At 40.4% G+C, this 67,041-nt stretch overlaps 2 protein-coding genes and 1 long non-coding RNA gene across 6 annotated transcripts; 2 read left to right on the top strand and 1 right to left on the bottom strand.

Annotated features, from left to right (window-relative positions):
- The first annotated feature begins 1,672 nt into the window (after positions 1-1,672).
- Positions 1,673-13,477, top strand: stx12 (syntaxin 12). Of its 4 annotated transcripts, none has more exons than XR_008531516.1 (10): positions 1,673-1,789; positions 2,360-2,482; positions 4,013-4,082; positions 7,607-7,706; positions 8,352-8,489; positions 8,660-8,703; positions 9,645-9,750; positions 9,886-9,958; positions 10,766-10,889; positions 11,393-12,652. XR_008531516.1 is itself a non-coding variant. In XM_054606328.1 (10 exons), the coding sequence occupies exons 2-10, from the start codon at positions 2,383-2,385 to the stop codon at positions 12,922-12,924; spliced, it is 813 nt and encodes a 270-aa protein (XP_054462303.1). In that variant the 5' UTR covers positions 1,679-1,789; positions 2,360-2,382; the 3' UTR covers positions 12,925-13,477. The 4 variants fall into 4 exon arrangements, 3 of the variants coding, with proteins under 3 accessions (XP_054462303.1, XP_054462304.1, XP_054462305.1); XM_054606328.1 differs by lacking the exons at positions 10,766-10,889; positions 11,393-12,652 and adding exons at positions 12,660-12,742; positions 12,826-13,477 and having other exon boundaries at positions 1,679-1,789; XM_054606329.1 differs by lacking the exons at positions 10,766-10,889; positions 11,393-12,652 and adding exons at positions 12,660-12,742; positions 12,826-13,477 and having other exon boundaries at positions 1,679-1,793.
- An 18,561-nt stretch (positions 13,478-32,038) lies between these two features.
- LOC129097686 (CCN family member 2-like) lies at positions 32,039-45,933 on the top strand. The gene is given in 6 exon segments (XM_054606595.1): positions 32,039-32,053; positions 34,501-34,538; positions 34,540-34,715; positions 36,085-36,336; positions 39,536-39,741; positions 45,628-45,933. Coding segments are annotated over 6 exon segments (993 nt in total).
- Positions 45,934-50,009: 4,076 nt separating this feature from the next.
- On the bottom strand, positions 50,010-51,423 carry LOC129097752 (uncharacterized). The gene is made up of 3 exons (XR_008531523.1): positions 50,968-51,423; positions 50,634-50,806; positions 50,010-50,338 (listed from the first exon to the last, which is right to left on the bottom strand). It is a non-coding gene; the product is annotated as an uncharacterized LOC129097752 (long non-coding RNA).
- Positions 51,424-67,041: the final 15,618 nt, after the last annotated feature.

The following is a 67,041-nucleotide window of genomic DNA, read 5'->3' as shown; positions in this document are numbered from 1 at the left end:
GGGGTTGAATGACTATCTCCATGTCCTCCAAATAATCTGATTTACAGCTGCATTTTCTATACCTGAACTTGAAGTGCACCCACTGGCAAAGTTCTCACCAAAATCCACTCTCAAAGCCCCAGCCTGATTACGTCCATAGACTGTATAGATTATTTTCAGCTCTGCAAGCACAGATTTACCTGCAGATCCATAAACAATACTTTCTTAGTCTGGCCTTGATCTGATTAGAGCTACATTTATTACAGTGACACAATATCAGCTGACAGGTCCATTCTTGCAAGACCCCATAATAACATTTATAATTTATTTACACCTGTGCTCCACATATATAGTATGTTTTCTCCATGTTAATCTCGGGTTATCCCTTTTTTTCAAGGTATATAAGTGCCCCCTTGGATGCCTCTTTGATGCAACATTATAAAGTGGCTTCTACAGTGGTCCAATGTGCAAGAAAACGTGATAAAGTGCCTTCTAGGGAGCTATACACAGAAAACTTTCTTTTTTGCCACTGCCACTCAGAAAGCCTGAATCCTCCACTGCCACAGATATTGTTACAAATATATTTTATGTTATCACAGAAAATAAAGTAGGTCACACCCCCTTACCCCCTCCATTCTCTACCACATGTTCACTTGATATTTTAACCTGAATAGTTGTACTTTTGAAAGTCAATAACCCAGTTGAAAACTTTCCTTCGGACCCCGACTAGAGTAATTGATTAGCAACCCCTTTCGCAATAACATATCATTATGCTTTTTATACTTAAAAAAACACCACTCTATTTATAGGTTTCCTTATCAGAATAATTTTAACTTCCATGCCACTCGATGGGATTTTCCTTCTTTCCATACTTTATTAAATAATAGCAAAAACTTCATAAAAGTTTTAAAGTAGTTACATTTTTCAACTACTATACATTTAAAAAAATAAAATATTTATTGTTATTCCTCCCATGCTACATGGGACATTTGGATCTTCAACGCTACTTTTCTCCTCAGTGCCGCCGAGTTCTCAGATTTATAGTTCTCTCTTCTTCTTCTTCCCTCTTCAGACTAATTATTGGAATGGTTATGCAGATAGGCTTACTCTCCTCCACTATGTATAAAGAAGACTGAATCTTGTGTACGTCATTATATTGTTTGTATTTTACCTTCAATCACATACTCATCTTGCTCCTTTTGAAAACATTAAACCACATTTTTTTGGTAGATAAAGTTACTTAAAAAGCATCCTCTCACTTGCAGTTCTGTTAGTGTTAGAGTGGATAGAAGATGTGACCACAAGTATTATACTCATCTGTAGTGACACAGTGTCAGCACTGTCAAGCATCAAAACAAGATCAGCCAGAAATCATTGAGACCTATCGTATGAAATATTGTATTGTGTTCAAGGTTAGACCGCCATTGTGTTCATGAAGTGGTACCAGCTCACTCAGGAGTCATGGGGAGTGAGAAAGTAGACAAGTAAAAATACAAAATAAAGTAGTAGGGGTAAAAATTTGAAAACAACAAGTTATCATGAGAACATTAAGCATTGGTCATAGCAACCTGAATAGTACACTTAAAGGGCTATTTTAGAACACAACCTGGCGACTTACAAGCACTAAGGCAGTAGGTGGCAGTAATGCAACTTAAAGGACAGCTGCCGGAAAAGAACAAGGAAGAAGAAATAGAAGCAACCCTCTCTGCTCTTACAGCGTAAGATGTTACGTGATAACGTTACGCAAAAACGTCACGGATCAGGAAGGGCCGTTTGTTAACGACAGGACGAAGGGGTATCATCAAAATAAGCAAGTAGTTACAGTAAACGATTTCCTCTTGTTGACTATGTGTTGTTGTCTGTAAGTTTTTAGTCTTGGAGAACACGCTTCGTGGTTTAGGATAGGTAGTTTATCAGCTGAAAGCTGACAAGTTAGCGCCAGTTAGCTTGAAAGCTAACAGCTGAGCATACTGTCGTCTAGCTTCCCGTAAATGCGGGTAATGAACCGAGCAAAATAGGTAGGCAGTTGAGGTAACTAATTCAATATGTAGATCACAAATAGTACTTATACAAGCCATTTCAACATAAAGTTCCCATTGTGATTTAACACATATCACTTGCCATAACGTTAACGTGACATGTTCTTTTGATTCGACTTTGGCATGCTAACTTGTTTACAAGCTAACAGTCGACAAGCTTAATCTCTCTCGTCAATAAAACAAAGTTATTCCAGACCTTTTTAAATGGACTGTGTCAGGTGACCAATCTTGGGCCCACAATCATTGTCTTGCACAATCAAATAGTACAGCAAATGTGACTGTTAAGGAACATCTTTTGATGGCATCTAACTTGCTAAACACTTTCTCCCTCTTTTTTGCAGTCAAAGTTCACACTCTGGCAGACATGTCATACGGCAAAGCAGAGAGCTACCGCCCTGTCCCACGGGACTTCAACGCCCTCATACAGACATGTAGCTCCAACATCCAGAAGATCACACAGAACAGTAAGTGCTTCACTGCCGTATAAACTGAAAATGATCATTAGTTCCAGTGAGGTCTATACAAGTATACATACCGGATATGCATAGATCCTATTATTTGGATTGGTTGTTATAACTTCCAGAGTTAGCTAAGAAAAGGGTTTCACTGGTGGACTCATCATCAGGACACAAAAACATGTGTGGGGAACCCTCTGAGTGTGTGACTTCGCTGCTTTAATGAAATGAGGTTAAAGAGCTCCTCCGGCGGTGCTGAGCGCAGGTTTAGACAGTCCCTTAAAGTTTGGTTCGGTAATAGTACATTAGGTTGTAAAAGTATCCAACCGAGAAACTCCGCCCAATGTTTGCCAAGTCTTCAATGAAATTCGCTACATCTAGCGAGAAATCTGTGATGTGGGCAACACTGACAGCCCTTCCCTTCATATGTCCCTCCAAAGCCACTCAAAGGATAATTTTGAACATAATTGATCATTTGAAACAACCAACATATTGGTTAGTACTCACAGCTGTCAAACTACCAGCTTGTGGAAGACTGTGGTAATGTCGGGGTTTAAGGTTCCTTTCTTTGTCTTAACATTTGATTTATTGATTGCTATAGGGATGCACAGGGAATTTCAATAAATATAGCCTAACAAAAAAGATTTCTAAAATACATTACCCAACCTATCTTAAACTCTTCCAATGCAAATTTGGGCATATTGCTATTGTTTTAAGATATACCTGAACCTATCCAGTAAAATAATTTCATAGAGTATGATAATTGTCTTTTCCAACAAAACAGAAACGGTGCGATGTAACATGAGCTTGAGCTCTTTGGGTATATGTTGGTGCGAGCAAGAGGATAAGGCACTCTTGATTTATTGTTCTGCCTTTACCCTTAAATATACAACATGTCAGCAACGACAGATAATCTCAATGTGTTTAGTGTTTTGGAAATTAATATCGTTTTTGTATGCTTTGTCCCAAAAATCCCAACTATACCATGAAATAAGGGAAAGAAATCTCACAATACTTTTATGCATCAACATTAATTATTATTTTTTCAGCAGTATATTAACATATAATCTCCAATATTATAGAAATGATGTTTCATCAGTGACAGCTGACATCAACTGTGTTCACAGAGTTACAGCATTATTCTATATATTTATTTTACAAAACCTTCCAATTATAAAAAGGATGTCCAGAAATTAGATTTCCTGAGTAACAAACTAATATGTAACAAATTCTTAGAATCTCACTCACAGTAAATTTCGATACGGACGGACTCATGGGGAAATGAAACATTGGTCTAGCTCTGTTAGAGCGAGGAGACAGAGAAACTGTGAACTTAGGTTCACAGAGTCAGTTACCATGGTAACACAACTCTCTCTCCGGAACTGAAAACCCAGATTTTCCCTCATCTCCAAGTTTTCCCTAAACCTGCTTTCTGGAACAGGGCTCAGGTGTCGTTTCTTTACTGAGGTGTGTTGTGGAATTTGTATACACAGACGACACACGATTGAGACTTATGCCTGTGTTTTGTTCTCTTGCCAGCTGCTCAGATCAAGAGCATGGTGAACCAGCTGGGGACCAGTCAGGACACCAGTGAACTCCAGGATCGCCTGTATGTAGCCACCTTATCTCTAGTAACTCCTACATTGTTTTCTCTCTCACACAGACACACTTTGTCACTTTGGGCGCATCACATAATCTGTTCTGGACAGCTTTGACTTCCTAAGGCCATGTCCACACTACTACGTTTTCATTTTAAAATTGTGTTTCAAAACTAAAACGAATTCCATCCACAGGAGTGTTTTAGCACCGTTTTCCGTCCGAACATTAACCAATGCAAATGCATATCACATGACCGTTCACGTACACTGGGCATGCGCATGCCGTTCTAAACAGTAAGCAGATTGGTTGCTTAGTTACAGAAAATACAACAGAGTTTTATAATACTCCCCATAATAATAAAACGAAGTGCTTGATACTTAAGATCTTCCTCTAAAATCTTCCTCTATAAACTCAAACAGACAAATTTTGTGGAAATTTAGTGACATTTTTCAGATATAGTTACAGGTCTTGCTCTATCTCTCTCACACAAACACTTCAAATTTACTTTGAAATTAACACTTACTAATCAAAGTTGAGATGATGGGTCATTACATGTGGTTAACACACGTCTCTCACTTGTTTCCTCTCGGCTTTGTTGTCTGTTGTCACAGCTCTGCTGGTGGCTGAAGTCCCTGTTGCACTGGAGAGCATAAATACTTTTGTTGAGGACTCCACAATAGTTGTGCAGAACAAAATAAGCATTAATTAGAAAAGGAAAGTCCTCGGTTTTGTGTCCATCCTCCTCTGCAAACCATGACTCCAAACGTCTGCTCTGTAGGTCTGATAAGGCCCCTGGACACGTCTTGCTAATCACTCTAATAACAGCTTGCTTCCTCCCTCCTCATGTCGACAGTAGTAGAATTATAAAATGCAGAATTTCTTGGCAGAACAGTTGCTGGTAAAGAGAACAAGGTCAGCGATGCTTGTAATTTGTTATCCATGTTGAATTAACCTGGTAGTTAATTGAAAAAGAAGGCTGTTTGTTTTCTGTGGCGTGACGAATCAGGGAAGGGCACGTCGTGACTTCTAAGACCCATTCAAGTAGCGAACACAGGTGCCTACGTCATCGTTTCCAAAATTCTCCCTTTTGGCCTGTCTACACTTGGAGGTAAACCCGGCGTTTTCAAATTTATCCGTTGTCGGGAGCGTTTTCAAACTTATTTGTTTTCGGTGCCCTAAAACTCTAGCCTAGTGTGGACGCTCAGTGTAAACATAACAAAAGGTATGCGTTTTTAAATGAAAACGTAGTAGTGTGGACATGGTCAAAAAGATATAACTCAAATCTCTCACTAAACTATCCAAAATGACATGTGCATTTTATGGTCGCTGTATCAGGGATGGTATCTTTAAATCTCACAACATCGTCATCCAGAAAGCTGGTCAAAACTAGCTTAAGCCTTGTGCCTCACAAGCAACGGTTATATTTTTATCATTTTTTGATAATTTTGTCTATGTTAGTGTTTATGGCATACTTTTTGGCATGGTTGTGAGTTTTTGCTGAGTTTTTTTTCTCATTTCGGTTGTTAAACCTCAGTCCTTTTAACAGGTTTATAATAAACTCTGTAGCCAAAATACAGGCACACAAACCCTTTAGGTTACAAGGTCCATTTATTATCATTGTATTACAAGATTGCGCAACGAAATGCTATTTGTAGTCCCATTTTGCTACATAAGAAAAACACACATAACAAAACACAAAATAATATGATATGTGGATGGCGGAGGATGAGTTAAGGACTCTCAGTCTGAGGACAGGAGCTGTTCTGAAGTCTGGTGGTTCATTTCAGAGGGAGGGTGAGAAGAGGTGCTGCAGGACAGCCAGGATGAGGAAAACAAGGCGGATTATGAGCATTAACGCATGTAAACATATTGTAACTGTAACTTGATATAAAAATATGCACCTGGCAAATAGCATAATAGGGCCTGTTTTGAGTTTCCTTCAGAAATTCAGCTGTTTAAGAGGTTTCTTCACTAGCATGGAGATGTGTGAGGACCATGTCAGGTTGTTTGTGATGCTGATTTCCAGGAACTTTAAACTTGCTCCACCTCAGCTCCATTGATATAGACAGGAATGTGTGTGTCTTTGCCTCCTTTATTTTAAAACAACATTCATCTCCTTGGTTTTAGTGACATTGAGCAGTAGGTTGTTCTCTGTGTACCACTCTATAGATTGATTTCCTCTCTATATGAAGTCTCATTGTTGTTTGTAATCCAAACGATGACTGTAGTGGCATGTGCAAACTTCACAAGGAGTGGAGGTCGCAGTCATGGGTTTACAGTGTGAACAGGAGGGGGCTAAGCACACAGCCCTGGGGGGCTCCGGTGTTCAACACTAGAGTGGAGGAGGTGCTGTGCTCTGTTTGTGAGGCAGTCAAATAACCATTTACAGAGTGAGGAATTCAAGCCAGAGTCCTGAGTTTACCAATCAGTTTCTTGTAGAATGCTGAGCTGAAATCAACAAACAACATTCTGATGTAGGTGTTGATATTTTCAAGATGAGTGATGGCTGATTGGAGAGCAGTGGAGACGGCATCCTCTACGGGTCTGTTGGCTTGTATGCAAATTGGTGAGGGTCCAGGCTGGCTGGTATGTTGTTAGTGATGCTATACAACCAGTTTCTCAAAGCACCTCATCAGAACGGAAGTCTCATTAAGACTGGACACTGCAGACGTTTTAGGTACAGGAACGATGGTGTCTGTTTTGAAGCAGAATGGAACACTCTCCTGTGACATTGATGTGTTGAAAATATCAGAAATGACATCAGTTAGCTGTAGTGGTGCAACAGATCATAAACTCACGGCTCGGATCGTATCACAGATCAAAGTCACAGATTGAATCACACATCATCGGATCAGAACAACAGAAAAAATTGAGCAAATATAACTTTTAAAGATCCCTAATCACGTTTTGCTACAGATACTAATCACCGATCATTGATGATTGGCAGATACAGATCCCTTTGTTGTTTTATAATAGCTGGTATACAAGTCTTCAGACTATTTATTTATTTTTTGTAACCATCCCAAAAATCATTTCAACGTTCTGAAGTCAGTAAACCATCAAGAACTCTAAATGTTATCATTTTACTTTGTTATAGTAATCCAGTCTGTACATTCAAAACAGTCCTGTAGAACAGCTGTAGCTTCCTTTGTCACACTTACACTGTTTTTTTCCGATAGTTTGACTTAATTTAATCAGCTGGGTGTCAGAAGGCAGCAAGAGCATGGAAATATGATCTGATTGTCCAAAGTGGGGGCATGAGAGGGCTTTGTATAAGCCAGGAATATTTGTGTAAACATGGTCCAGTTTATTGTTGTGTAGCAAAAGTATATTAATATATATTCAAAGCAGATTAAGGAAGGGCAGACATTTTTGTCTGATAAGGACACCAGAGCAACTTTTTAAAAGTTAAAAGGCACAAGGGTTAAATTCCAGTGTGCTGCCACATGTACTAATAAGGATTAAGTCATTGTGCAGGGTGATGGGTGATCTTTGGTAGTCTGGAGCCATTTAAAACTCTGGTTGTTTCCATAGGCAGCAGATACAACATTATACCAATCAACTGGCAAAAGAAACCAACAAGCACCTGAAAGAGTTGGGCTCAATCCCTTTGCCCACATCACCCTCAGAGCAAGTAAGTATCAGTCTACATTTTTTGATAGAATACATCATAATACACTACATTATACAGTGAAGAGTATTTCTGGAGTCAAAGTGACTGTGGTATCGGTAGCAAAGTTAGTCAGTGTCTTTAAAACATGTTGATCATCATCCAAGTCCATCAATGAAAAGTTCTCAGTCGGCAATGTCTTAAAGGAGTGTTCCAAACCGTCATGGCTGACACAGAGGATAGCCGTGTAGCAAGAGACGTCTGCTCAGGTGGAAAGCATCACAAGAATCCCTGATTCTGTCCATTTCTAACATTCCCAATTCTGAAATGAATGTGCTGGTTTTTACCAAGTTTCACAAAAACACAATTTGTTTCTTGGTTGCAATTTTGAAGATCCTTAATTGTTATTGGTCTTTTTCTAGAGTTGACTCAGGTGGTGTAATACTTAAAATAATAGATTTAGTTTCAACTGCATGTTTGATTAGACATTTTTTCATAATCAAGGTTATAATGGATTGATAGAAAGGCAAAAAACTAAAATGTGTCAGTGGTCTGATTTATTTCCACCACAACATCTCCAAGAGTCTGATTTAATTGCTATGGTAAAATGTTTCATATTTTTCTAACTGGTTTCATACAATCTGTCTCCCTCTGCTGTGTCGTGTCCAGAGGCAGCAGAAGATCCAGAGGGAGAGGCTGATGAATGATTTCTCAGCAGCTCTCAACAACTTCCAAGCAATCCAGCGGCGTGCAGCAGAGAAGGAGAAGGAGTCAGTTGCCAGAGCGAGAGCTGGATCCCGCCTATCAGTAAGTAGGAGTTGCTGGTGGTTTCACCCCACAGGATGAAAGCTAAAGAACTCTCCTTACCGCACTAATGAGAGGAGTAATGACACGTCACATTCATGTGGACCATGACTTGTAAATCTGTGTTTTGCTAACTTGACTTTGGCAATAGTGGATTTTTCCCTCTCCCACAGACTGAAGACGGTTCTCGGGATGAAAAGCTTGTTTCTTTTGATAAGTAAGTGACTGTCATTCATCAGAGTTTCCTCTTGTCAGGCAGCGGCCCTTTGCAAGGTGTACTATTGACACCCAAAGTCTTCAAAATGAATTAAATAAATCAAGACATTATGAAATAAATGATCGAATAAATAACTACAGACAGAAATGTAACCATTCAGCACAATGTTGGCCCTTTCTTTGGTCAGTGTGCAATGGACAAAAATAAATAACCTCACTGTTTATTTCCTGTTTTCTATTGTAGTTGACATTTCCCTCACAAATCTCATGGTTTCCTTTTTATTTCTAAAACCAAGTCAAACCATTGACATGGAACTTTTCAACAATAGAGACACGTGTTTGACAACCAAAAATATGAAAGCTATCGAAAGTCAAAATAATCAAATCAAACTCAGCTGTTGGACATTTGATTGTTGATGTGATGTGTTACCATCTCAAAAAAGGTTCCTCGAATCTCCTCATGAAAACTAATGACATTACTTTGTTCTCTGCTAGACAACACTGAATTTGAATACATATCGTCACTTTGTTATTGTGGTCTGATTACATTTTAATGTGGCATGGAAAATTCATAAAGAAAGAAAATACAATTCATGAATTATTTTAAGAGAAAGATCTAAATAATTTAATACATACGTAAAAACAATCACACAGACCAATGTGTATGCATGTCATATCTTTCATACAATACAAAAAACATGCCAGTACTTTTGCCAGTAGACTGAGATTGCTGGTGTTAAAGTTCGAGGCTATGTTGCACAGTTTTTAAAGGTGTTGTTTCCTACATTGGTAAAGAAAATTCAATGAAAATTCAAAAAGAAATATTATCACCCAGTATACAATGACCAGAGCAGGAGGAAGCTCAGCTTTAGTTTAGGAGTCTATCTTCACACACATTATTCCAATTTGCTTTTTTCAAAACGTTTACCTGTTTGTGTAAAGCCAGGAGGACTGGGGTCAGATGGCCATCCAGACAGAGGAGGTGGCCATCACAGAGGAGGACCTGGAGCTTATCAAGGAGAGAGAAACCAACATCAGACAACTGGAGGTCAGCAGCTGCTTACTATTCTAATATGAATCCATCCATACCAGGACCTCTGCTAAAATCCACTTTCATGTTCTTATACCACACACGTACCTGCCACAGCTGATTCTAGATTGTCTGTTTGTTTGTGTGTTTCAGTCTGATATTTTGGATGTAAACCAGATCTTCAAGGACCTGGCAGTAATGATCCACGATCAGGGAGAGATGATTGGTGAGTAGCACTGGGGTTGTTATACTCAGGGCTCCTAAACACACCACCAGTGGACAGTGCACATCACAGTTGCTCCAGTTCTTCTATATTCAAATTAGCACACCAGCAGCAGTGAGACTGAATCCACTGCTGGATCTGTGTAAAGATCATCTGTAAGATATTTGACCACACTTCCAGGTATGCCAATATTGGATAAACAGGAAGCAACCTCAATAACTACAGAGTTATGAGCATGCTCAGACCGCAAAGTTCAAATTGAAGTGGTGTTTGTTTTCTTATTGGCCATGACATTGGTTAAGGTTTGCTGTAGTTTGGTGTAGGAAAGTACTTGTTTAAGGTTAGAGAATGATCATTAAATCAACAGTGACTGTTGGATGTGAAACGCGACCTCCCTCCTTCAGCCTTTGCTTCATTATTCACACAAACAAAATGTAAACATAGGTCCTTTTTAGTGTTCAAAAGGTAACCAGTGTGGTGCAGCAGGTCGTTCATTAATCACAAGATCGGGGCTTCCATCCTCAGCTCCTCCTGTCTAAAACACAATTTCTCCCAAAGGCTGTGCCATCAGCTATGAATGTTTGAATGGGTGAGTGTTGATGTAGTCTACAGGGCTGGGAGTGGTCAGAAGACTATTCATTGTTTTCATGTGATGTCACGTCCTTAAGGGAACGCCCCCTTGGAGGGCAAAACATCGCTGCCCACCAGCTCAAGACGCGAGTGATTTCTGTTTTGTCAAAATACGGGATAGTTGTTGTGCTATCAGATGCAAAACCGATGAGCAGACAAACCTGGGCCCTGTATCTACAGAATCCCGTCCAATAAAGGAAGACATTGTGGATGTGTGCCATTAAACGTGCCTCCGTCCCGATGGAGGGCGAACAACGGCAGCCGTCAAAGAATACACGTATTTTCAGCGAACACTTCATCAAAGGTAAGCTCAAGTAAACACTGAGTATGTTTAGTGTTGGATTTTTAGCATAAGTTATGTCTTTACGTAATTGTTCTGACATGGTTTGCTTTCTTAACCCAAGACAACCAACTCCAGTGGCTTTGATGAGCTACATTAACTGTTAGCTAGAGTTGGGATGATCTGTTAGACGTAAATAAACTCACAACGCAATGATTGCAAATCCTTTAGCACCTATTTTCAACTGAATACAGTACAGAAACAATGTTGAGCTAATGCTCAGACTGATGAATGTATTTTTGTGTAAAAATAGACACCTTTTGTTCTTTCATTTACACAGCAACTCAACTTTTGGGGAATTGAAGTTGTAATATAGTAAAAGTAATAGTAATGGTTAACTACCAGTCTGAAGTGTTATCAGCAGTTGTATTAAGGGAGAGAGGTTTTAACAGGTATCAGAAATTATATTACACATTTAACTGACTTTTTTTAACTTGTTGGACATAAACTATCTTTTATCTTTTCAGGTGTTAAATCTGACGACCTGTGGTCCCCTAACTGGGATCCATCCGTCTCCTCTCACACAGCAACCAATAAGAGGATAAAGAGAAAGACATCGACATCATTTCTTACATGTTATAGACTAAAAAATTAATTGATTAATCTAAAAAAGAATCGACAATGATGTCAGTTAGGTTTGATTCAGTTGGAGCCTTGGAATATTAAATCATCCATCTTTGCTCACTGCATCTGAGCCTTTCTACTCTCAGGTGTGCAGAAGCTACAGGTTATTTCTACTTTTTTTTTTTTTTTTAAATACAAGAATGTAAAATTTGTTTATCTTATCAGTATTGGTCATGAGAAGAAGGTAATAAGCTATCATATCTGCTGAAAATATGCATGTAGATATGTCAGAAAGTATGCGTCCTGTGTTGAATAAACCTCATACATAAACTGTGTGCAGTTTTTTTTTTTTTTCTTTTGTTCAATTCAATTCAGTTTGTTTTGTATAGCCCAGAATCACAACTTACAAATTTGCCTCAGAGGGCTTTACAGTCTGTACACATGCGACATCCGCTGTCCCGGAACCCTTTTGTTAAACTGTCTCCTGCATACAGTCGTTTTATTTACAGCTTTATATTTTATAATGTGTGGCGTCAATCTTTAAACAACTATTGTGAATGTACCGTCTTTTACAGATTTACTCCGGTCCGTCGTCATTATACAGGACAGGCTCCCCACAGAAACAGGCCTTGCCTTCAGTTCGTTTAGTGGTATCATATGATGTTGCTAAAATAGCAGTTGTAAAAACTATTGTACGCTTTCATTCTGGCGACAGTAAGGTGAGTTTTTATCCACAAGATGGATGTAAACATCACTGAAGTTGAGCTCTGGCAGGGACGTGGCGGATTTAAGTGACTGAAATACGGCGACAGGCGATGTCTATAGATCGCAAGTGCTTTGATCTGATATCTTTGTTTTTCTTAAATTGAGAGGTAATTCAAACATTTGTGGATTGAAACAGGAGGGTCCTCATGGAGAGTCCAGTCCTAACCGCCATGTTGGCCCTCCAGGTCGCTGCGCATGTCACGTGACTGAAAACTATGAATAAAGTTTCAATAACTTTTCGAGAAATGTGGTGGCCACTAAGATATTTTGGTGATCGATTGGCCGTCCGAGTGAAACTTCCACACCGCCGCAAAACCGTGTTAATCACCTGATTTTGGTGTGAATAAAGCCTAAGTATGTTATTTCATAACTCCCAGCTGACTTGCTGTATGTTCTGCCCTGCAGATAGCATTGAGGCAAATGTGGAGAATGCTGAGGTTCATGTAGAACGAGGAACAGAGCAGCTCCAGAGAGCCGCCTACTACCAGGTGAGTCTGCAGCCTTTATCTAAGTGCTGTCATTCAGTGAAGTCCCTGCCAGTAACCCTTCTCTCTCTGCTTTTCTATCACAGCAAAAGTCCCGGAAGAAGATGTGTATTCTTGCTATGGTTTGTTCCATTGTACTCGTCATACTTGGCATCATTATCTGGCAAGCTGCTGCTGGCAAGTGAGTTGACTCCGCACAACCGATGTGTCACTACTATATTTTACTCTGCCCATCCCACCTGCAAGTACCTGCTTGGAATCACGAGAAGAACAAGTAGAGGCTAAACCAAGGTCAGCAGATTGGAGCTATGCAGTGGGATGGTCAGTGTGGAAAACCTCCTCATCTGAACTGATCAAGCCTATTTTTGTAAAATCCTATTTAAAGTGAGATGAAGGACTGAGGTGATGTCTTGTCTTGTTTACTGCACTAACAATAGCTGTCACTGTATTTCAAAATGAAAACATGTTATTGGAATGATTTCAGAACAGGCAAAATAAAAAAAAAGACACATGACTTGTTAAAGTAAAATTATTAACTGTTTTAAGACGCTTTAAAAAAATGTATTACAGATTACCTGTATGAATCTAATCCATGTCTGTAAATATAACAAAGTGCTGTGATATCTTCTGCTAAGTACATTATGAGATAAAAAAGTGAAAGTCCAGTCTTCGAAGAAAACCTTTTTAATTTGATTTCTATAAGTCTTACCTGTATGCATAATAAATGTCTTAAACGCTTTAGCTCTCCTGGATGTGATCAGTTTTATGTCAGAATTTGGGCTGGAATGTCTAAACTGCTTGGAGTACAATTTTGTTCGTAAACATTCTTGCAGTCAATTCTGTCAGTCTGATCAAAGTAAATGCTAAGATCTGGAAACATTAGGACTGGCAGATTCATGTTATACACACGCACGCACACACACTTTAAACTAAAAGGAAATATTTGTAACATGTATGTAACTTGATTAAGTATATAAGGGCTGTCGCACTAGCAGTCACACATGGTACAAAACAAAAATCTGTAATCGTGTGATAGTAGATGAATGTTTTTCTTCAGTACACATTAAAACAAAAATTCCTTTTTTCTATATGACTTAAAATAAACAACAGTCAGTGTGGGCTGAACTGTGGATATAAAACGGAAGCCATCCTTGTTGGCACGCCACATCAGCTCCGCTCCCCCACCATCACCAATATCACCTTCTCTGGCCAAAACATCCCTTTCCACATCCGTCCCAACCTCGGTGTTAAAATCACCAATGACACCCACATCACCTTAAGACAGCTTTATCTCAGGGCCAAAATCACTCACCCCTGATGCAGAGAAGCTCGTCCATGCCTTTGTCTCCTCCACTTTATGCTCTGACACTGCCTCTCCTTCGGCCTACTCTCCTAACCAGCCACACGTATCCTCACATCACATGTATACACTATGCTGATGACTTTCTTTCTTCTTGAGCTCATAGGGGTTGCAACTTTAGTGAACACTTTTGTTATTTTACTTAAGGGGTTAAGTTATTGTAATTTGGTCTACTTCCTTGTTAGATTATATTTGTTTGTTTTCATCCACCCTGAAGTTATAAAAAGCTCTATCTATTTTTCCTACAACACTGAAATCAATTCAGTTGTCCCCCTATTCAGTAATCTGTCTGTGTGGCTGCTTGGGACTGGAGGAAAATGGGACTTTCACATGATGGGGCATAACACATAACCAATGTGTTGAATTTTTCTGATTGCTACTTTTTTGAACAAGTAACCACTTCTAACTATTGATCAGTGAAATAGCGTACAACTGGTAGGACTGTACTTCACATAGCCCTTTTGTGCATGCATATTTGTCCTATTGCTTGTGCACAAAACACTAACAAGACAATGATTCATTAGTGGCCCTATTATGCTTTTCCACTTTCCCCCTCTCCTCTTGTGTGTTATATATATTTTTGTACATGTAAAAGGTCCTTGGAGTGTAAAACCTGAAGTCCATGCCTAAAAGGAGTTACCCTCCCCCTCAGAATCACTGCTCCTGAGCTGCCTGAAACAGCTCCATTGAATTCTCTCCTTCACTTCTGTAACGTTATGAGTTCATAATGTTTCGGAAGTGACGTAAAACTCCTTCCGGCTAGTTTGGCCCTCAAACAAAAAAAGAGCTGAAGCTCCGGAGGAAGAGTTTATTTTTTTTGCGGCCGTCATGTGGAGAAGACGCTGTGCTCTGCTCTGTGAGGGGAAATGTCCTTTGTTTGGACTTCCGAAGGCAGATGAAATGAAGAAAAAAGTGTCTACATTTCATTTTTAAGGGCTAGCTGACCAATCAGAGAAGGCTTTGCTCACTGGAGGGAGGAGCAAGCTCTACAACGGAGCATTTCAGAGGGAGGGTGAAAAGAGGTGCTGCAGGACAGCCAGGATGAGAACAACAAGGCGGATTATGAGCATTAACGCATGTAAACATGTAACTGTAACTTGAGATAAAAATATGCACCCGGAAAATAGCATAATAGGGCCTGTTTAATACATTGCTTCAAGGTACTACTAGTGGTCAAAAACATTGCAGTCTTCTTTAAGATAGAGACTAACTCAGTTTGTCTGAAAGAATTGTGTTTATATTGGATGAATCTGCTGCTCACGTTTTATGTCCATTGTTAATGCAGAAGGTATTGTCTATCAGAATCAGAAACAGTGTATTGCCAAGTATGTTTGCACATACAAGGAATTTGAGTTGGTGATGGTGCATGACAATAAGCAAAGTACAATAGTATAACATATAATAAAAAATTAACATTTACAATAGAATATGATAAACAAACAATATAAGAGTATGCTACAAGAAGTCTGTTGAAGTGTCTATTTAAAGTGAAGGGTTTAGAGTCAGAGTTTTTGCGGTAGGCGGACTCATCCCCACCAATGAGGGGGATGTGATCTGTGAAGTTTATGAGCTTGATAGACTGGTGACTGGAGGTGCAGCTGTTCATGTACATGGAGAATAGCAGAGGGGAAAGGACGCAGGCTTGAGGGGAACTGGTGTCTGAGAGTCTGAGAGGTGTTTCTCCAGCTTCCCATGCAGGAAGTCTGATCCACTTGCAGGTGGAGTCGCGCATATTGGTGAGCTAATGTAGGTTGTCCAAATACGGCAAGACGGGCATTAAAACCTGAGATTTTAGAGAAGTAACAGAGACTTTATTGTGTGTGGTTGGAGAAGCTATGTCGCTCTGAACTGTGTGTGAAGATTGAGTTTTTCCATCTGAGAACAATGACCTGTCAAGATTTCTGACCTGTCAACACCCAAGCCCTGGCTCCTGAAGAGGAGCTGAAATGGGGGTTAGGCACCTGCTGAACAGAAACATTCTTATGAAAGAGAGGCTCTTACTCATTTTGGAGATTGTTTGACTTTTTTTCTTTTTGCTTCCAGTCTTGTTCTTCAGAATCCAAGGAGGTTGTAGTAGCAGCAATAGGGAAATAAGATTGGAATAGAGTTTAACTTTTTTTAAATAATCTGCATTGATTGCATTTATAACATCTGATTGATATTGCTGTTCTATTGTTGTAAGCTTCTGCATTATTCAAATAAAGTTAACCATCTGCAGTTAAAGTAAAAGTTTATTTGTATTCATTGTAATCTCTAATCTAAAAGTGTTGATTCGCCTTTCCTCAGTGATGTAAGAATACAGATTGTGTGTGGCTAAACCAGGTTAATTATGGGTTGGTCTGGACTCAAACGGTAACATGTCCCTAGAAGCAGACAGTTAAAAACTGGATAAATCTCCTTCTCACCAGTCTCATTTTTTGTTAGAAACCTGTTCTGTGACTAAATAGGTAGGCTAATCTTAACCACTAACTACAGCCAGGGCAGCCCATCCTCCTAGGCCTGATTTAACTCAAAGCAATAGCTTGCAACAGAGACGTAAGTGTTTGATGAAACCTCCAATGCCCCTTGGCTCTGAGCATGGTTTGCAGAAGCTTACTAATGTTTCACCTAGAGCTGCTTCAAAACTTCAGTAAAGAAATGTTTCGAAAAATTGTAACCTTAATGACTCTGAACCACTTTTGGTATTCCAAAAATCAAAATGAAATATGTGATAGCGCTTTGACCATATATTTAGCAGTAATGTTGTGCTGGGCTTTCAAAGCTGTTTGACCAACCAACAAGGGCTAATAATAAAGCAGGTTGCTCGCTTAACCCTTTGTGGAGTTAAAATAACAGGATTGTCGATTGGATCTTTAGAAATATTGGAGGTGACAATTCAGTTGCACTTTTACTTATGCAAGGGCATGTTTCTGCTATCCTCTGTCCCGGAACTCTCACATCGGCACAGGAAAAACTCCCCTAAAAAAAACCTTTAACAGGGAGAAAAAAGGAAGAAACCTATGTGAGAGCGACAGAGGAGGGATCCTTCTCCCAGGATGGACAGAATGCAATAGATGTCATGTGTACAGAATGATAACAACATAACAGAGTTACAACATATTCAATGTATATTACATAAATGTTTCATATAATAAGAGTAGTAAGCAGAGTAACAAAGGAGAAAATTAAGACTACTTATAATAAAAGCAGCAATGACTATAGTAGAATTATAATAATGATATAGGGAATAGTATTAGTAATGTGACTAATAATAATAATAATAATAATAATAACAAAAGTAACAGTGGGTGTCAGCCGGGTCACAGCAGGAGGCACGACCACAGTCCAGGTACCACAACGATTCATGGAAACCTGCAAGGCGAAAAAGCAAAAAGGGTTTCAGGTAGAAGTAAAGCCAATAAGCGTAATGGTACAGGAAATGGTAATACTAATGTGACTAATAATAATAATGGTAGTAGCAGTGGGTGTCAGCAGGGCCACAGCAGGAGGCACGACCACAGTCCAGGTACAGCCACGATTTATGGAAACCTGCGAGGCGAGAAAGCACAAAGACTCCAGGGTAGAAGCAAAGACTATTCCCCCGGCTGTCTAGGCATATAGCAACATATCTAGGGGCTGGACCAGGTGAACCTGAGCCAGCCCTAACTATAAGCGGTATCAAAAAGGAAGGTCTTAAGCCTACTCTTAAAAGTGGTGAGTGTGTCTGCCCCCCAGACTGAAACTGGAACCTAGTTCCACAGAAGAGGAGCCTGATAACTGAAGGCTCTGGCTCCCATCCTACTTTTATATACTCTAGGAACCACAAGTAACCCTGAATTGATGGAGCGCAGCTCTCTAGTTGGGTAATATGGAACTATAAATTCCTTAAGCTAAGACGGTGCCTGGCCAGTTAGAGCTTTGTAGGTGAGTAGAAGAATTTTAAATTCTATTCTTGATTTAACAGGGAGCCAGTGCAGAGAAGCAAATACCGGAGTAATACGATCTCTAGTTTTTATTTTTTTATATTTTATTAGAGCAGCCTGATAATAACGAATTGCAGTAATCTAGTCTAGCGGTAACAAATGCATGAACTAGTTTTTCTGCATCGCTTTGAGACAGGATTTGTCTGATTTTCGAAATGTTACGTAAATGAAAAAAGGCTGTCCTTGAGATTTGTTTTATATAAGAGTTAAAAGACCGATCCTGATCAAAGATAACTCTGAGGTTCTTAACGGTAGTGCTGGATGCCAGAGCAATGCCATCTAGAGAAACTATATCGTTAGATAATTGATTTTAAAGGTGATCTGGGCCTAGTAGAATAACTTTTAGTTTTGTCGCAGTTTAACATCAAGAAGTTGCAGGTCATCCGGATTTTTATGTCCTTAAGACATGCTTGAAGTTTAGAGAACTGGTTAGTTTCGTCTAGCTTAATCGATAGATATAACTGGGTATCATCTGCATAACAATGAAAGTTTATTGAGTTTTTTCTGATAATATTCCCTAAAGGAAGCATATATAAGGTGAATAAAATTGGTCCAAGAACAGACCCTTGTGGAACTCCATGACTGACCTGTTTTCATCGAGGTTTACATATACAAACTGAGATCGGTCTGATAAATACGACTTAAACCAGCTAAGTGCGGTTCCTTTAATGCCTATTAGATGCTCCAGTCTCTGTAATAAGATTTGATGGTCAATGGTGTCGAACGCAGCACTAAGGTCTAACAATAGAAGTACAGAGACAATTCCTTTGTCTGATGCAATTAGAAGGTCATTGGTCATTTTTACCAGTGCCGTCTCTGTGCTATGATTCAAAATTCTCAAATAAACTATTGTTATGTAGAAAGTTACACAGCTGATTTGCTACTGCTTTCTCGAGGATCTTAGAGAGGAACGGAAGGTTAGATATAGGTCTATAGTTAGCCAACAACTCTGGATCAAGAGTGGGTTTCTTAAGAAGAGGTTTAATTACAGCTAGTTTGAAGGCCTGTGGTACATGGCCCGTTAGTAAAGACGGATTGATAATTTCTAATAAAGAATTGCTAACTAATGGTAAAACTTCCTTAAGCAGCCTAGTCGGAATCGGGTCTAAGAGACAGGTGGAAGGTTTAGACTTAGAAATAGTTAAAGTCAATTGTTGAATGTCGATGGGTGAAAAGCCATCTAAATAGATTTCAGGTTCTACAGCTGTTTCTAAGGTTACTGTATTTGAGGATCGATCGGTACTGGTTGAAGGCAGGAGATTATTAGTTTTGTCTCTAAAAGTCCACAAATCCACACCTATAGTCCGCTGTACTCTCCATCATTAGTTTTTATAGTTAATGTTATCATCAATTATTACCAATTAACTGTTTAGCACTTGCTTTTTAATCTTGTAGGAAACAGGAACATTCAGTGGAGTCCAGCTCATGCAGCAGGCTGTTGGTTTAGCCTGTTCTCCATGCTAGATCAACAAAAATCCACTCAATGATGATCCAGAGGCCAAGATTCCCCATTATGGTATCAAACTGCTCCATCATGACATGTGTGATGACACTGTATGATGAGAAAGAGGCCCCTTTAACAATCTAGTTTTTAAACCAAACTACTTAATTGTCCTCGTCCAAATGTTGAGTCATACAAAGAAATACACAAAGTTCATATGTGTTTTTGTACAGGGCTGAATCGTGTTGCTAAAAGCTGGAAGACTGAGCTGAAGCCCACAAGACAGTGCCTCTTTTAACTGAAACCCAAGACTCACCCAACTAGTCCTCTCTCTACATAATGTAATGTATAACCATAGCACTGCGAACATTGCTACTCAATAAAACAGTCATGCCGCTCTCACTACTCTGCTGCTCTGACTTCATAATTTTTCACACAAATAATGTTGTCATTCACTAATTATTCATCAATTGCTTCTTCACATCTGTGTTAAGCCACTTTCAATGAAAATCACCATTTTAAGCAAATTTTTGTAGAATAAAAGCCAACCTCCCCATTGACCAATTGGACTCAGAAGAAAACATTTTAAATGCTGCTTTAATTGTTACCCAATATCTCACATTAGTACTCTGGCATACACTTACAGTTGGCTTCATTTCCATATTGTGTTGTTAACTGTATAGGCAGTAGCAGCAGGAGTACGTGGCAAAAATTGCTTATTAATTATATATTATATTAGCTATATAATGTAGCTAAGGATAGCTACAGATGATTATATGAGTAGTGGAAAAGATGTTCAGTAACCCTGTAGTAACTCTGCTCAAGCCAAAGAGGAGAAATATTATTAAAAGGGTATCCTGGTGAAATAACTGAGAGTACACACAGTGCTGAACTAGGGTGGGTCTCACTGACTCTGGGAAAATTGTTTTGACCACCTCATCCACCTTCTTTTTCCTCTTAAATAATTTCCAGATGGGCCAAATGTTGAAAGTGGAAGGCCTTCAAGAGCCTCTCCTGTCTGGGTGTGTGTGAGCGCACTCAGAGGAAACAGAGAATAGGGGTGGACACAAGGGCAATCTGATATGCCTCTGAAAACTAAAGGGATTGCTTTCAGAAATCCCCTCTTGTCCTTGAGGTTTGTAAGCCTACAGCAACACACAGCAATGTGCTGTCAGCCACTGCCTCCTCCTGGCTTCCTTCTCTGCCTGTAGCTGTGCTGAAGTGTTTTATCCAGACTGTCAGAGTGGTGGCATGCCTGCCCTCACTCTGTGCCAGAGGTATTTCCTCTCAGACCTGCTCCAGTTGAAATCCAAGGGGACACGTCTACCTCTGCCAGCTTCAAGCAGTCAAAACAGTTCTTAGCTCCAGCCAGCTTGGACAAGGTTCCTTTCAGCTGGCAACTCCCTGCAACAATGTCTTGCTAAATAGTAAATTGACTTGTACTTGTACAGCGCTTTTCTAGTATCCCAACCAATCAAAGTTCTTTAACAACACATGTCATTCACCCATTCACATGAATGTAAAGAAATAGTTAAAGCACCCAACATGTAGTGTTCCCAACAGCTGTCACATGTGAGGTCATTATGATGTTGTACATCATTCCAGCCTTCATTAGCTGTCAGTGAACACCAAACAAAAAAACACTTGACTGTGCTTGAAACTATTGTAATAATAAACAACAGCAATACCCTCTTATTCCTTTACTGCTCCTGGAGTTTGGCAAGGTGTAAGTCAAACTAGATATCAAAAAGCCTGTTTATCACACAGTGTTCATTTCATTTTATTGACTATTGATATTATTTATTTTGTCATTCAGCAGGTTACTCACATTAAACAAGAAACAACAGTAATCAATTGGTGCTTCAAATTTGTTACCTGATATTCACCTAAGTTTAGACCAATACTTTGTCGGCCTCATTTGGTGAAACAACAAGAATTTGCCAAACCAATCAATTATAACATTGAACAACTCACTAAAGTTTATAAAATATGTTATGGCAGAAATTACTGCCAATTCAAGGATAGATCCACAAATCTCCATACAAGCTGCTATTAGAAAACAATATAGAATCAAGGGAATTCATGCCAAAAACTTGCAATATCAAATCATATTATATGCAGATGAAATCTTCTGTATGTACATAATCCCCATACCTCCCATATCGCTGCAATAATCTGAAATAAATCTACTTGTGTCCCACTTTCTGATGCCGGGGATTCTGCAAAACACTGCCCACTGATAGACATGGGTATTACACTTCACTACTAAAGAAGAAGATGATCCATCTGACGATTTGTTAAACTGCTTAACCACTTTTCTGTTTTGTTTCCATTTATTTCATATTCATTTTGTGTCACATTTAAACTTGAAACAAAATAAGTACAAATTACATTATAAACTTTATTGTGGAAAATGTGTAAATAAAAAAATAATTTAGTGAAATATATGAAAAATGTTTTATGATATAATACTAAATGATATGGTATTAGTGAGGATTTTTATCCCATAATAGATATTAGACAATGGCACATTTTCTTAATGGCAGTTCCCATTTCGAATAACCTTTTCATTTCATGACACATTTTTATTTCATAATGCACTTTTTGTATTGTCACTCTACATGACAGTGGTGTATTCAACGCCCTGTCACCTTTCAGCCATTTACATGTCCCCTGCCTCATAAGCCAGCAAGCTAGTCAACTACAATAAGCCAGTTAGCATCTATTAGCTTGAGCAAGACAAATGAAAATGTAGCCAAGTTTCTAAATCAAGTAACAGTAACCAGAGAAACTAACATCTTTTATTTATTTAGCTTGACAAGGCTGAACTATATTTCCAACACTAACAATGCACCTTACAGATGACCTTTTTAGGTTGATAGCTAAATTAATATTCAAGTGTAAATGAAATGAATATCTGTGTCATATTCAGATCCCCTCTTTAATTCCCGACTAAGCAAGAGACCTCTATGCCATTTGTTACTGAAAAATATAGGTCCCCACGGAATGGACGGTTTTATTGGAGTTCAAATTTTGTAACTCACAGAATACAATCCACAAATATGTCCACAAAAATACTATCCACAACCACATGGTTTTATTCTTATTCTTATTCTTACCTTTCAGGTAGAACCTACTCGGTCACCATGTGTATTATCATTGTCACATTACCTGTGGTGTACTGCAAGATTCAATTTTAAGTCCAATTTTGTTTTCCATATACATGCTCCCCCTAGGTCAAATCAAGTCTATCCTACTGTTTATCTGGGTTTAACTCTTATCTTAGTTTGTCTTGCTTTGTTGGGCCGTTCGCCTTTCTGTTGTTTTATTGCCTTGCTTTTCCTCTGCTTTGTCTGTCAAAACACTTTGTAAGCTGTGTTTTTGAAGGTGCCATATAAATAAAGCCATAAATTGCTATACCCAATTGAAGCCCATGGACCACAGGCCTATTGGATATGCAAAGGCAGGACTGTTACAGAAGAGAACTGAGACCAGTGTCCAGACCAAGTGTCTTTTTGCAGATTTGCTATCATACTGTACTACCAAATGCTCAGCTGATATGTGATTGACCAGCATACAAAACCTTAAAGTTGCTAACCTCTAAACCACTCTCCGAGGCAGACAGGCAGCCATTCAGTCTAGCTGCCAAGAGTCACCATCAAATGATGCTGGGATATCCTGCAGATGTTGGTGCATTAGTCATGGGAAGATCAGGGAGCCTACCAGCACCAGCATAGTGGATGATGCCATCCCAACACCGGTGCGGCTTGACTTCCAGGTTTACAATCCTGCTTTTCACAGACCCAAAATGACTTCTGTTAAATTGTTTAGGTCTGCCTCTGCTATGGTTTGATTGATTGCTGCACAGACAATACTGCTTGAAATATTAATAGCAACTGCTGAATAGATTTCTTAGACTTTGCATGGAAATAGAAGTGATGCAATTAAATATTTAAATACAACAGGGACTAATAAAACAAGGACCACTAATGCAAGTCATGGTGTACAGCACCCCTTACATTTTGCTAACTATATTAATAATTGACTTCCATACCTTCATCTTATCAAAGCTCTCTTTTGCTAAAATAGATTTCAAGTAAGGCTAGGCAAAAACTGGCAGAGTGCTCTTGTATCTCAATGACCATTTGAATAGGCCAGAGAGTCTCCTTTGGACAGCAAACGTAAAAATCTAAAATGTCAAATGTGTGGGGTGACTGATGGCAACATATAATACACTTTGCATGTGAGGGTTATCCCTTCCAAAGAACACATAACCCCCTGGATAGAATGGATTGTCTATGTAGGCTTTATTAATGGCCTCAGCCCCTAAGGTCAGCAGCCCACCACAAGCCATAGCAATCTCATGCACACACCTCCACTTCTTGAATCCAGAAACAGAAGACCCAGTGAAATAATAGGCCACAACTAGATCTAATGGACAGCGACACTTGACGGTATGCAGGCTAGCAGTTATTTGGCTTACAACAACAACAACAACATTTACAGCATAAACAATTGACATGTGGAATCCTGAGGCAGATAGCCAGCTAGCTAACAATACATGTTGCCTCGCACAGTTAGACAATGAGTATTCCAACATGTTGAGCATTTGCAACATTGACAGGTTTCTTATTAACTTGGTTGTCATAAGTTAACTGACGGCAGCATTAGCTGTCTGTCAAAAGTCTTTAGTTTGTGAAGAAGTAGTTAACAGTTAGCTAATGTTAGTGATGTTATAAACGTTTAATGTGGGTAGGTTTACATCCGAATGTAACAATTATTCCAACAACATTTTGAGAAAATCAACAAAAGAAAAATACTAGGTAACACGTGTTTCCATCCACTGCAATACCTACGGAGGATTCCAGAAACAAAGGACCTAAACCCAGACAGACCAGGCAGACAGGAAGAGTTTAGGGATTTATTGAGGTGTGAATGCATAGGCTTACTGGCATGGGCAGAAAGGAAAAAGACAGGCTTGCAGGTTGGTAGTAGTTTCAGGCTCCAGGATTCAGGATTCAGGATTCAATATTCAGGATTACAAAATACCAAGCAGGGATCAAATGCTAAAAAGCAAAGGCATGAAACGAAAAAGTAATTGCTACAACTTTGACAATCAGATAAGTAGTGAATGCAAAAGCTCTGGTTAAATATCTGCAGGGCTGATGAGGAACAGGTGAGCAGGTGGGCAGGTCAGGTGATTGTGACTAATTATATAGGCACATATTTCACTGGGAAAACACATGGTGGTGCTAGATGAAGCAACTGGATAGGACAAGATTCACGCTCTCGAGACCATGGATCTACTTGTATAAGATTAGGAGTAGATTTTTGTCATTGTCAAAAGAAATCAACATTGACTGTTGGTAGGAAACAGGGAATAAACAGTTTCTGCTATGTGAAGTCATGTGAAGTCATATGCTTTCTTTCACCTCAACTTTCTACTGAAAACATTTTTGGGCTCTATGAATTATACAGCCACTAGAGGTCCTTGTCAGGGAAACATAAATGTAGGTTGTCTTTAGGTATTTGAACAAACAACTGATTCTAATTAAACAAAAAGGCTAAGTGAAGAGAGGGGGAGGGAAGGATTATGGTTCAGTCCAGGAGTCCCAGCTATTTTAGCCCCCCACCTCAGCTCATTAATGGCAGGGTGTTTGGTGACCCCAGCAACGACCTAGAGGCCATTATGCAACAGAGGTATTGGCAAATCGTCAGGAAAATATGGACATTTTGCAGTAGCTTTTTTCAGGGTGGCTAAAGGTCTTGCTTATTTTCATTGAGGTGTTGGGCAAGCTCTGATGTCAAGTGATAAAAAGCATCACTTTTCATCATGTTTGTGAACCTCTGGATGAAGTCCACTGGTTTCATACTTTATCCAGGGAATTAGCATTTAAGTAGAGCCATTCTAATTCAACCAAAACCAGATCTCAGAAAAACATAAAAAATAGATAAATTCACTTTACCATCGATCATGGCAATGATGCATGATCTGGGCATTTCTGTTGAAATCAATTTAATTCATTCTTTTAATAACAATTTCCATCAGTGTCACATATTTCAAAAACAATAACCTTGGTGAGTAAAATGTTGCAGAGAGAAATGATGGCTAGGACTAAAGAAATAAGTCCAAAATTGGAGTTGTCCTTGAAATCATGGAAGCACTTCTAACAAAGATGAGAGGAGCAACTACCAGTCCAGTATCATTATGATGTGGGAAAAGGTGCTTACATCACCAGAAACATTCCCAGCAGAGGATCAGCTCACTGGGTACACACCTGTTTTCATTATTTCATCATGTTATTCTCGTAACAGGGTCGGATATATGACCATCCAAGATGAAAACAGAACTGAAGGGGACTAGAAAGTAGAGGGGGCAAAGGCCATGTTACAGACCAGACAATAATACATATTAGTATATAATGTAAGATTAAAGAGTTGAAACCATGTCTTGGGGATGGAGGAGTTTACATCTCCTCAGCACAACCTAAATCCCTGTGTGCCTGCTTTTGCAGTTTCCTTACATATATTTTTCTGAGTAGAGTTTTACAGCCTTTTCTGGGTTGATAATTGAGTGAATAATATTGATATTAAATTAAATTAAATTAAATTTATTTTGTATGGCCCAAAATCACAAATTACAAATTTGCCTCAGAGGGCTTTACAATCTGTACACATTCGACATCCTTTGTCCCGGAACCCTCACATCGGCACAGGATAAACTCCCCTAAAAAAACAGGGAGAAGGAGGGAAGAAACCTATGGGAGAGTGACAGAGGAGGGATCCTTCTCCCAGGATGGACAGAAATGCAATAGATGTCATGTGTACAGAATGAACAACATAACAGAGTTACAACACATTCAATGTATATGACATAGATGATTCATATAGTAAGAGAAGTAAGCAGAGTAACGAAGGAAAAATTGAATTGACTACTTATAATAACAGCAGCAATGGATATAGTATAATTATAATAATGATATAGGGAATAGTAATAGTAATGTGACTAATAATAATAATAATGGTAGTAGCCGTGGGTGTCAGCAGGGCCACGGCAGGAGGCATAACCACGGTCCAGATACAACCATGATTCATTAATACCTGTGAGGAGAGAAAGCACAAAGACTCCGGGGAAGAAGCAAAGTACGTAATGTGCATAAATAGGACATGAATACATAAAGCTGGAGTGAGAGAAGAGGAGAGAGGAGCTCAGTGTATCCTAGGTAGTCCCCCAGCAGTCAAGACCTATAGCAGCATATCTAGGGGCTGGACCAAGGCGAAACCTGAGCCAGCCCTAACTATAAGCGTTATCAAAAAGGAAGGTCTTAAGCTTACTCTTAAAAGTGATGAGTGTGTCTGCCCCAGGGACTGGAACACAGAAGAGGAGCTTGATAACTGAAGGCTCTGGCTCCCATTCTACTTTAAGATACTCTAGGAACCACAAGTAACCCTGCATTGAGGGAGCGCAGCTCTCTAGTTGGGTAATATGGAACTATAGTACATGAACTTTACAGTCAACATTTAAAGAGCTGGTGCAGGGTCCTGTACTGTGAAGCAAGTTCAACTTACCCAGGGTGTTGTCTGGTTAAACGGTCCAACCAGGACGTCGCCATTAAAGGGAACATAAATAAAGGGTTTGTAGCATCGACCAATCACAAACATGGACAAGTCTGTCAGCATAGCTGATTATTATACAAATAAAGAAAAAAATATAATATCAGAGAAATACGAAGAAGTTAAATACATAATTAAGACTCAAAGTAACAGTTTTAACTGACAAATGCAGGAAGGACAGCTGGTAAAAAATGACTTGTGTACAAATGTGTTTAAATGAATAGAAGACACTAGACCACGATAGATCTGACTATAATAAGTGAGTGTATGCTGTTAAATGAATGTGTTGCTTAGAGGTATTCTTGTTCTTTCAGCCGTAACCTCGTCAGTGTGAAACGTACTTGGGGTCAATAGTGCCTCCTTCCATAACTGTGATTACAGCCAAGGTCACAGGGTCGCTATATAATCAGACACCATTCTTTTGGAACACAGTTCATGGTTATTTGTCTAGTCCTTGGTGAGATATCTTACTCTGGATTTTAGGATAGAATGGACATAACTGTTGAAAGCAGCAAACTTGTACTGATATTCTGACCACAACTATTTTGCTTGAAAGGACCATGTTTTGATTTAGAAAAAGGTGTTCAATTGTCTGAAGACCAGATCATAATGCACCAAATTAACAGGAATTAGGGACACTCAAAGTCAAGTACCTAATGTAATGATTTTGTCCGGCCCTTTCATACTTCAAACCAGCACTCCCCCCTCATGGGCTCCTCGAGCTCTAATAACACCAGTCAGCGCATTAACAGGTGAGGTCATTGCAGCAGGAAATATGAGTCAACTGAGATAAAATAGTGATGTTAGCTTGTGACCTTGACTCTTTCTCACTGCTCAGCAGCAGATTCAGGAAATGGGCGATAAGCCTGTCGCCCCTCACACATTGTTGGGATATGAGAGAAGAGAAGAGGACAGTTTGTCCACGTTGGTCAGAAAAAATTAAGAGCTTTTGTGTCTTTGAACACTACAGCTCGGGACCCAATTTTTTCTCCAAATTATAATATTTACCATTTCATTTTCACGGGCCGCCAATCATGCATCAACATCACTTGTAGTCTGACCACATTTACTGGTCATATTCAAGTGTTCAACAGTGAAGAAAGCAGATGAAATGTGTGGAGGTAATGTTGAACACATGACACAAGTAAAAATCCAGGAACATAAAATTAGATTGCCCCAGTGCATGCCAAACACATCTACCTCATGAAACTGCAAGCACGTGATCAGCAGTCAGTTAATCATATGAATGCTGCTCATGGTTTTAACTCTCCTCTCATTTTACCGTTATTTCAAAATAAGAGCACACAGCTTTAAAAGATTACATCATCCAGGATCAACAAATCAATCCTCAAACTGTGTTCAAAAACCAAATTAGCTGGATGCTCAGAACCAGGATTATTTAGCCTGATTACAGCATGTTAGGCTGAATTAGTTAAGGCAAATTTGAATGCACATTATTTGTAAGGAACAGTCTACTTGAACAACAACATGTGTAACATTTAGCAATTTACTCAATTCTTGGTAGGCACTGTAAACCTGACAATAACTCAAAAAACATGACTGACTCACATTCACCTGGAGACAAATTTCTTTAAAAAAGGGTTCAGTCTTTGAGCGGAGCTGGTGTATTGAGTCATCCGGCTTTAGCTGCAGCCAAAAGCACCAAGCTGAGCTCTCATTCCAGTCAAACACCTTAACTCACGTAAGGTTTTGTACTGTAGCACAGGATGTTATTAAGTCTGCATATCCTGCTGTGACTGACAAGCTGTCGAGTCAGGTGGTTTGCTTTCACTTAGAGTGGATAAAAACACCCGAGGGGCAAATAATCACTGATCACCAAGGAGAGTTACACAACTTTTTGTGCTTGAGGGCAGCCTGGAGATCGAGAGGGATTTAAGGTTAAGGCTACTTTACTGTCTCCCGAGGGAGCAAATTGTCTTTGAGATGAAAATTACTGCATCAAAAGCAAACGTCATAATTAAATACAATAAAATATAACACCCGCGCAAACATTTGCTGAGATAAAACATCCAGACAATTATTGACGAAGCCATTCACTCTGTTAAGAACTACAGAAATGTTCAACCCATGAGAAGTGTCAGATAAAATCCTGTTGGGTTGTTGAATAGTAGACTGCCTAAAATGTCTTGGAGGGTGAGGGGTGTGGACGTTCCCATTATGTTCTCTGCCATCTTAACCAGACTAACTAATTGAGCCTTAAACTTAACTGGCACGTTTCCAAATCACATTGTTATACCAAAATGTAAAATAACCTCTCTCTCATAAAACCCTGAGTTTCGGAAGGAAATGGAGGCACTGATGAATTCTCACAGACACTTGCGCAATGTGTCCCAATCTCAATATCAATGTGGACCCCTAAATATCTATGACTTCTGTCCTGTCCCTCATCACAGCTTCTCTGTGGCAGTGTTAAGAATCATCACACAAGCTTACAGTGCAGCTGGAGGTGAGCCTCCCTAGGGCGTTCGGGTGCAATCCACAAGAGCTTTATCTTAATCCATGGCCCTCTACAGAGGGAGGAGAGTGTTGTGAGAGTGTTGTGTATCCCTCCCTGACTCATTCAGTCTTAAATGTGCTAGATGACAGACGAAGCATTGTCTGATTTGACTCTTTCACTTAGTTCTGTGTGAATAGTGTAACATATTTTTCTCACTGCTCACCCAAACTGTGATTTCTGCCTATGACATGGATCCTGCTGGGCTCAACAGTTTTCAGACATAATTCTAGGATACACCTATTAGATACTTGGCGTTTTACCTACTTGTTTTAACCAGTTAAAAGATATTCATTGGATATTTGGATCTGGAGTGAATCGAGTGAGGACACCACCCCTGATACATCACCAAACTTGCGAGATTGTCATTCATCCCAGCAAACCCAGTATTTGGGCCATTAGCTGTAAATTTCCCTCCTTGGAGGACCTCAACCTGCTCTTATCTCTGCCCAAGCCAATATATTGCCGTGGAATGTTTGAGGAGTCCTCATGTGTATGTTTTTACCCTGTGTCTCTGCAATCAGTTGCTAATACTATAGTAGCTAGCTGGGCTTCAACACACTAAACCTTTGTTGCCGTAGCTGTTCCCTCTTTTCCCCCAGCTATTTTTTGACTTCAGAAGACACTCCCCTCTCCATCCGGATGAATCATCTGTCTCCACTTGACAGAAACCAAAGCCCAACTGCAAGGACGGAATTCTCTCAGGGTGGCTAAAGGTCTTGCTTATGATGAACTCCCTTCATCATAAAACCAGACAGAGCTAGATACCTAACATTTACAGCATGAATACTAAAGCAGTTACTTATAACCAAATCTAATGAATAACCTTATGGGAGTCGGGCCAGTTAAATTCTCTGACAGCGCAGAGTATCAAATAAGGCACAAAGTTCTTTAGTAGTGTTGTTGAAACACATAAGGAATAGAGTAGGAAATAAAATGCTAAAATTGACAAGATCCATGGTTTCTGCTTCACAGCTTGTATTGCTAGCTTTGTGTGTGTCAGTATCTTACCTAAAAGTTCAGGCAGTTCACCCCAAAATCAGAAATCCATATTTTCATCACACATGTAGTGTTATTTATCAATATATTGTTATGATGTGAGTGTTGGAGATACCTGTCACATAGGTGTCTTTCCTCTCTCCAAAACAAGAGAGAGAAAATACTTAACAGCAATGTTTCTTTCCAGAAATCATAACTCTTTAACTCAATATAATCCAAAGACCTTGTTGTGAGCAATTTCATGTAGGAACTATTTTCCTCCTACTAAACTACATCTGCCAACTGAATCACCCCGCAGAAGGAAGCGTGCATCTACTCATTGACGAGAGGCTTGTGCTTGCGACAAATTATGGGGATTTAATACACAGGTCAACGATAATTGAATGAAGCTGTGCTAGCTACATTCAGCCGGCATCATGTCACCTGTCTAGGCATGTTGCTCAGTACAGGGGTGTTATGTAATGTTTGTGGGGAAAGAACAGACACAAATTACATTTAATGATCAATTAAACACATAAAAAGTGTGGGGACCAGAAAAAAACTAAATCTAATTAATATCTTATGCAAATACATGATAAAAAAAATATACATCTTCAGTTGTGGTTTAAAAATGTTCACAGAGCTCCCCTCTCTTATAGCCTTGGAGAGGATTTCCATAGTTTTGGTGCATTGCCAAAAAAACGAGTTGCCAATTTTGTAATTTGTATTATAGTTTGTATTAATAAAAAACAGAGCAGGGAATCTTAGAGGCTGTGAAGGATTATTAAATGATAAAGAATTAGAAATGTAGGCCGGTCCCAAACCTTTAAGAGTCTTGTCAACAATTAAAAGAAGATTAAATCAATCAGCCGTACCTTAGCAACTATCTAGCACTATTATTAACATTCAATCAGGTTCCAGGCTGGGTGGGATGTTGTTTGTGATGCTGGGAAACCAGTTTCTCAAAGCACCTGTACATGTTCTTAGTACAGACCAGGGATGTAAATCAGGCCCAGCAGCTTTGCTCATATTCCCTATCATCAGAGTTTCCCTCTGTTCAGCTCATCTGGCAACGTAGCCTCACACATGATGGGGCACTCCTGCTTTTCTAGCCTGGGACATTCTGGATCTCCTGCCACGATCTTTAGTGTTGTCGGTGTTGAGGTCTCTCACCAGTCTCTCTTGTTGCATCCTCTTTACCTCCTTGATGCCAGCTTTCAGCTTTGGCGATGCTGTATGCGTGTCCTTATCAGTTAAGTGAAAGGAAGGTTTTTTGTCTCTCAACCCTCACCTCTCCATTCATCCATTCTCTCACAATGGGTAATGATTTTATTGTCCTTGAAATCCCAACTACATCAACACATTTGCTGTTATATGATGTCACTGCACTCCGCTGTGTTACCAGGTCTGCGATAGCAAGGAAATTACAATGGCGGACAGCCAGGTAGACCAGGTAGCAGGTATTTGTATGGAACTTGTATGGCACATGAACCCCACAGACGTCGTATCCAGCACCAAATCTAACACACACATCGTTACACATAAATAGAGAAATAGAATGAGGACGGTCTTTTCTCACTCTTTAGGGCTCTTTAGACACACCAGGGACATATAAGTTGAAAAGCCATGAAAAAGTGTCAAACTTGTGGCTCTTTCTGTAACTGTTGCATGTTTTTTTTTCTGTAAATATAATGTTGCTCAGTGTTAGAGCGGGTTGTCCTTGAATCAGAGAATTCGATCTCTAGCTCTGCTAGTCTATGTCAATGTGTCATTGGACAAGACACTTAATTGCTCCTGTAGGCTGTTCCTGAGGTTTATGAAGGTGGGTATGAATTGTGGCACCTTGCATGGTAGCCCCTGCCATCAGTGTATGAATGGGTGTGAATTGGTGAATGACATGTAGTGAAAAAAGTGCTTTGAGTGGTCCAAAGACTAGAAAGCGTCAAACATGTCTATTTACCATTTACCATATAAAACGTTTCCAAAATGAAGATCTAGAAGTGTGAAGGCCAATAAACCCTAACAGAACAATGAAACCAGCAGTGTTATAGTCTATTATTCACATGAAGTCGTAAATATGTCCTCAGGGCTTCAGCCTTTGTGTTTCTCATACAGTACAGTACATAGAGGTTATGCATCTTAATGTGCTGCTGGAAGTGGTTCCTAAATGACAGCTCTGCCATCAATGCAGTTTAGTAAAGCAGTTTGTGCTGAGACAGTGTTTTTTGTGATATTTAGGACATCCCTGTTGTGTGTCTCTCTGTCTTTGTCTCTGAGTTTCCACTAGCCACTGCTGCTCTGCATGTTATCAGAGTTTGACCGACATTTTCATTAATCATATCATCTGTGACATGAAATAATTTCTCAGATTCTATGACCAACATTTCTGAAATTGGAACTCAGACTTTTTTTCCTCTGAATACTATATATATATATTACAGTAATTGTCTGAGTCATATCTGCTGTTAGTTCTCCTCAAAGTTAACACCCCTGTTAGTTGTCATTTTGTCAACCCACACCCCATGCACTAATGATAATGAGGAGTCTGTCTCTGTGAGAAGGCCATTGGATTTTTAATATTTTCAGCTCTCAGAGCAGAGTGGCATGACTCTAGTTTCCCCGGCTACACCCACAGGGTTGGTATTTAAGTCAGTTCCTCCTACCAGGCTTCATCAGTCTGCTGCAGAGAGAATAACAAGAGACGATCATCCAGCCATATGAAACAGCACTACTGAGTGCACTGCAGCCTGCAGAGAAACATGTCTGTGATAACTTCAGCCACATTCTCTATTCTCCTGCTTATTATCTCATCGGTAAGTTTTCTTTAAACAAACAAATATTCTTTGTGAAATGAAAAGTCATTTGGGGATAAACTCATTTTAAGATTGAGGTATTGTGCTAATTTGGAAATCTTAAAGGAGATGTACATTTTAATCAGCATGTAAGCCATGAGATTAGGGGGCAGTCATTCATCATAAATAACTGAACCTCTGAGGATAAAGTTAAGAATGTTGCATTTGGGTAGAGATGTAAGGACCTTCTGCTGATTCTGGCAATCAAAAGTATTTTTCTTTAGCATTTACCTCTGTTGCTGTCATTTTTTCTTCCTCTAAACCTGCTCCCTCTCTGCTGGGCTGGAGCTGAACAGTGGGAAGGAAACAAAACATGGAAAATACTTGCTGGGCCATGTAATCTCAGTCTGTTGGTGCCATCTTGTGGCATTGTGTGCAGTATGGGGGGAAAACAGCCCCTGTTTTCAGAAGCCTCTACTACATTTGCTGTAACAAACTTTATATGTCAAATATTTTGAAATATTCATACTTATTCTATTTTATGGTATATTTAGGTTATTGTAGAGAATAAATTTGTTTGCCATGGTATCAGTAAGCACTTCTTCTACCTTTGCAGTTATTTTGCATAAACTATGAAGGCTATACATCTTTAGCTCTTCAGGTTTGCTTTATGTTATGCTTATAAGACAATTTGTCATTGGCTTAACAAAGTGGTTTTAGATGCCGAGTGGTGAAACAGCTGAAGTCCTTGCTTGTTCTCCCAAACCATAGGAGTGGCAGAAAATTATCATATGTGTTGGAAGGTTGCGGAAAGTAATCACACCATGTAAAGGAGGATTGCAGCCCATGTGAGCATGGTAAAATACAGTCTGTTACATTGTGGTCACAACAGCCTTTGTTTGAAATGAGCTAAATTAAAAGAATGTTGATAAACCTTTGTCTGATAAACAACCACTTCTCAGGTGTTTCATACTGTACTTTCTCTGGTGTCAAAAACATTTACCCATTTTGCTCTGTTTCCATGTATCCATTTTCCCCACTATATTATGCTGCTACTAGACTTAGTCATTTTATTCTGTGGTTTGTGTCTTTGTTGCAGACTGTGGCCCACGACTTTTCCCAGCCCTGTGTCTGCTCTGCAGACCCCACCCTGCCCGGTGGGCACCAGTCTGGTCCTTGATGGCTGGGGCTGCTGTAAGGTGTGTGCCAGGCAGCTGGGGGAGCCCTGCTCCCTGCAAGAACCCTGCGACCATCACAAGGAGCTCTACTGTGACAACACTCCGCTGAGTGGCACTGAGACTGGCATCTGCATGGGTAATACATTATCCTTAAAACAGACTACCAACATCTGTATTTGCAGCCATACTAGTGAAACATATAACATTCAAGAAGTGATCTCTAGTGCAACTTACGCTGGCATTTAGATGATCGAATGTCATTGTGCTAAGGATCATTCTAAACTGCAGAACCTAGTAGTGTAAGAAGAAGGGATTAGGCCACAGAAACTATAGATGTTAGCTGTGTCCAGTTTGATATAGCTCTCAGTGCAAGAATGTTGGCCATCCTCCTATCAGCATCTCTCAAAGCTCTTTTTGAACAAGCTATCAACTGCCTAATGAACCATTGACCTAAGAAAGTTAGAATATGAATATTGTGTAATTTCATGGTTTGTGCCGGAGACGTATCGCCAGCATTTCAGGTTCTGGTAGAAGAGAAATCAAACTGGCGACAGATCTGAAAACCCATTTTAAATGCTGGTAAACTTTCCTTGATGTGTCTTGTTTTGATGACCTGTTTGATTTGGTTGTTTTAAAACAGCTGAAAAATTCACACCGTTGACAGTATCCTCAGTCTTGGGATGGGGTTAACCATTTGGCCTATTCCCTTGCACAAAGTGAACCTGAGCCGTGAGCTGAGGGTGAGGTAGGAGTGCATCCTGCGCTGCCTATGGACACCTCATTTTGGGAAAGGCTGGGCTGGTAGGCGTGTTTGGGTCGACACTAATGCATAACAGTTTCGGTTTATATGGATTAAAGCTGTGGTAAAGGCCCTGTGTCAGTTTATGTCAGGGTTACCAAAACAAATCCAAAGAGACCAGGGGTCAAATTTTTTGTCTTAAAGCTTTTGTGCATAAAAGATAATCAGTCATTGGCCTATCATGCAGAAAGCCAAGGCACTTTGGAGATGTTCCAAAGGACCTTAAAATCTCTCCTTCCTTGCCATGCGTATTGCACTTAGTTGGACAGGGACATGCAAGAGGGTCTTCTGTGGTAATGTTGACTGCCAGGGAGGCTGTACAAGTGAGTACAGGTTAAGTCCGAAAGAGCTGGTCTTTGGACATACTGTACCTAGCCTTTGGCAGTGCTTAAGGATGAGTAGATGGATTTAGAGCCGCCGAAGAATTTGATTGATTGTGTAAAAATTGTGTAATTGTGGGTACAGAGTGACAGAGATGAGCTCTATAGAAAACAACAGAGAAGCAGAATTGCTTGTCGACAGAGATGGAGTAAAATGCTTCTGGTGTGAACAGACTACATTTGACCTAAACTGTATGATTTAGACCCATCAGATAGTCTTAAGTGACTTCTGTTCCCCAAGTGGTCCAGAGGGAAAAAGCTGTTTGTATTGTTTTGAATGTATCCTGTAAGAGTGACTGTGCTACCTGTTTTCTGTCTGCCTATAGCTCAGGAGGGTCAGACATGTGACCTCGGGGGCGTGATTTACCGCACTGGGGAAGCATTTCAGCCCAGCTGTAAGCACCAATGTGTGTGCATGAACGGAGAGATCGGCTGTGTACCGATGTGTGCCAGTGACGTCCAGCTGCCCTCCCCTGACTGCCCGTACCCACACCCAATCCAGATCCCTGGGAAATGCTGTGAGGAGTGGGTGTGTGACCACTCGCCTCAGGACCACCACTACCAGTCAGTGATGGCCGGTCAGTGTCACCTCTGTCACATCAAATGCTCGTAGTTTGATTCTTTTTTTTTTACTCAGTCACGATTCAGCTGATGTGTTACACTGATTGACTGCTTTAGTTATTACACTAATAGCTTTGATAAGTTGGTCCTTCTTGGCAATGTGTGCACTTAATCTATTTCTTTAGTTCCCTCAATTTAATAATTTCAGGTATGATATGGGAAAATCTTTATTAATACCCAAGAGGGAAGTTCAGCACTACAGCAGCATAAGAACCAGACCATAGAGTTAAATAACAAATGATACAGATAGAAACAAGTCTACAGTCACCCTAGGGCTCTGTTGGGCTGTGCATGTCAAATGTTAAGAATATCAAAGAGGTAGTAGAAGTATTAAGAAAATTAAATTTCTGACCTGGTTATAGCACAAAAATGAAATTAGAGGGAAACACAGAAGAATGTTTGCACCAGACTGCATGGTAATTCATCCAACTCCCGTTGAGATATTTCAGTCTGGACCACAAATGTCAACCTACTGGTGGGGGCTAGATAGGCACAATGTTCCAATTCTATATAATGGCTCTTGAGATATTCAGTCTTGCTCAAAGTGGTTGACCAATCAGCATGGCCAAAAATACTGTAATTCGACCCTTTGACATGGTCCTGATTAGGTCACTGTGTTAGCTGGAGGCAGAAACAAATCACGTCTGAGTAACTTAGTGAACTCAAGTTACACATCAAAAATGTCTTAGTTGTTGAGTGCTAGAATCAATATCAGATACATTTGAGATGCTAAATTGTTTGTCTAGGCTTATTTATTTATTGGTAGAAATCTGTGCTTAAACTGGACTTCTCTGAAACCACATCTGCTGCAGGTTTAATTTTAACTTCATAAGCAGTGATCTCCACAGGAGTTTAGAAGTCTTGAGGACACAGCAACAAGGTTAAAACGTAGCCAAGTAACACTTGCGGTACCCGGCCTTTAGTGACTGTATATATAGAGAGAAACTTGACCTTTCTTTAGCCTTTATGAAAAAATAACCCAACAAAACTTGCTAGCTAGCGTTAACAAATGTGTTCAAAGAATTAGTCTGCTTCCACCTACACTCCACCCACAAAGTACGTCATCATTTTTACTAACAGAAAAGGGTCTATGCAGATAAATAAATTAGGGTTGACACCGAAAATGAAATGCCATTTAAAAAACAATGAGTGACAGAATGTTGTTTGTTGTCCATGATAGCAAGGGATTAACAATGGTGGACAGCAAGCAACCATTATTGCTTGTTATTGCTTTGATTGCCTGTCAAAAGGAGCACAGGTTCAACTGAACTGCAGACAGGCTGTTTTAACTTCCCAAAGCAAGTGTGTCAGAGAACCTCAACACCATGTGGGAGTATCAGTGGGAGTAGGCATATCTGTGGCTTACCGGCATGCACTGGGTCAATATGTTTATATTTTATGTGTGTTAGTGCACTCGTATTGGTAAATGGTAAAGGGTAAATTACATTACATTACAGTCATTTAGCAGACGCTTTTATCCAAAGCGACTTACAGGAAGTGTATTCAACATAGGTATTCAAGAGAACTACTAGTCACCAGAAGTCATAAGTGCATCTCCTTTCTTAAACAAGCATCTAAAAGCATAAACCTGAGCAAAAGTATAGTGCAGAAGCAAATTACTACGAAAACAATAATTGCAACAAACTAATACGAATACAATAGGTGCTACAAACTAATACGAATAGGATAAGTGCAATAAACGAATACAATAAGTGCAACAACTAATACGAATGCAATAAGTGCTACGAGGAAGGCTCAGGGTAGTACTTCTTGAAGAGGTGAGTTTTCAGCCTGCGCCGAAAGATGGGCAGCGGGTAAATGGACTTGTACTTTACTGACTACTCAAAGCGCGGTAATGACAGGGGCTACCATGCAAGGTGCCACCTGCCCATCAGGATCTATCTAATCATTCACACCCATTCATACACCGATGGCACAGCCTTCTGGAGTAATTTGGGGTTAAGTGTCTTGCAAAAGGGCACATCGACATGGATGGGAGGAGCCGTGGATTGATCCTCCGATCTTCATATCTGGTGTTGTTGTATTCAGCAGTATTTCCACTGATTTTAAGAATTCTATATTGGTGCATTATTGGCAATTATAAATGCATGCCATTACACAGTGTGTAACATTATTGAGTTTCCAACCCTTGACAGTGATGTCATGACTCTATCAAAGACTCTGAAATATGTAGGTAGTCTCCATGACTTCACCCATATAGTTTCTGATGAGCTGTGAAGCTCAAAGTGGTTGGCTCCGGCCGTCAGTGATGACACAGCCTAACTCCAAACATCATTCAGTGTAAGATTGTTAATTAATAAACAACTGGTCGTTATTTTTTTCAGTATGATTTCAATTCCACCAATGAACCACCTTTTCCTTTTATCTTAAAAACCTTTTTCGCAGCACATTTGTCCCACATTTGTCTTTTCAATTTGTCCGACGATTATTTGTTTCTGTGACTTCTACATTACTAGCAGGCTCTTGGCCTTGGACTGAGCATTAATTAACAACTGTCGTTATGTTTTCCAGTTAATCAGTAACCCTGCTTCTGGCATCAAAATTGTCACCTTTAATCGTAAAATTGTAAATACAATTATATACGATTGTCACTTAATTATGCCTTGTAAGGGATTACATTCTTTTGAAATTTATAACATTTTTACAACTCTAGAAATCTAAACTTGATCTTAAAAACTACATCTACACCAAAACTACATCTGCTGCTGGTTAAAGTAAACTTCAGAAGCAGTGATCTCCACAGGAGTTTTTAAGTCTACAGGACACAGCGACCGGGTTAAGATGTAACCACCTGTGCAGTTAAAACTGTAACTTCTGAGGACACATTAATGGGGTTTAAGTGATCATGTGTCCTTGACCTTGTTTATGGGACCTAACTTTTGTTGCATATGTTGCATATTGTAAATTGTTCCTTTCTTTGTTTTAATGAAAACAACCCTCTTATTTGAATTCACCTGTGACTCCTCATGACTGCCAGCTAGGTTCTTCACTGTCATCCTTTTGTAAAATAAATAATACCACCCGCCACTTTTTTTAAATCACTTACCTCTGCCCATATCTCTTTCTCCACCCTCATTACTTTTCATGCAGGAGCCTCTCAGATCCATCCCTTGCCCTCTTCAAATCCTGCCTCAGTCATCAGACAAGTGTCTCCCCCGCAAGCAGAGAGCTCCAGAGATAACTGTATAGTCCAGACCACAGAGTGGAGTGAGTGCTCAGCCACCTGCGACATGGCCGTCTCATCTCGCATCACCAACGACAACCATCGCTGCCAGCTGGAGAGGCAGACCAGGATCTGCATGGTCCGACCCTGCAACAGCCAGCAGGAAAAAGAAATCACGGTCAGTGTGTTTCCCTTTTAATAATGTTATAATAATTGCTTTTCTATTTCAAGACTTTTTTCAATATTTCAGTCTTCCCCTCCAATTTTATGTCCCCCAAACCCTAACCCTGGATTCCCCATCCATTGCTCTACACTTTTCATGGTTGGTTAGCTTCGAGTCACGTATCAATACATTACGTCAGTGTCCAGGTAACATGTTGTTTTAAGTTGATCTTAATCATCTGGTTACCGTTTTGTACACATGACATCTATTGCACTGCTGGCCATCCTGGGATTACTCTCCCTGAGGTTTTTTTCTTCTTTTTCCCCAGTTTAAATTTTTTTTGGGGGGGGATTTTTCCTGTTCCAATCTGAGGGTCCTGGTATGAGAGGATTTCGTTTGCTGAACAGATTGTAAAACCCTCTCAGACAAATTTGTGGTTTTGGGCTATACTAATTAATTGAATTATCTTAGAAAATACCCAAATATATTTATAAATGTTTTTTTTCCTCGAGGCTACAGCCAATTTGACCCCTTTTCACCCCCCTGGGACACATTATGACAGAGTAATACTTTTAAACAGTGAATATCAAACAATACTCTCAGCACACAAGCCTACAGTACTGTGTTGCTTATAGCTGTGTTGCTTATAGCTACTATATAACTGTTTTGCTCTAGTGAGATCCAATCCAGCTCGGTGCAAACTGAGATGAATAGATACGAGATGCTGCTTGAAAATCGCCAGTTATTGTTTGTGAATGTGTGTGTGACGGCATGGTTGGGTTTGGACCCCAGAGCAGAGACAGGACACCAGTGTATATATACAACAAAGAGTTTATTAACAAAATTATCAAAAAAACACGAAGGGGGCAGTGGAGGCAGGAGGCTGGCTGGCTTGCAACAAACATACCGGTCTAGACGAGCGAACACATGGAAGCACCATAGCAAACAAAAAGGGGAGGTAGAGAGACTCACTGAAACCTGCCAACACAAAAAGCACGAATGAGAACAAGATCCCCAAAAAACCACACAAAGGCAACACTATATGATCTAGATGTCAGCTCTACCGAAAGGAAACAGAATTATCTGGCACTGAGGTGGAGTTGAAGCCAAGCTTATGTAGTCTAAGGCTGATGACTTGATTGAGAACCGGTGTGTCTGATCAACAGCCAGCCACGCCCTCCTGCCACACATACCCTGCAGGAACGGGGACTCAGGAGTCCTCGTGCCTGACCGCCAGAGAGGATCCGTCAGCCCGGCCGTCCCCAGGACCACTGACCACCAACTTGGGAACTGGAGGGACATCCACTCGGACCACCGGCTCGGGAACTGGGTGGCTGTGCAGCTTGGGGAACCAACCTCTCTTTCTGCCCTGCCTCCTTTCTGGTTTGGCTGACTGGAGGCCCTCCAAAAACTAGGCGGGTTCCAAGGAACGCGTTAGGGGCCTGGGCAGGCTGAGGTGCAGGCTGAGGTGCAGGCTGAGGAGCAGGCTGAGGAGCAGGCTGAGGAGCATGTGGAGCTTGAGCGTTGACTGGAGCAGTCAGTGTAGAAAGGCCAGTGGAAACTTGGTCTAGACGACTGTCGAGCTGCGACAGATTGGAGGCTAAGTTGTGGAAAGTGTCCATGATACTTCTGAACATCTCCTCATGCTGTCCAACACGGGTTCCTTGCAAAGACAAGGCCTGCTTCAGCTCAGCAGTCTCTGCGGGGTCCATTTGGGCCAGATAATTCTGTGACGGCCTGGTTGGGTTTGGACCTAAAGCATTTAAAAGAGAATTGGCCTATTTTGTGTAATCCCCAGACATGTTTGTAGCCCTTTTATCAGTGAAGTATTTCTGAAAGTCACATGATCCTGCCCGTGACCACTTGGGGGTTTCCCGGACCACTTACTTAGCTATGTTTTTTTTTTCTTTTACGCAAAATATGATCTTTAAACTCGTTGATGCAATCCACTTTCGCGACTAGAAGGGACTCTTTTAAATTAATTGAATCGATAAAGATGCCAAGGACGTGCGTCCGGACCTATGGTTTCTCATCTGTCAGCGAAATGATGAGGGAGCGGAGACAAAGTTTCATTTTAAGCATCTAGGAGCCTGAAACTATCCTGTTGAGTTTAGAAAGACAGCTGGTTGCTGCATTAGGTCCTGTGTGGCGACAATGGTAACTGATGATGTAGTAGAAGCTGCAACGTTTTCCAGGAATTGAAGGAGAGCATTGGTGGTGTGGATAGAACTAACCCGTGTCTGCAGGGCAGGGATGACAGGGTTGTCTGCGTTAGAGGGGCCAGGAGTTGCTGCTGGAGAAAGAGTACTAGAGCGTTATGCTGAGCCTGATTTCGTCGCCCTTTTTCGCCCAGGTGCGGGCACCAGGGAGGGATCGATTGGATTGCAGCTAACTGTTGGACTTACTGCTCGTGGAGGAAGACCTGATCCTGGTAGAACAATGCGATTCTAGCAGAACCAGAGGGCTTCTTGATCGTCTCAGGGGGAGCCGCTGCACAGCCCTAGGCAAGTGCTCCTGTGCCCACTGCCCGGCTGAGCACCAATATAAATCCTGATTTTCCCCGAAAAGGATCATAGGATCATCCAACATTGTCTCAGTTACCAACAAAGTGTTGTTAAAAAGGGTAAGGAAACTTTTATCCATTTGCAGCTGATTGTGCTGCACTGACAACTGACAGCAGCCGAGAGGAGAACATTTTTAAAGTTTGACTAAAACGATGTGATTGCCTTAAGGAAACCGTGGCAGAATCTGGTTGGTTAACTTTAAGGTGAAAACCCACAATCGTTAGATAGAGTAGTTACAGGGAGATAGAGAGATTATGAGAGATTATGAATGAAAAGGAGTGTAAAGAGAGTCTTCCTGACTGAACTTCCGCTAAGCTTCATTTAAATGCATTAGACCAAGACTTTTGCGGTTACAGAAGCAATCCAGAGTTCACATTATAACATAGGAAATTTGATAATTATCAACAGCTGAGTTTTTACCAGATGAGTCACCATCTAGGCCTGGATTGGGTTGAATTTTCCCTGAAATCAGCATCAACAGAATAATAAAACACATAGTTAGGAGAGCTGCAAGAGTTGAAAGGAGAAGGTGTACTTTATGGTCAGTAACATTAATGCATAAAACAGAGGAGCTGACGAGATTGTTCCAATATGTATTTCACTGGAGTTAAAACATAACCTTGTAAGATTTCATGTGACGAATACATTGATTGATTGAAGAAGTCATGTGCTCCAGTTTTTTGGTCAGTGACTTTCTAATGTTAGTATTGTTTTTTTTTTGTTTTTTTACATGTTAGCAACGGTACCAACTGGCTTTTGGAAGTTTTCGAGCTAGTTTGGAAGGTTTTAACAACCAGGCTTCATTCAGCCCACCTTAGTTCTATCTATGTTCCACCTCCTTGCCCATTTTTGGATTAGCCGTGAGTCAGGCTGTATGGTCACTGCCAAAATGGCGGAGCTGGTGCCAACCACTTCAAGCTTAATTTTGTCTCTTCAAAAACCTATGACGTCACAGACACTACGGTCATATTTTATACGGACTACTATCTATCTTAACTAAGATTGCAGCCAAGTATAACATCAAGTTTGCTAAAAAACAAGATTAAAACAAGTATAATAAATAAATAACCACACAGTAAAGAATAATAAATAAGTAAAAATCGTTAAAATAAACAAAAACTGAAATGTTATATAAACAGAGAATAATTGTTAGTATTGCACAGTGGGTTGCACAGATTATTTATATTGCATGGTGGATTTATATAGTCAGTTTTTCAGGATGTGTGGTCTACTGGGAGCAGAGTTGGTTTTGCAGCCTGACAGCAGCAGGAAGGAAGGACCTGTGGTACCTCTCCTTCACACACCGGGGGTGAAGCAGCCGGTGGCTGAGGGAGCTGTACAGAGCTGCCAGAGTGTCCTGCATGGGGGGGAGGTGTTGTCCATCAGGGATGATAGCTTAGCCACCTGTCTCCCACCACTTCCACCATATCTAGTGGACATCCCAGGACACAGCTGGCCTTCCTGACAAGTTTGTTTAGTCTCATCCTGTCCATAGTCGAGATGCTGCTGCCCCAGCAGACCCCTCCATAGAAGATGGCTGATGCCACCACAGAGTCGAAAAAGGTCCTCAGGAGGGCTCCCTGCAGCTCTTTGGTTTTCCCTGAGTTGAACTGGAGGCGGTTCTGCTGGCACGTCCTATAAAGTCATGGTTCAGTTCTCTGTATTCCCCGTCATCACTGGCCGTGATGAGGCCGACAATTGAAGCGTCGTCAGAGAACTTTTGCAGTTGGCAGTTAGCAGAGTTGTGTGTGAAGTCTGAGGTGTAGAGGGTGAAGAGGAAGGGAGCCAGAACGGTTCCTTTTGGGGCCCCTGTGCTGCAGGACACCAGGTCGGATTTACATTGCTGTATCCTCACATACTGTGGATGTTGGTGAGGTAGTCCAGGATCCATTCAGTGAGGTGGTGGTCCACCCCTGTCTGCTCCAGCTTGTCCCTCAGAAGCATAGGCTGGATGGTGTTGAAGGCATTGAAGAAATGGAAGAACATGATTCTCACAGTGCTTCCAGCCTTTTTGAGGGAAGAGAAGCAGAGAAGAAGAGAAGGTAGATGACAGCGTCATGCCAGGTAGGTAGGCGAACTAAAGTGGGTCCATAGATGAGCTCAGCAGGGGGTGGAGGTGTACAAGGACCAGCCTCTTCATCGTCTACATCAGGTGCGATGTCAGCGCCACCGGCCTGTAGCTGTTGAGGTCCTTGGGTCGCGGGGTCTTTGGGACTGGTACCAAGCAGGATGTTTTCCACAGCTGTGGCACTCTCCCCAGCTTCCGGCTCAGGATGAATATTTGCTTCACCATCCCACACAGCTGATCTGCACAGGACTTTAGTAGCCTTAAGCTGATGCCATCTGGACCCGCAGCCTTTCTCACACTTGATTTTCTTCAGTTCTTTTTTCACCTGGTTTGTTGTGAGGGACATGTTGGAAGGAGGGAGCTGTGTGCTGTAGGTTGTTTGAGGGGGGTTGGGGTGCTGGTCAAGAAGTGCAGTGTATGAGGAGGGTGGAAGGGAGCAGAATTTTGTGGGGTTGTGAAGCTAAAATATATCAGAGTATTGTCTGCAACAAAATGGAAAATGGAAATTGATATCATATTTATGTAAAAGATGTCCCAATGGCAGCATTCACAAGCACTGAACCTCAAGACACTCCACAGCACAAACTGAATTGGCAGATCTGGAGATAACAATACCTTGAAAGAGGTGTGCCATTAATACTCACCGAGTTATTATGATGGTTGATTAGGATGTCATGGTCAACTGCCAGGACTTGGGTGTGTTGTGTTGCTTTTGCGGTGTTGTCTGTATTTCAGTGTTCCTTGTTCCTGGTTGGTTGGAGCTTGAGGCCATCAAGGAATTGGAGGCAGCTGGCTTCCAGTCTATAAGACTGGGCTTATTTTTGCCTGGCACACCTTGTGCTATGTTGGACGTTAGATTTGCTGTATACTTTATTTTACCATTACCTCATTTGACTTGGCCGTATGTTAGCCTGCCAGCATAATTTTTCAGATTTCACATTTTGATTACATTTGTTAAACTAATTTCAGTCTTTGTCGAATCAAATAGTCTTTATTTAGTTAATCACTTGCTTGTGCTTCCATTATTTCCTGTGGTCTTAGAGCAGGACCATAGCAGTCAATCATATAGCAAATGTTGCCCTTAGATCTACAGGCATTGAAATACGTTCAGCATCAGCAGTAGATCAATGCCAACTTTGGGAAGGACAGTTTCTGTGCTGTATTGCACAATAGGCCTACATCACTACAGCCACAACTAATATGACCAAGTACATTGACTTAATGATGATGCTGACATATCATTTACTGATTATCGTCTCTGTGCCACAGAAGGGAAAGAAATGTGTCCGGACTACAAAGGCCCACAAAGGGATGCGTATTGAGCTCTCAGGCTGCTCCAGCACCAGGATGTACAACCCAAAATTCTGCGGAGTGTGCAGAGACAATCGCTGCTGCACGCCACACACCACCATAACAGCCGAGGTGGAGTTTAACTGTCCAGAGGGAGAAGTCTTCACGAAGAAGATGATGTTCATCAAAACCTGCTCCTGCCATCATGACTGTCCACAAGATAATGACATCTTCCTGGCGTCTAGCACTCGGAGGATGGTTGGAGACTATGATAATTATATTTGATGGGAGGGTTACGCATACACCAATTCACGCATACACCCAACTCTAACCTTACCAATTACAACTACACGCATTAAAGTAATGGGCTTGACACATTTTATTGCCGGATTATTGTTTGTTTTGAGTCAAGTGAAAAAAAAAGTTGTCATAAAGCAATGTTGGTCTGGAAAACATCCACTGACAAGCGAATAAATTGGAAGATGGGTGTTAAACATGAACCGTAATTTAACAAAGCTAACCCCTAATCCAGCCCTTATTTATGAAAAATAGAATCAGGAGAACATACATTCCTGGCAAAACAATGTTCACACAAACCCACACAATATTATCTAGAAAACCAAACAAAGAAAAGCGACAGCTGTCCCTTGCTATCCTGCCGGCTAATCAAGAAAAGTTTAGAGATTAAGGTGAAAAAGATTTCCTTTCCTTTCCTTTTGTTTAATATTTGTTTAGATGATGTTAAAATGCAGCTCTATATACATCCCCAGACTTTATGACCAGTCTGCCAGAGCAGCTCCTGGTGCTGTACCCTGGTACCCAGGGTTTCGGGTTCAAGAAATCAAAAAAAACAACTGCCAGGTCAATTCAACAGTTAAACAGATTAACTTGTGTAACAAAATCATATATGCTCAAAAGTCCACTTTCTAGTTTTCCGTAACATTCCACTTGATAACAGGTGGTTGTACATCTGTGAGATCATAACACCTCTGTTGAAAAATGTTGTGCTTGACATCAGTGGACAGCTAGAGAAAGATCAAAGCAAATATTCCAAGCCAGTGGTTACCATTTCCAAATATATGTAACCACCTGTTACAATGTGACTTAGATCCCACACTTAGGCCACATACTGAGCCAGCTGCAGCCGTTGATGAAGGCTGTAAGAAATGGTTAAAACCTGAGAAAAGCTATGGACATTTGAGTTTAGATTATTTTGGAACAAATACTACTCTTAAGATAAAATATGTATTTCCATGCTAAGAGATGAATATATTTTCACCAACAACAGAATAAAATACAATGCAGCCATGCTTCTATGACACACAGTAGAAGTCAGCATGTCAAATGAGCAGACATGGTTGCATTTACAGATACTCAAATATTCATGAGTAAACGAAAGCCAAGAGCTTGATTTTCATAGTTTTGTCTGTAATGTTGCGATGTTGCAAGTCATAAAGCTCCGGGAATCCAGTAACAGTCACCACAATGAAAAAAACACTAATAACGCTCAAAAGTGCTCTGTCCCAACTGGGCTCAACCGTCTATGATAGTACAGTGACATTACAGCTTTACAGACTTGTGGACATGAGTCACATGATTTGGACTCGACTTGACAAAACTAAATAAGACTTGCAACTCGATTTGGATGACTCGTGACCTAAATTGGACATAACCCTTTTCACGTGAAACTAATTGATAACTTCCCCAAGCCCTAGACTCAAAATGTATCTTATTTAAAAAGTGTGCCAAGATCAATTTATTTCCCTTCATTTTTAAATAAAAAGAAAACATATTAATTCCCATCAAATTGACACTTAATTCACCTAATCCACTTAGTTTGAACTAACTGACAGCATCCAATCAGGTTGCAGGAGAGAATCATTAAAAACGAATGTTACACCACAGAGCTGCTATTAGAAAAAAGTGATACCAATGATAATTTTGGTCACTTACAAAAATGATGCAGTGGACAAAAAATGTATAAATAAAATTGCAGTATGCAACACGTGGGTCAAAAATTAGAGGCAGAGATGCAAATGGAATTACACTTGGTGAAGAGTGCCTTATAACTTATTTAGGACTCAAAACTCAAAGTTAAAGACTTTGAGGGCTTGCCTGTCTTGACATAGGACTTGACTAAGGACTTGCCTGTCTTACATAGGACTTGACTAAGGGCTTGCCTGTCTTGACTGAGAAGTTGAATCAGGATTTGCCTTTCTCGACTTGGGACTTGACTGTAGACTTGCCTGTCTTGACTTTGGACTTTACTAGGAATAAATTGTCTTTACTTGGGACTGGAGTACACAGACTCGACCTTGTTGGGCCTTGCAAAACAATTACTTGCGTCCACCTCTGTAGTTTCATGCAAGATGTGATTGGCTGCATTGAAATAAGTTCTCAATCCATGCAAATGGAAGGCATGACAAATGCATGCAAAAGTAGGGAACGCCATCATGAAACCAAAAAATATAAAATATAAATTGGTTCAAATCTTTTTTCTCAAAAGAAATCACAGGACGAGTTCTTCACAGAGCAGATATGTATGACGTCACAGACAACAAAGCTATTAAACAACTGTTGGACTTTGATATTATATCAATCATTTAATCTTTAATTTTAACATTGACGTGCCTCCTTAGAGGCTGGAGGTGGATTGCTGACTGCTGATCAGTCTAGTTCAGAGTCCTTCATTATGTTTGGTATTTAAGACTTTACACTTAGTTTTCTATTCTTACATTATGGTCTGAAAACCTATGGAGGAAAGAAAAACCATAACGTGACTAAATAATTTCTGTTACTATTATTTACTGTATATTTAAAAAAAAGGATGGACAAATATATTTGAAAGATGTTGTGTAAATACTGTAAGACTGTGTACAGTTTTGTACTATAATTTATGTCACTTGTTAAACACTGTTAGAGTTCTGTAACTGTATCATATTGTTTTGTTTTAGTCACTGTAAGAACCTGACTAAGATAGGAATGAGTTATTCTATGTTGCACTTTTGCTTCTGGTCCAATAAACAGTCTATTTTTATAGATGCACTCTAAAAAAGTTTCTTTACGGTGCAACTACCATAATGTATTTTTACAGTATCTTACTGTATACTGGATTACAGCATGTAACAGTAGGATAACTGAGTTTTACAGTCATTTTACATTATAAACCAGAATGTTACCGTTTATTTACAAAGGGTATTAAAACCCGCTACTTTTGCATTTAATTCCCCACAAATAAAAAAAAAGACAAGAATGCACATTCAGAACATTATTGTTGCAGTTTATTACAGGTATTCAAGACAAATAATAAAGAGACCTTTGTATGACATCTCAAAATGTACAATGTAATGGATGTTAAGAAGAATAAAAATAATAAAATAATAAAATCATTCATGCCTGGCTTAATTGAACCATACCTTTACTCTATGCTGCTGTAAGCCTGCAAATTTCCCCGCTGCGGGACTAATAAAGGATTATCTTATCTTATCTTATCTAACCTCAGACGCTGAATTAAAATGGCATCAACATTGTATCACTGAATGAAAATAGCATTAATAGTGAAACATTTACAACAGTGTAATATAACTGCATAACAGTCTAGCTTGATAAGATAAAATAAGATAATCCTTTATTAGTCCCGCAGTGGGGAAATTTGCAGGATTACAGCAGCAGAGAGGTTAGTGCAAACAACAGACATAGTAAAAAAAAACAAGATCAAAACAAGTATTATAAATAAGTATTCACACAGTAAAGAATAATAAATAAGTCAAAAAAACTTTAAAAATCCACAATAACTAAAAATATTATATATACAGACAGAATAATTATTGTATTGCACAGTGGATTGCACAGATTTTTGATATTGCACAGGTAAAAAATTATAAAAAAAATTATAATATTAAACAGACTTATGGAGGGAGAAAATTGTTAACATAAGTATGAAGGGAGAGGAAAGGGGCCAGAGCAAAAAACTATGTTGAGGGAGAGACAGAAAATAGTTATAATTAATGAAAGCATCATTCAGCCTGCTTTTTAAGCAGTTGGTAAAGGAATATAAGCTGTAGTTGAAGTTCCTGAGTCAGTAGCTTAAGTAGAAAAAGGCAGTACTTTTCCCTAGAAATTCAAAAATTGAAAAGAGTGTAGCACTGAAATAATAGTCTTATGATTGCTAGTAAAATCATTGAAAGGAAAATCCTCCAAGGTAGAAGTAGTTTCAAAATCGGATAATGAAAGCAGCAGTGATTAAAATATTTAAGTTACTACTTCAACTACTTCAAACACTTCAATTACTAGTATTGCTATCACCTCAGTCTTTTGGATTCCTTTAGTACTTGAATGAAAACTTAAAATACTTTGGTGAAGGGGGTTACTCGAGTGTTTGTTAAGGTGCTCCACGTGGTATGTAGGGTGTGCAATGATGTTCAAGGATACTAAAATGAATGTTATAAGCGTTTAGTGTGCTGTTTTACTGGAGCTCTAGCATGCACATAATAAAGAGATCATAGTGATTAGACAGATGTGAACTACCTAGATGAAGTCCCACTCAAAGTCCAACAAGTTATTTAACAGTGTGGCAACATGCGCGTTGACACTTGCTGGCCTTTTCTGAACCACTTTACTGGTCCTTTTCGAGATAACCTTTCCACGGGTGGCCTTGCTACGTCGTTCCGGATTTATACAGAGGAACCGTCTTTAAAAAGTAAAAGAAAGGAAGGTATAATTACAGGTATAAACAAAGAACTGTGCTGACAAGTCCAGTGACACATAAACAACCAAATTAGTTTATACAAATTAAGACAAATGACAAAAGTGGACGATAGCAAGCTGGTATGTAGCGTGTGTGTCTTTCTATTTTTGTGAGGTGATCAGTGCCAATATGGAGCTGGAACTCCTCCTCCGGAAGTTATTTTAACCATCAGCAGCACCACATACAATACTACTGAGCTTGGTAAATAACATGCATCATTCACGGCAGTAATAGCTACCTTTGAATTAATTCCAGGGTTTTGCAGGTCTCTTTCTTGATACTGGAGGTTGAAAATATAGAACAGTGCAAACGGTGCAGCAAGTCCCAACCCAAAGATTGGCTGAATGCCCTCACAGACCGGGTGTCCCTCAATACTGATCATCCATGGGCTGTTTTTCATGGGCTCAATTCCTATGAAATAAAGTTTTAAATTAGTATTGAGTATTTTCTACATTTTCCAGTACCATCTGACACCATTCTGATTGATGACCCCAATAATTATCATAAACAAGTAAAAAAACAAATTTTCATCATGAAATAAGTTAATATAAAATGTACATCAAAATACATACCGAGCAAAAGGAGCCGAAGACTGGCTGGTAGAGTGAAGCTTCTCTCAACATCAGCGCATGTGGCACACACCTGAAAAGTTAAGAGAAAGACAGTAGAACAAAACTAGAAAATTTCGCAAGAAATTTTGACTGTGTGGCTGCTACTGCCCGAAGACGTTGCATATATTAACAGTTCTGAGACAGCTGTATCAATGGGGTTCATTTAGGGTTAGTTTGGGGTTGATCAATTAGGAAGGTTGACCGCTCTCCTCGCCCGTCGCCCCCCTCCACGGCGCGCTCGCCTCCCTCGCCCATTAAACATGAGACCAGCATTAGAGATTAGACTGCGGCTCGTCTCCAGCGTGCTTTAAAGGACAAACGCACTCCTTCAGCCGCTCCGACAACAAAACAAAGTTGTTCCAACTCCACTCGGCATCCACCAGAACTCCAGCTCAAACAAATCCCGAGCCGCTTCCCGCATCGTCACGTGGGCCAACCACGCCGTCGGTGATGAGAAGGCACCTCCTCCTCCTGGGCCGCAGCCATCATCAGGGCCGCAGCCAGCACCATCAACCCCCCTTAGAGGGGGCCAGGTCGTATTCCCCCCTGTGCCTGGTCCCTCGGTGTCTGATCTCTCCAGGATAATCACATCCTTCTTTTCATCCTCGTGTTCGCAGGCTGCACTAAATCCCCATGCACATACACATCCTTTCATCCCATCATCCATTCCTCTACCCTTCTTCAGCCATAAACCATTACATGGCGCCCTAGCTTTCTCCCTCTACCGCAACACCATCTGTTCCACCCATCCAGATCGAAGACCAGAGCTGGATAATAATAATAATAATAATAATAATAATAATAATAATAATAATAATAACTTTATTTATATAGCACCTTTTAAAAACAAGGTTTACAAAGTGCTTAGACAGACAAGCCAGCAAAACAGTGCATAAGAAACAAAATGAAATAACAAGTGACAATCAAATAAACAAACAAACAAATAAAATAAATAAAATAAATAAAATAAATAAAATAAATAAAATAAATAAAATAAATAAAATAAATAAATAAAATAAAGTGATATTGGTAAAATATAGTAAACAAATATAAGATAAAAATACCAAGACCAAATGAAAATGAAACGATAAAACAACGACATCACATAAAAGCCAATCTGTAAAAATGTGTTTTAAGAAGTGATTTAAAAGAGATTACTGATTCTGCAAGCCTTATCTCCTCCGGCAGGTCATTCCAAAGCCGAGGGGCCCTTATGGCAAAAGCACGGTCGCCTTTGGTTTTCAGTCTTGACTTTGGAACAGCCAGAAGGGCCCCACCTGAGGATCTAAGGCTGCGAGCTGGCTCATACGTGGTCAACATTTCTCCTATGTACGTATGTCGGGGCCAGACCCAGACGTGCTTTAAAAATGATCAGCAAAATCTTAAAATCAATTCTAAAATGAACAGGGAGCCAGTGAAGAGAAGCCAGGATTGGGGTGATGTCGTCTGTTACAACCAGTAAGAAGCCTAGCTGCGGAGTTCTGAACCAGTTGGAGGTGAGAGAGTGACTTGTGGTTAATGCCAGAGAGGAGGGAGTTACAGTAGTCCAGTCTTGAAAAGACAAATGCATGAAGGTCTGGGGGAGTGAGAATAGGTTTTATTTTGGCGATGGTTCTGATCTGGAGGAAACAGGACTGGACTACTTTTGTGATGTGGGGTCTGAAAGTGAAGTCGGAATCAAATAGAACTCCTAAGTTCCTTGCCGTGGATTTTATATTTAAAGACAGAGGACCAAGTGCATTTACAATAGGAGTGATGGGGTTTGGGGGACTAAATAAAATGATCTCAGATTTCGAATTATTTAGTTGAAGAAAGTTTTGAGCCATCCAACAGTTGATATCCTTAAGACAGTCTATAATAGCAGCTAGGCTTCTTGGGTCGGCGGGTTTCAGTGGAAGGTATATCTGTAGCGTGTATCTGGGGGGTGGGTGGTCATGTGGAGGATGCTGCTGCTTTAATAGTATTTTATTATTATTCAATTATACCGGTATATTATATTATATAGATAGAACAAGATATTTACAGTTGGTTTATTAAAAATGCTTTTCAGTAAAAGTCAATAACAATAACAATAACTCCAATAACAAATGATAATTTTATTCAAAATGTATTTATTCAAAATGCTTGAGTCAACAATTCCTGTAATGAATGAACAGCACAATGAAAGAAATAATGTCGCATCTTAACATCCTTCACTTAACAAGTTAACAATAACTCTGAACTCGAAATAACACTCACTTAGCCTCAGTAATGAACAAAATAAAGTCTGTTTTGTAGGGCTATTGGGGGGGGGGGGGGAATTAACCAATGAGCTGATTTACAATCATTGAAAATAATTAAAATAAATAACAAATGAGCTCATTTACAATCAGGTAGCCTATTGGAGAAAATAAATTAACAAATGAGCATAATACAAAAAAAAACCTCTTGTATACTCGAAAAATGACCATGCAGCCTCCGCTGCATCCTCGTTCCCTGGTCTGAGAAAGTACTGTGTGATCGAGCTAGCACTACCCTCGCCTCGGACAGCTGTTTTGTGCTTCTCGGTGTCCAGGTGGATTTTCAGATCTCTTGCACCTCCATTGGACACCGAGACATATGTGCCTGCTTTGCACACTGTGCACAAGGCTTCCCATTTGTCTCGACCCGGTCTGAAAGCCGGGAAACTCTTTAGTAATTCGTCGGTAAACGAGCACTTGCGCTTCGGCATGTTGCTTGCGTATGACTGACAGTCACGTTGTCTACGTTCTGATTAATAGGGCTGACAGCATAGGGGCGGGGATTAGGCTACGTCGCACGCAGCGCCGTGGGCAGTGCCCTAGTGCATGTAAATGTACTGGTCCAAAGAAGGTCATTTTAAAAACCAGGACATTTCCTCACTTTCTAAAAATAACCCGGGACACCCGGGACAGGACGTGAAATACGGACATGTCCCGGGAAATACGGACGTATGGTCACCCTACCATAGTTAACTGCATCCCCGGGGCCAGAGCGGGCGACATAGAATCCCATTTGAAACTGCTGGCTAAGGCTAAACGTAAATACCGTACGATTGTTATTCACGTCGGCGGTAATGACACCCGATTACGTCGCTCGGAGGTCACTAAATTGAACGTGGAATCGGTATGTTCATACGCAAAGACGATGTCGGACTCCGTAGTATTCTCTGGCCCTCTCCCTAATCTGGTCAATGATGAGATGTATAGCCGCATGTCATCATTCCGCCGCTGGCTGTCGAGGTGGTGTCCTGCAAACAATGTGGGCTTCGTAGACAATTGGCATACTTTCTGGGGAAAACCTGGTCTGATTAGGAGAGACGGCATCCATCCTACTTTGGATGGAGCGGATCTCATCTCTAGAAATCTGACCCAGTTCATTAGTGGACCTAATCCATGACCCAGAGTTCAGACCAGGAAGCAGAAGCAGAGTCGCAGTCTTTCACACCTCTCTGCGCTTCCTTTGGAGCAGTTACCCACCCACTTACCCACCCAAAACCCTATAGAGACTGTGTCTGCCCCACGGCCACTTCAATTATTTAAAGTCAACAGAAGAGGAGTTATACAAAATAACTTAATAAAAGTTAAACCGATGCAACAGTGCATCAAAACAGGACAGTTAAATGTGGACTCTTAAATATTAGATCTCTGTCATCTAAGGGTGTACTTGTAAATGATTTAATATCAGATAATCATATTGATTTATTTTGTCTTACTGAAACCTGGCTGTGTCATGAAGAGTACGTTAGCCTTAATGAATCAACTCCTCCAAGTTATATTAATACTCATATTCCTCGAGGCACAGGCCGAGGAGGTGGAGTAGCAGCTATCTTTGACTCAAGCCTATTAATAAACCCTAAACCTAAATTAAATTACAACTCATTTGAAAGCCTTGTTCTTAGTCTTTCAAACCCGAGCGGGAAAGCATTAAAGTCAATTTTATTTGTTATAGTGTATCGTGCACCAGGTGCGTATTCTGAATTCCTATCTGAATTCTCAGAGTTTTTATCTAGTTTAGTCCTTAAAGCTATACTGTACGATTTGAGAGAGCTAGCATGATTTGAAATTAGCTTCTCTTCGAATACAGAATACATAAAGAGGAAATGGGGAAAAAGAAATAATCTCAAGGAGAGCTGGGGAAAATATGTCAACTACAATGGCTCTCGACCCGGGTCAAATACATGGCGGGAATTCTGCTGGACAAGGGACTGTTGGACCATTGGAGCCAACCCTTCCATATTTTCTGGGACTGCCAAGCAATGAGACGCCTGTTGGAGGATCTATTGGAGCATAAAAGACAACCACTTCCATATGTGTCTGTGGACTGCGAAGTGTGTATGAAAGATTTATGTTATGGAAAAGTTCCGTTTAACTCCTCCCCCACCCTTCAGGACTCCCTGCCCCCACCCCTCGACACAGAGCCGTGCACGAGCGCTGCTGCTACTTAGCAACCAGGTAGCTACGCTGCCGCTGCCTCATTGAGCGAGAGCTGAGCTAACGGTCGGCTACTATGACAACAACGCTTTCTTTGCCCTCCGTGAACGCGCTCAGGCCGGCTCAGGCTCGTACACAGAGGGGAGAGAACGCGCAGGCTTGTGATTGGTTCTTTAGATTCGGGTACAATGTCTCCGATTGGTAAGCATTTTAACAGGTTTATAGCCGATACAGAATTCGTTTTTGTTTCGCTTCTTTTTCATTGCCCATAAGTTATTTATTGCTGTCAGGATGTAAAAAACAATTTCAACAACATATTAAAAAGTGCATATCACTGGAAACCGTACAGTATGCCTTTAAGACAGATAAAGTTATTATTGTAGGGGATTTTAATATTCATGTGGATGTGTATAATGATAGCCTTAGTACTGCGTTTGGTTCATTACTAGATTCTATTGGCTTCTGTCAGTGTGTACATAAACCGACTCACTCTTTTAACCATACCCTCGACCTTGTTCTGGTTTATGGTATTGAAGTAGAAAATGTAATTGTCTCTCAACAGAACTCTCTTTTATCGGACCATTTTCTAATAACCTTTGAATTTGTTCTACCAGAGTGTACGCCATTAGGCAAAAGTTTCTACACTAGATGTCTATCTGATAATGCTGTAGCTAAATTTAAAGAAGCGATTTCTTCAGGGTTTTATTCAGTACCATTGCTCAATATAACAGAGGACTCCTACGCTAGCTTTAGTCCGTCTCAGATTGACCATCTTGTTGATAGTGCTGCATGCTCACTGCGAATGACACTGGACTCTATAGCTCCTCTAAAAAAGAAGCTAATAAAAGAAAGGAGGTTTGCTCCATGGTATAATCCTCAAACCCGCGATTTAAAGCAAATATCGCGAAAACTTGCCAATGTGGATGAAGCGCGGTTAGTCTGGCGAGACAGTCTTAAAATATATAAGAAGGCACTCCGTAATGCTAGAGCAGCCTATTATTCAGCATTAATAGAGAAAAATAAGAACAACCCTAGGGTTCTCTTCAGCACTGTAGCCAGGCTGACAGAGAGTCACAGCTCTGTTGAGCCGTGTATTCCTATAAACCTCAGTAGTAGTGACTTCATGAACTTCTTTAATGATAAGATTCTAACTATTAGAGAAAAAATGTATAATCTACTGCCCTCAACCAGTACCGATCGATCCATAGCTGTAGAACCTGAAATATATTTAGATGGCTTTTCTCCCATCGACCTTCAACAATTGACTTTAACTATTTCTAAGTCTAAACCTTCCACCTGTCTCTTAGACCCGATTCCGACTAGGCTGCTTAAGGAAGTTTTACCTTTAATTAGCAACTCCTTATTAGAAATTATCAATCTGTCTTTACTGACGGGCCATGTACCACAGGCCTTCAAACTAGCTGTAATTAAACCTCTTCTTAAGAAACCTACTCTAGATCCAGAGGTGTTGGCTAACTATAGACCTATATCTAACCTTCCGTTCCTCTCTAAGATCCTTGAGAAAGCAGTAGCAAATCAGCTCTGTGACTTTATGCATAACAATAGTTTATTTGAGGATTTTCAGTCAGGATTTAGAGTGAATCATAGCACAGAGACGGCACTGGTGAAAATTACCAATGACCTTCTAATAGCTTCAGACAAAGGACTTGTCTCTGTACTTGTATTGCTAGACCTTAGTGCTGCATTTGATACCATTGATCACCAAATCCTATTACAGAGATTGGAGCATTTTATAGGCATTAAAGGAATCGCACTTAGCTGGTTTAAGTCGTATTTATCAGACCGATCTCAGTTTGTATATGTAAACAATGAAAGCTCGATGAAAACCAGGGTTAGTCACGGAGTTCCACAGGGGTCTGTTCTTGGACCTATTTTATTTACCTTATATATGCTTCCCTTGGGGAATATTATCAGAAAACACTCAGTAAACTTTCATTGTTATGCAGATGATACCCAGTTATATCTATCAATTAAGCCAGACGAAACTAACCAATTCTCTAAACTTCAAGCATGTCTTACGGACATAAAAACCTGGATGACCTGTAACTTTTTAATGTTAAACTCTGAAAAAACAGAAGTTATCCTACTAGGTCCAGATCACCTTCGAATTCAATTATCTAATGATATAGTTTCTCTAGATGGCATTGCTCTAGCATCCAGCAAGAACCTTGGAGTTATCTTTGACCAGGATCTGTCTTTTAACTCTTATATAAAACAGATCTCAAGGACAGCCTTTTTTCATTTACGTAACATTGCGAAAATCAGGCAAATCCTGTCTCAAAGTGATGCAGAAAAACTAGTTCATGCATTTGTTACCTCTAGACTAGATTACTGTAACTCCTTATTATCAGGCTGCTCTAATAGGTCTCTTAGATCTTTACAGTTGATCCAGAATGCTGCAGCACGTGTTCTAACAAAAACTAAGAAAAGAGATCATATTACTCCAGTATTAGCTTCTCTGCACTGGCTCCCTGTTAAATCAAGAATAGAATTTAAAATTCTTTTACTTACCTACAAAGCTCTAACTGGTCAGGCACCGTCTTATCTTAAGGAACTTATAGTTCCATATTACCCAACTAGAGAGCTGCGCTCAATCAATGCAGGGTTACTTGTGGTTCCTAGAGTATATAAAAGTAGGATGGGAGCCAGAGCCTTCAGTTATCAGGCTCCTCTTCTGTGGAACCAGGTTCCAGTTTCAGTCCGGGGGCAGACACACTCACCACTTTCAAGAGCAGGCTTAAGACCTTCCTTTTTGATAGCGCTTATAGTTAGGGCTGGTTCAGGTTCGCCTTGGTCCAGCCCCTAGATATGCTGCTATATGCCTAGACAGCCGGGGACTACCTAGGATACGCTGAGCTCCTCTCTCCTCTTCTCTCCCTCCTTCTTTATGTATTAATCTCCTATTTATGCACATTACTGATTTTGCTTCTTCCCCGGAGTTCTTGTGCTTTCTCGCCTCGCAGGTTCCCATGAATCGGGGTTATATTTGGACTGTCATCGTGCCACCTACTGAGGCCCTGCTGACACCCACTACTACTACCACTATCATTATTAGTCACATTACTATTATTATTGCCTGTACTATTACGCTTATTGACTTGCTTGTACCCTGGAGTCTTTGTGCTTTCTCGCTTCGCAGGCTTCTATAAATCGTGGCTGTACCTGGACCGTGGATGTGCATCCTGCTACAGCCCTGCTGACACCGACTGCTACCACCATTATTATTATTACTAGTCACATTACTATTACTATTACCTGTACCATTAAGCATTTTAGCTTTACTTCCACCCTGAAGCCCTTTTGCTTTCTCGTTCTGCAGGTTTCCATGAATCGTTGTGGTACCTGGACCGTAGTCGTGCCTCCTGCAGTGAGCCGGCTGACACCCACTGCTAGTTCGATTATTATTATTAGTCACATCACTATCCCTATTTTCATGGCTATAATTCTACTGTAATAATTGCTGCTGTTATTATAAGTAGTCTTATTATATGAATAATTTATGTCATATACATTGAATGTGTTGTATCTAAGAACTGTTATGCTGCTCATTCTGTACACATGACATCTATTGCATTCTGTCCATCCTGGGAGAAGGATCCCTCCTCTGTCGTTCTCCCATAGGTTTCTTGTGTTTTTCCTGTGCCGATGTGAGGGAAGGACAGAGCATGTGCACAGATTGTAAAGCCCTCTGAGGCAAATTTGTAATTTGTGATTCTGGGCTATACAAAATAAACTGAATTGAATTGAATCTTTCCAAATTTCATAAAAAACTCATCTCCTGCAGCACTGCCTCCTCCCATCATCCCTAAGCCCATCGACATATGCCCTTCAGTCAACATGCCCATCCCCAATGGCGTCAACAAACGAGGGCGGCCGATCCTATATCGGGGAGGCCGGATGATGTGCAATAACTTTAATCACCTCAGATGCTCTCTCTCCAACTGTAGACTCCTGCATGTCTGCTCCTTCTGCGGCGGCGCTCACGCAAGAAACACCTGCCCCCATAATCCAACCACAACGGCAGACTGACTCACACGGCACTTCTGCACACCCGTCAGGGTAAAGGTTCTAGCCACCGCGCTACAAAAACACCCAGACTCACCCATACGCATACTCCCCCATGGAAAATCCTTCCTCTCCCACCTTCTCACGAATGCAGCAGCTGTCCCTCCTCTCCACCACAGAGTCACACCAGACTACCCCTGCAAAATGGAAACGCGTCTCTGGCAACATTTCTTATCCCCCTGGAACCCATCTCTTTTTTCTACGACTTCATCACCAAACCCGAGGATATCCAACTTTACACCGACGCAGCCCTTTCTATAGGCTGGCAGCTACTACAGTGGGAGATTGTTCACCTCCAAATGGCCCCCAGAGTCCAGTCACCTAGACGCACAGTCAGGTTCACCTTCATCCGCACTTCACAAACTGCATCCAATCATCTTAGCAGCCATTATTTGTGGGCACGAATGGTCAAGTATGTCCATACTCATTCATTCAGACAACAGCGCAGTAGGATAAATTATAAACAAAGCCTGATCCCGCTCTCCAGCAATCACGCAATTCACGCGCAGACTCACATTACTATCTGCCCAACACCAGTTTCTCCTCCGCGCACACATGTCCCAGGGTGCCAAAATCTCATAGCTGACTCATTGTCTCGTTTATCTTTCCAGAAATTCAGACCCTTGGCTCCAGACTCGGACATCCACCCAACTCCAATACCAATTTAACTAGCTCCAGACCTGGCAAATCTTTCAAACAAGGCGCAAGAAGCCATCCTTAACATCCTAGCCCCGCGCACACTCTCCTCTTACCAAACTGGCTGGAACTGTTTCAAGGTGTACCTCAACACCTACAATCTATCCTTTCCCTCACTTGATGTCCCGTCAATCCGTTACTTCATCACCCACGCTCATTCCACTGTAAAAAGTCCACGCCTCCACCATCCAGACCTACCTATCAGGAATCAACTTCATCCTCAAATTAGCCACCGGCAGCCATTGCCCCTCTATCTCCCATGCTAACGTGTCCACGCTGCTCGAAGGCCTATGAAAACACGAACCTATCCTATCCGCTAGACGCTTGCCACTAACATCCGACCTACTCAGCCTCTGCATCCTCTCACTTCGATCAGGCTACTTATCCCTGTCAGTCGACCTAACTTCGGAAACCATGTTCCTGCTGGCTTTCTTTGGCTTCCTCTGGTGCTCAGAATTCGCTCCAACTTCATCCATCTGCAAACCATCCCTCCACACTAGTCTGTCCGACATCACCATCAACACCCCAGACTCTCTCATATTCACACGCCGGAGAAATAAAACCGACCAGCTAGGAACGACATTTCCCACTACAAAATTCCTTCCTTCCGCATAGGAGCACTTCCACAGCAGCTAGACTAGGCATCTCCGACCAGACAATTCGAGTCCTAGGGCGCTGGCCATCCCAGGCCTACCAATCCTACATTCGAAATAGCCTCAACGACCTTCGTCAAGCCCATGCTCACCTCAGTTCTACCCAATTTTTAGGGGTCCGTAGCTGGCTCGGCCTAACTTCAACCCAAGATGGAACCCCCATCCTGAGTCTCCCTCTGCCCTGTCGCCTACGCCAGATACCCAGACTCGCCTGATCACAGGACCTCTACCCTCATCCTCTCCTTCTCTACCATTACTCATTTACATTATTCAATAATTAGGGCCCGAGCACCGACATCGTCGGGCTGCGAAGGCCCTCTTGAAACTGTAATGTTTTTTAGGGCCCGAGCACCAACATCGTCGGGCCGTGAAAGCCCTCTTGAAACTGTCATGTTTTTTATCATTAGGGCCCGAGCACTGCCATTTTTGGGGTGTCAGGCTGCGGTCGGCGCAATTGGCTCGATAGTGCCCCCTTTTGACTCTCCCCAACGCTGCGTTTCACCTAGCTGCATGAAATTTGGTAGGTATATGTAACATGATGGGACGTACAAAAAATCCAGTTAGACGTATGCCCTAAACCCAACAGGAAGTCGGCCATTTTTAATTTTATGACGTTTTTTGACCATTTCAAGGTGACGTACTTTAACGAACTCCTCTTAGAGATTTAACCCGATTGACTTAAAAGTCAGTATGATCTTAAGAACTTTGCAGTCAAAAGTTATCAAAAGATCAAAAAGTTATCGAACTATGTATCCTTGGCATCGCTTTCAAAAAACACCATTCGCCATGAAACAGGAAGTTGTTATAACTCGGCCGTACATTGTCTAATATGCTCAAAATGTTTCATATGTCATGCCATCCTAACCTTGAAGACATCTTTATGTCAATTTAGAATCTTAGTAATAACGCCACCTAGTGGCAACAGGAAGTTACATGTTGTGTACTCTTACATCCTCCTCGTCACAAATTCAAAAAAAAGAAGGCAGTGAATAATGAAGATGTTTTTGAGGGATTAAAAATGCTCGAAACACAACCAAACTTGGCACACACGTTTAAAGTAAAAATATGGTTTTAATGCGTCAGAGTGGCAAGTCAACTCGATAGCGCCCCCTACAAAATTTCGACGAAGCAGCCCCCACAGTACGTTTCACCTAGATGTATGAAATTTGGTAGGCACATGTATCACATGTAGACTTAAAATAAAGTCTCTTGGAGCTTGCTCTAAACCCAACTGGAAGTCTGCCAACTGTCATTCTGGCCCATAAAAATGGACATTGGCTTAATATAATCAAAATTAGTCTTGAAGATGTTTTTTCTCCTCTGATCTGTTTTTAATGTTTGTGTATTACATTTTCTGAAGAGATCTTCACATTTAAGGGTAAAAAATGACATTCTCTATGTCGGTTTCTGCTAGACCAAGATTTACAAGTTTTTCCTTGAGTTTGAAAAGTAGATGTGACTGGCTGATGTCCTGCATCTGTTGATAGTCCTCTATGATAGTCTGAATCACAGAGACTAGAAGGAGAAATTTGGCTTGCAACTTGAGGTAAAACATTGCTAAATTCCGGAAGAATTGATTCTCTTCCACAGCCTTTGGGGTTCCCTCTGACTGCTCACAACTCTGACCTGGATCATCAAGATGCATATCACTATCCCCATCAATATCTCTGGATCTGGATGGACTCACAATGCAGTCCATCAAACTCTGTTCTATGGACTTTTTATGATTCCTTGATATATGTGATGTGAATGAAGACTGGACATTAAATCTCTTGTTACATGTTATGAAGGGGCAGGCCACCTCTTTCCCCTCTCTGATATGCACTTTCAAATGTGAGAAAAAGTATTCTCCCATTTAGTATTGCACAAGCCACCATGACAAGTTAAATCAACCTATATTAGCAACCTAAAGTAATGAAAAAGACCAAACTAAACATTAACTGAGATGTTAACGGTTAATAATCATGACGATCAAACAATACTGGAGACTTTCACATTCGTGTAATAAGCATAACTTTACCTCGGCTCCTCGGGTGATCTCCACATGGATGCTGCTCAGAAGGATGAACTGTAGCTGTGCTGTCCAAAGTCACGTTCAGGAGCAGTTGGTCACGTCTTGTCACTCAAAATTACTTGTAAGCATTGAGTAGTTTGATTAATTAAAATATTCTATCGTTATAACAGACACACTAACCTACAATAGACAGTAAGATGTAGATGGATAGTGGCTCAATAAACTTGTATAGAGAAGAATATTTCCACCACTTCAGAGAAAATACTGTATTATACTGATACATTTACAGCAGTCTGCTGTTATAGTTAACTAACAGCATTTACTGTTAATTTACATGCAAGGGATGAACATTTAACTGTATGCTACAGTTTATTATGAAATACTGTAAGATACTGTTTAAATCCACAGTAAATTTACAGCAATTCATTACAATGTACGTCAGTTATTGTGTTCTAAAAACTGCTGTGAATTTGAGATGAAACAGCACAGCAGCTGTGTTGTAGTAGTCACCTGAAACAAAAAATGTTTTATATTCTTTATTTAAGAATGAGCCCTTCATATCTAAAGGGAGCAGGTCTGCTATGTTGCATCGCCATATTCCTACAGTAACCCACAACGGACAAAACTTACATGCGAGGATTGAGGAGCGAGAAAATGACAAATAAGAGATTTGGGATGTACCCAGTATATCCTAACTCGTACTAATCCAAACATCTCAGATTCAGATGCTTGGGCAGGACCCTTTCCGTCACTTTCTAACGTACAGAGGTTAACGTTGTGATTTCAAACTAAAACACTTAGTAAGGTTTAGGAAAAACTCATGGTTGACCTTAAATCAAGTATGTAAACTATGTTAAACATAAACAATTTAACACAATAAATAAATAAAAAGTAAAATACATCACTTACGTAACTTCAAAATAACTCAACAACACTTTTGGAAATAAACACTGATCTCAAACATTTTCTGGTTGAAAGTCCTGTGTAACCCATCCAACCCCCTCCCTCGCCCCTCCCACCCTGTGTTCTTTATACCACGTCATCACACTCCCGGAGCATTTTCTCCAAGCATCTAATAATGATGAGGATGTGTTCACACTGTAGAGCCTGTAAAAGCCTGCTGCGACAAATACAGATGCAGAAGGAGGTGACAGAGCAGTATTTGAGCCCAGGAAATGAGATCAGGCCGTATATTCTCATTTTAAAGTTAACCAGTGCCTTTGAAACTAACAACAACTGACACACACCTCATGCCAATAAAATTCCATTAATCGATTCAATTAGAATTCAAATATTTAATTCAAAGACCACATAAGGAAATACAAAAAATATCTTGCAGATTTAATAATTATTTAGTTGTGATTTTATTGATGCATAATTTTATAGCAAATTGAATCAGGCTACCGGTAGTCATTTAATATATAACTGTATAATGTTAGTAGTCAAATATGTCTATAATTAATATTACTACTGGCCTTTTATTGTCTTTTGTTCACAAATGTTAAAAAAATAAAAGAGCCGGGCTTTCTCCATCATGTCCCCACCACCAACATCGATAAATCTATGATGGTTGAGTAGTACGATTTGTGTTATTTGTAGACTTTTAAAGGCATCATTCATGTTTCCGGTATAACGGATGCAGCTTGACGCAGCATTTCCCGAAGCCAGAGGCTGCCACTCCTCCGCGGCTCCGAGGTGCGCTGCGGACCGGTGTCCATGTGATGAGCTGCTAGTGGTGTTGGTGTTTTTTTTAACTGAAATCCAACCAGCTGAGGCGGATGGAAAAGACCGTCATCTGTCAGCGGAGAAGAGGAGAAGAGGAGCAGGGCCGCTGTCAAGCTTTCAGGTGCTTTAACTGTCTACCAAAATGCAGCCTACTGCAGCTGTTTTATATTTGACTTTACCCTTTTTTACTGTGAGAATGCAACTGCTGCAGTAGTTTGAAGGCAGCCTGTCAATGATTTTTTGGAGATCTAATAAGTATTTATATTGCTATTTGGCCGTTTAAGGTTTTTTTATTAGTGTCTTTATGGTCTTTGACAAATGCTTAACAGTAAAGCATACAGATGTAGTAAATGCATATTTCATGAATCTGCCAGAGCTGCATGTTGTTACTGAAAACCTCACTAAGCTCATTTGAGAAATCAGTCAAATCATCAGTTTTACCTAAGCAAAGACCACATTATGACATTATTGAAATCCCTATGAATCACGCATTTGTTCTGGTAAATCCATTGTTAGGTAAACAGAATGATAGAACTCAACTCAAAAGAAATTAAGTGTATTTTAGTGGTTCAATTTGTCTACAACATTTTAAGGTAATTCTAATAAATTATTTTTGTTTTGAAATTAGTGTAGAGAAGAGGTGTGAAGCTGAACGGTGGCTCCAAACAGATGAGATATTCCTTAAATAATTTTCTGTGAAGGGACAGCAGAATGTATGGGGGCTGTGGCCGGTCACCCACATGATCTGGTTAAGGAATGTAATCTGTAACTTTTGTCGGCGTTAAGGACATGACTGGGGGAGTCTGAAAGCAAAGGCTAATGCAAAAAGTACTGCGCAACTAAAGTATGGTGCATTTGCTGTTCCCGTTTATCCAGTTCTTTGTGCATGTTCGCCACAGAACACCAGTTCTGAGAACACTGTCGCTTTTGCAGCATTCATTTCACAGAGTCTGGTCTCATTTGTGGATAGCGATGACGGGGAGGAATAGGCACCTCGTAAGGGGGAGGAGAACTTGGCAACTGAGGATGTCATTTTGAGGGTTTGTCACAGAAACTCTGAGCTCCCATTGAAGGATATGTTGAAAGCTCTGGCTAAGTACAGTTTGTCTCCAAATTCTGATTATGTTTTGATAATGCGAAAGCTGTTTAGTGTGCCAAACTAGCGTTTGCTACACCTCATTGATCGCTCTTTTCAGCTGTTTGGACAAAATACAGTACCAGCCCCTATCTTACTGGCACTATCAAACAAGTGGGCAGGGGGTTGGTCAGTCACTTTTTTAAGAAGTTTATCTTGTACCATCTTAACCTTCTCATCAATTTAAAGGAGGCCAGGGCTCCATTTTGGCAACACTACATTTTGTGTGCTGCTCATTTACTAGAGTGATTCATTTTGAGCTTCTATTTAACTTTTGCCTCTTTAAAATGTAAGTTATGTGAGCAAATGCTTCACTTTGTGGTTGTCTGCAACACATTGATGTGTCCTGCTCATTCCATTTGTCTTGTATTCTGCTTTCCTACTCTTGAAAGTGCTCATACAATATGATTAAGGTTGCTGAGTGGATAGCAGATACTAACATCAGAAATGTTCAAGTAGACTGAATGCATTTGGCTACAGTATGGCACCTGTTGTTGTTTCATAGGTTGGTTTGCTCGTTTTGACAAATTGCTATTTGTTTTGTTTTGTTTTCGGGAACTGGGTGGGACCCAGTTCTTAAGAGGGGGAGCTTGACGGCCTGTCAGTGCCCCTGCTGTCTTGTATTTCTCCCTTTTGGAGGTTGCATGCAGGTAGAAGTGGACGGAGCCATCATACGTGATGTCTTTCACCTAGGCTGGCTGGGCCTAGGTTATATTATTAGGCTGGCTACTCATTCTGTCTCTCTGTTACTCGCATCATTATCTACCCTTTTGGTTTGTTTTTCCTCTTTGTTTTGCCTCAATAACTTACAATCCACATTACAAACACCACTGACTTACAGACTACAAATTCCCTATTATGGTTTTGGCTTAGTTTTTAAATAAAATATTGTTTAAATTACTTTAAATCTAGTGTAGTCTCCCTCTTTGTCTAGCTCACTGTGCCTGGGCTGTGACATCATGGAATGCCCTTGATGTGGCGTTGCGGTCAATTTTGTCCAAAACCTGAAATAGGATGTTGATGTAACTCGACTTTGAATTGTCCAATATGCCAACATTGGTCCACTTGCCAGTAGTCCGATGCAGTTGAAAGCTACGCAAAAGCCAGCAACTTGACTTGATTTAGGATTACTTTGGTACAGTACTGAATTCAGTAGATTCAATAGGTTGCCTACACATGATAAACTGTAAGTGATTGAATTATATAGTTATGATCATATAAAGTCTAGTTAATAGAAATACATATTCTAGAGAAATACATTTTTATGTATGTACTGAGATATATATGTTTATTACT

This window comes from Anoplopoma fimbria, chromosome 10 (genome assembly GCF_027596085.1).
Source record: "Anoplopoma fimbria isolate UVic2021 breed Golden Eagle Sablefish chromosome 10, Afim_UVic_2022, whole genome shotgun sequence".
In the NCBI taxonomy this organism is placed as follows: Eukaryota; Metazoa; Chordata; class Actinopteri; order Perciformes; family Anoplopomatidae; genus Anoplopoma; species Anoplopoma fimbria.
Note: the sequence above shows the minus strand (reverse complement) of the source record. Positions and strands in the feature narration are given on the sequence as shown.

Bases quoted from the DNA above. Each gene is read 5' to 3' on its own strand.
- stx12 (XM_054606328.1), top strand. From the start codon at position 2,383: ATGTCATACGGCAAAGCAGAGAGCTACCGCCCTGTCCCACGGGACTTC. The intron at 2,483-4,012 runs GTAAGTGCTTCA...TTCTCTTGCCAG, and splicing joins CCAGAAGATCACACAGAACA to CTGCTCAGATCAAGAGCATG. The intron at 4,083-7,606 runs GTATGTAGCCAC...TTGTTTCCATAG, and splicing joins AGTGAACTCCAGGATCGCCT to GCAGCAGATACAACATTATA.